General features: G+C 43.8%; 1 long non-coding RNA gene across 1 annotated transcript; it reads right to left on the reverse strand.

Annotated features, from left to right (window-relative positions):
* Nucleotides 1–35811: 35811 nt before the first annotated feature.
* Nucleotides 35812–48715, reverse strand: LOC120993383. The gene is made up of 3 exons (XR_005777241.1): nucleotides 48646–48715; nucleotides 42938–42943; nucleotides 35812–35878 (listed from the first exon to the last, which is right to left on the reverse strand). It is a non-coding gene; the product is annotated as an uncharacterized LOC120993383 (long non-coding RNA).
* Nucleotides 48716–60948: the final 12233 nt, after the last annotated feature.

The following is a 60948-nucleotide window of genomic DNA, read 5'->3' on the forward strand; positions in this document are numbered from 1 at the left end:
AATATATATTATTTGCCGTTCAGCGGAGCAGTTATATGTTCTAAAGCCTTTTGTGACGTGTATTAGTGAAAAAAAGGGCTTATTAGCCGTTGTGTGGTGAAGTGAGAAAGTGAGAAAAAAATGACTTTTTTGGGGTGTTAATTTCCTTTTTATTTATTTATTTGATCTAACAGTATGTCAGACAGAGAAGTGCCAGGCCCTGCACAGGGGAGTGGCAGAGGTCTAAATATTTCTGGCACAGGTCGCAGCAGAGTAAGGGGGCGTGGAAGCAGGAGTCGCAGCAAGAGGCCTAAGCTCCCGGTGTCATTTAGCGGTCGTGTCTTGACCAGCAACCCAGCGGTTCTTAAATGGTTGACTCTCCAGCATACATGTGCAGGGCACGGTGGTGTCACGCTGTTCTGCACCTCATTTGCCTGGGCGAACTGAGTCACACAGGGGACGAACTTTCCCCCCGTCCTTCATCAAGAAATCGAATCCTGGCTTTCTATGCAACAACTCAAAATCGGTACCATGGTGACTGACAACTGAAAGAACATGGTGTTGGCGCTGCGTCAAGGAGGTCTGAGCCATGCACCCTGCATGGCACACATGATCAATCTGGTTGTCAAGCGGTTCCTGAAGTCTTCCACCCATCTGCTAGACATCCTAAAAATGGCCAGGAAACTTTGCATGCATCTCAGCCACTCGTACACAGCAATGCACGCCCTCCTTGAGCTGCAGCGGCAGAACGGCATCCCCCAACATAGGCTGATATGCGACGTTACCAGCCATTGGAATTCCACCCTCCATATGTTGGACCGACTATATGAACAGAGAAAGGCCATAACGATTTCTTGATCTAAGCGGACAGGGGTTCTCCCCTGTGTAACTTCGATGTCAGCCAGTGGCAGCTAATGCGTGACACCTGCCGTTTGCTCAGGCCATTTGATGAGGCCACGTTATTTGTCAGTCGCCAGGACTACGGGATGAACAATGTCATTCCACTGCTTCATGTCCTGGAACAGATGCTGGTAAATCTGGCTGGTCAGGAGACTGGAGACATGGCGCCTACATCTCACGGCCACATGAGCCCTGTGGGTACTGAACTGGAGGAGGAGGAGGACATTGGAGAACAAGCAATGTGTAGTGAAATGGGTGGTTTATATACACAGGTGACAGGAGAGGAGGAGCAGGAGCAGCCAGAGGAACTACAGGGTGATGAGGAAGAAGAGGCAGAGGACCCAAACACACCGTGGCAGTATGCAGTGGAGATGGAGGCAGGAAGTCCCTCCGAATCACTTGCACAAATGGCCCGATGCATGCTCACTTGCTTGCATAGTGACAGCCGAATTGTCAGTATTCGGAAGAGGGATGACTTCTGGCTCTCCACCTTGTTGGTCCCTTGCTACTGGTCCAAAATGGGGGCCTTTACACCAGCTGAGAGGGAGGACAAACTGAACTACTAGAGACATCCTATGTATTCAGTTGGCTGCTGCCTATCTGCGCCATCGTCCATCCTCTCGCATCCTCTGCCCTGGCTGCTGTGGCAGGGTGCGGGTGTAGGAGCAGTTCCAGCTCCATCAGCAGCAACTTGAGTCTAGAGTTACTGATGAGCAGCTTTCTTCACCTGCCTAGTCAAGAAACTACTCACCAGCAGCAGCAACTAGACCTGGAGCAGGACCTGATCCAGCAGGTGGTGGCATACTTGGACACATTGAAGATCCGCTGGACTACTGCGCAGACAAACTGGATTTGTGGCCGCAACTGGCAGAGTTTTCCCTGGAAAAGCTGTCCTGCCCGGCCAGTAGTGTGGCATCAGAGAGGGGGTTTAGTGTGGTGGGGGCCATAGTTACCCCAAGAAGAACTCGCCTGTCCACCCAAAATCTGGAGAGACTGACCTTTGTCAATATGAATCAGGAGTGGATCAGCCAGGATTTTCACCCACCAATGCCTGATGCATCCATGGTGCCGCACCAACACTTTGACAAAAGATACCAGTTTCTTCTGGCTACCTGCCTCAGCTACTATTCTGATGTTTACACCCGCCGGATGCCACACATCTGATGCCAAGTGCTACTTCTTTCACCGACCATCTTCAGCTGGTACTGGTTTTGCCACTCACCTCCCCACTCTGTCAACGGGTCACTCTGTGGTCTCCTGATGCTGCTGCCACCTCACCACTCAGGCCTCCTGATGCTGCTGCTGCATAATCCACACTGTCACAGTGCCACCCTGTGGCCTCCTCCTGTTGCTGCTGCCGCCATGTCCACACTCTGTCATTGTGCCACCCTGTGGCCTCCTTCTGATACCACTGCTGATGCCACCTCCACACTCTGTCATTGTGCCACCGTGTGGCCTCCTCCTGATGCTGCTGCTGCCACCTCCACACTGTCATTGTGCCAACCTGCGGCCTTCTCCTGATGCTGCTGCTGCCACCTCCAGACTCTGTCATTGGGCCACCCTGTGGCCTCCTCATGATGCTGCTATCACCTCCACACTCTGTCATTGTGCAACCCTGTGGCCTCCTCTTGATGCTGCTGCCACCTCCAGACTCTGTCATTGGGCCATTCTGTGGTCTCCTTATGCTGCTTTCACCTCACCACTATGTCATACGGCCTCTGGACTTCTCATGCTGTTCCCACCCTCCCAACTTCATGACTGGACTACTATTTTGCATCAGAATTGGCTTATGATTTGGTAGCCAAAAGCAGGAGTGGGTACAAAACACAGAAGACATGCAAATATTCCATTCGCGTGTCATCTCTATTTTGGATCCACTTCTGTTTTTTTTGGCTTTAGCAATACTGATGGATTACTAACCAAATGCTGACCGAGTGAAGGCGGATGCACCACAGACAGAATTCGTTTTTGGGGGTTATTGTTCTGACAGATCATAGAAAGGGCAAAATAATCAGTGAAGTCAACGCTAATGTACTGCTGACACCCACTCCACTCTGTCGGGGGCTCGACTTGTATAAGCATTTAATAGAACAGGTTCTGTAGAAATCTATGTGGATTCAGTGAATTGGTGTAAAAAGAGTGTGTTATATAGGAAGAACTTGGGCCTCTGCACGGTTCTTTATACCTGGCACTAACATTGACCTGTAAGGCTGAGTTCACACTTGAGTTATTTGGTCAGTTTTGTCACTGTAACTGCCCAAATAATAGAAGTGTGCAGTGATTCTAAGAGAGATGCCTGTCATCTACATGTTATACTGATGTACAGTATTATTTCACTACCACAGCAGACTCCCTATGCGTATTACTCCAAGGCACAGTGTCCTACACCACTATAAAGGCTCTCTGCAGCCAGGAAATAGCCATTTTGTAACGCGATTCGCCACAAATAAATTCGGATCAAAACAAATTTTTTCTGTTAATTCGGCGAACCGGCCAAATCGAATTTTTGAGAAATTCGCTCATCTCTAATAGCAACCAATCAGATCTCAAGATTCCACCTTTCATTTTCCAAAGAAGCTGTCAAAAATGAAAGGTGGAATCTGATTGGTTGCTATGGGAAACTAAGCCAGTACTTCACACCAGTTGGATAAATTACTCTAAATGTTCTTTCACCTGATTGCCATCCCCCTTCCCCCAACCTCTGGGACCCATAGCAACTGCTATGGCTGCTAAGGCTATACGCTCAATGGCAAATTTGTACAGATTAGTAAGATATACAATCTACTTAAATGTTTTGCACTTATTTTACTTACTTTTGATCCATTACGGTAAACTAAATGCGTAAATTCCAGGCTGTTTTAATATTTTGGCTCCAGGGTTCTGTGAGGAATCTAAGACTGATGGTAAATCATAATGTAGGTGGGGCTCAGAGTATGCTCTCTAACGAAATACCTTTGGCTATGGGCAGTGTGTGGGCAACTATTAGTTCTATTTCTGCTATCCCAGGTGTCAAATATTTTTAAAAGGATTGGTCAAATATTTTTTAAAGTTCACATTTCCATCTTGCTAAAAATTTAAGTTCTTAACCAAGTGAACAAGTAACTAACTTCTGACACCGACGGAAGCAAGGTAAGAGAATAGAGACAATGCAATAGAATCACTTTCAATTAAGTTTACAGCTTTTAGAATTATTAAATCAAAAGTGGTTTACCACTTCTGAGATTTTAGCATTGCAGATGGGTAGTAAATGATGGCAATGGAAATGTTTTAACTTGTTTCATGTCTCATTCACACATCCGTGTCTTGGTCAGTGATTTCCATCAGTGATTGTGAGCCAAATGCAGGAGTGGCTCTAAACACAGAACAGGTGCAGATCTTTCCCCTATACCTTATGTCTGTGGATGCTCCAGTCCTGGTTTTTGCTCACAATCACTGATGGAAATCACTTAACAAACACGGACATGTGAATATGGCCTCAGCACGTAAAGTGCTAGATATTTGTAATGTGGATCTTCTATAGCAGTGCATTGGTTCTATGAACCAGCATGTACATAAAATACAATACTGGTAACAGATGAAATTAAATATTAAGAATGGTGAATATGCCATTTAAAGTGTAACTGACATTCTTTTTTTTATTTTTGTAATTTGTAACATAGAAACCTAGAATGTGGCGGCAGATAAGAACCATTTGGCCCATCTAGTCTGCCCAATATACTGAATACTATGAATAGCCCCTGGCCCTATCTTGTATGAAGGATGGCCTTATGCCTATCCCATGCATGCTTAAACTCCTTCACTGTATTTGCAGCTACCACTTCTGCAGTAGAGATGTCCCGAACATATGCGATGTTCGGTCCGCCCCCTATACATCATCATTGAGCAAACTTTGACCCTGTACCTCACAGTCAGCAGACACATTCCAGCCAATCAGCATACCCTCCCTCCCAGACCCTCCCACCTCCTATCAAAAAGCAAGGACAGCATCCATCTTAGATTCATTCTGAAGCTGCAGTGTCACAAATTTGACTAAGTTGTAATCGCAATGCGATTTATACAGGTTATATTAATCGCATTGCGAATTCAACTTAGAGCTGGGTTCCTAATGGTTGTATTGCTAGAATATAATGAAGATTGAGAATATAGTGTTATATTCGTTATATTCGTCAATTTTAGCAATACAACCATTAGGAACTCAGATCTAAGTTGTACTCGCAATGCGATTAATACAGGTTATATTAATCGCATTGCGAATTCAACTTAGATCTGAGTTCCTAATGGTTGTATTGCTAGAATATAACCAAGATTGAGAATATCGCTAGGAACATATGCGATTGCGATGTTCGGTTCGCCTCCTATACGTCATCATTGAGCAAACTTTGACCCTGTACCTCACAGTCAGCAGACACATTCCAGCCAATCAGCAGCATACCCTCCTTCCCAGACCCTCCCACCTCCTAGCAAAAAGCAAGGACAGCATCCATCTTAGATTCATTCGGAAGCTGCAGTGTTAGTGAGAGGAGGGACAGTGCAGCTTAGGGTGGCCACTGGCTTCACCCTAGAAAGCCGGACTGACCCAAACCACACCCACAACGCCCCAAACCACACCCACAATGATCAAAACCACGCCTCCAAACGGCATGCAGCCACACCCCCGTATCCGTGAAGCCACGCCCCCACAATCGGCTGGAAAAACACGGGGGAGGAGTGGGAAGAACTTTGTGATTGGAAGGTGAGCGGGGCAGCCCGGGGGCTTCTCTCCCCCTCAGTCAGCCACAGGGAGTCATTTCTGCGGCTCTAGTGACTGACTGGGGGTGAGAGAAGCCTCGGTCAGTTGCTGCAGCTTACGCTCAGACAGCACAGTGCTGCAGTCTGAGACGTGAGCCACTGAAAAGGAGGACATCCCTGCGTCCGTCCAGGCAGGGAGGACAGGGAGCCTGAAAACCGGACTGTCCGGCCTAAAACCGGACGTCTGGCCACCCAAGTGCAGCTGCTGCTGATTTAATAGGGAAATCGATAGTTAGGCCAGTGTATTCAGTCTCCACTCCAGTCCTGTAAGACTCATCTGATCTGCTGTAAGGACAGCGTCCTGACAGCACCCCAAAAAGCCCTTTTTAGGGCTAGTACATCAGTCTGCTTTTTTTTTTCCCCTCTGTAATCTAATTGCAGTTGCCTGCCAGCGTGTGTGTCAGGCCCACAGCGTATACTGTGCCACCACTCATATCTGGTGTCACAGTAGCTTGCATTTAAAAAAAATAATAATTTTTGACTGTAATATAATTGCAGTTAGTTGCCTGCAAGCGTGTGTGTCAGGCCTACAGCGTGTACTGTGCCAACTACTGCCAGTGCAGAGTGCCACCAGTGCCACTCATATCTGGTGTCACAGTAGATTACATTTAAAAAAATATATAATAATTTTGACTGTAATATAATTGCAGTTAGTTGCCTGCAAGCTTGTGTGTCAGGCCTACAGCGTGTACTGTGCCAACTACTGCCAGTGCACAGTGCCACCAGTGCCACTAATATCTGGTGTCACAGTAGATCACATTTTAAAAAAATAATAATTTTTTGACTAATATAATTGCAGTTAGTTGCCTGCAAGCTTGTGTAGATTACAGTAGATTACATTTAAAAAAAATAAAATACATTTTGACTGTAATATAATTGGGGGCTCAACTAGTGGGATACCCCATGGTTAGACTAAGGGTTATCGTAGGGTCCTGAGGGTCGACTAGGGATAGAAAGGAATATCTTCCTGTGATCCCTCCACATTGTGCTGACTCTTAACCGCTGAAGTGGACCACCCTGACCAGAAACATCGAAACGGAGGTGTCCGGAGTTTCCACCACCTGTAGGGTAGGACACTGGGTTTCAGTGGTGCCGCCGTGCACCCTATGATCTGGGTGTAACTGTGCATGTCACGTTGCACGGTTTCCTTGACACCCATATCAATATATGTTTTCTGTTGTTTTGTTGTGTGTCGTTGTGCATCATGTATTTGCTGTGAAATACCTGTCTGCATTATATGTTTGTAATTTGCACATAAGGTGTTAGCATACACCAGTGTTGATACCTTATTTGTTGTGCGCTGTGGGTATCAGTACATACTTGCTCCTGTTACCCCTAGTGTTCCACATTTTCTGAGCAAGTGTGGACACAGTTGTTACCGTTCTCTCATAGTCCCCTTCAACCTCGGGGAAGTGGAAAACGGTATTGTGTATTCAGCTCCTTTGCGCACATATGGTGCCGGCACACATCGATTGCCGCCACCTTGTTCTATTGTGCATTTTGAATACTGGTACATACCAGCTCTTGTTACCTCCTGTGTCCGACACTGCTTGAATAAGTGTAGACACAGTTGTTATCGTTTTCTTAAGGACCCCCTCCTTTGTATTGTGGGGCATTGGAAACGATTTTGTGTATTCAGCTTATTGTTATTTTGAGGGATATATCTCATCTATTTTATATATTAAAAAGTAAAAGTTAAGTATTAAATAATCCGGATCACTAATTACCGATTTCTATTTAAAAAAAACAACAACAATTTTGACTGTAATATAATTGCAGTTAGTTGCCTGCAAGCTTGTGTGTCAGGCCTACAGCGTGTACTGTGCCAACTACTGCCTGTGCACAGTGTCACCACTCATATCTTGTGTCACAGTAGCTTGCACGCATAGTACAACTAAACTAATCTAAAAAAAATGACAGGCAGAGGCAGGCCACCCCGCAGGAGCCATCGTGGTCGTGGTGCTGTGATTCCCTTTGGCCCTAGAATAATGCCCAGTGTTCAGAGGCCACGTACCCTGAACTCGAAAAGTTCTGAGGGCATAGTTGACTGGCTAACACAGGACACCCAATCTTCTACAGCTTCCGCTCTGAACCTTGACGCACCATCCTCCTCCAGCTCAGCTTCTGGCACCTCTCAAGTTACCACTCGCCCGCCTGCCGCCACCACCAACACTAGCAACACAGCTGCTTCACTTAATCTGTCAGAGGAGTTATTTAAACATCAGTTGGAAGAAATGAGTGATGCGCAACCATTATTGCCAGAGGATGTAGATAACAGGGATATGTCTCAGTCAGGCAGCATTACACACATGGACGTACGGTGTGATGATGATGATGTTGTACCCGCTACTGCTTCCTTTGCTGAGTTGTCAAATACAAGTGAAGCGCTTGATGATGACGATGTATCCGTGGATGTCACGTGGGTGCCCGCTCGAAGAGAAGAAGAACAGGGGGAAAGTTCAGATGGGGAGACAGAGAGGAGGAGGAGACGAGTTGTAGCAATTGGGACACCGCAGTGGAAGGTACCCGGCCGAAATTTCTTTTCACAAAAGGCAATCCCCAACCTGTACTCTATTGTGAAAAAGGAAGTCATGGCATGTCTGGCACACAGTGTTGGGGCAAGGGTCCATCTGACCACTGATACCTGGTCTGCAAAGCACGGTCAGGGCAGGTATATCACGTACACTGCGCATTGGGTAAACCTGCTGACACCGCCACGACTTGCAGGCAGGCCTGCTGCCACCTCCTCTACTCCTCCTACTCCATCCTTTCCGCTAACCTCCTCGGCTGAGTCTGAGTCCTCTTCTGCTGCTGCGTCTTGCTCCACATCAACGGCACCCCCCCAGCTTCCCAGGGGCTATTCAACATCCCGGATACGACAGTGTCACGCCGTCTTGGGGTTGACTTGTCTGAAAGCAGAGAGTCACACCGGAACAGCACTCCTGTCCGCCCTGAACGCACAGGTGGATCAGTGGCTGACTCCGCACCAACTGGAGATCGGCAAAGTGGTGTGTGACAACGGAAGCAATTTGTTGGCTGCATTGAATTTGGGCAAGTTGACACATATGCCGTGCATGGCACATGTGTTGAATCTGATCGTACAACGCTTTGTGCATAAGTACCCAGGCTTACAGGACGTCCTCAAGCAGGCCAGGAAGGTGTGTGGCCATTTCAGGCGTTCCTACACGGCCATGGCGAACTTTTCAGATATTCAGCGGCGAAACAACATGCCAGTGAGGCGCTTGATTTGCGACAGCCCGACACGTTGGAATTCAACACTCCTAATGTTCAACCGCATGCTCCAACAAGAAAAAGCCGTCAACGAGTATTTGTATGACCGGGGTGCTAGGACAGCCTCTGCGGAGCTGGGTATTTTTTTGCCACGTTACTGGACGCTCATGCGCAATGCCTGTAGGCTTATGCGTCCTTTTGAGGAGGTGACAAACCTAGTCAGTCGCACCGAAGGCACCATCAGCGACATCATCCCATTTGTTTTCTTCCTGGAGCGTGCCCTGTGAAGAGTGCTGGATCAGGCCGTAGATGAGCGTGAAGAGGAAGAGGAGGAGTTGTGGTCACCATCACCACCAGAAACAGCCTTATCAGCATCGCTTGCTGGACCTGCGGCAACGCTGGAAGAGGAGTCTGAGGAAGAGGAGTCAGAGGAGGAATGTGGCTTTGAGGAGGAGGAAGACCAACCACAGCAGGCATCCCAGGGTGCTCGTTGTCACCTATATGGTACCCGTGGTGTTGTACGTGGCTGGGGGGAAGAACAGACCTTCAGTGAGGACGAGGAACGGGACATGAGTAGCTCTGCATCCAACCTTGTGCAAATGGGGTCTTTCATGCTGTCGTGCCTGTTGAGGGACCCTCGTATAAAAAGGCTGAAGGAGAATGACCTGTACTGGGTGGCCACACTACTAGACCCCCGGTATAAGCAGAAAGTACCTGAAATGTTACCGATTAACCTGAAGTCGGAAAGGATGCAGCAGTTCCAAAAAAAAAGTTAAAAAGTATGCTTTACATTGCGTTTAAGGGTGATGTCATAGCACAACGGGAATCTAACAGGGGAAGATGTGAAAGTAATCCTCCTCCTACCACGACCACGCCGGCAAGGACAGGACGCTTTACAGACGTGTTGTTGATGGAGGAAATGCAGAGCTTTTTAAGTCCTACGCATCGCCACAGCCCTTCGGGGTCCACCATCAGAGAACGACTCGACCGACAGGTAGCAGACTACCTCGCCTTAACTGCAGATATCGACACTCTGAGGAGCGATGAACCCCTTGACTACTGGGTGTGCAAGCTTGACCTGTGGCCTGAGCAATCCCAATTTGCGATAGAACTTCTGGCCTGCCCCGCTTCAAGTGTCCTGTCAGAAAGGACCTTCAGTGCAGCAGGAGGTATTGTCACTGAGAAGAGAAGTCGCCTAGGTCAAAAAAGTCTAGATTACCTAACCTTTATTAAGATGAATGAGGCATGTATCCCGAAGGGACTGACAGTGGGCGATACATTCGACTAAAAAAAGCCTGATGAGATGAGCTGCCTTGGGCTAAAAATGGTCCACGTGCTGCTGTATTTTATCTCTGCGTGCCGGATGACTTGCATGACTTCTCCGCCACCAACTAGTGTTCAAGCCGCAATGTTTTAGTGCACTTTCTGCCTGGAAAACATCAATTTATCCGGCCGCTGCTACAATACCTAATTTTTCAGGCATGTGTACATGCCTAATTTTTCTGGCCTCTGGTGCTGCACTGTGGCTGCAAAAACAAAACAAAAAAAAAGGCGCATACATGTGTCAATTCCCATTCGTGATCGTTACCTTGTTGTGGTGAAGGGGCTTGCGTATCACAATGAAGCGACCACCTCTATGAGTGTGTTGGCAATGACAATGTTGGCACACCCCAGATGATAAGGTCGTTGCTTCATTGTGAACAGACCAAAAGCGATCGACTGGATAATTTTGCATAGAAAAAACATGAAATTTTCTTTGTGATCATCTAAGGTGATCATTAAAGCCTACTAGGCCAACAATGGACCCACACTGCAGAATCATTGTTTTCTGGGTCACTTAACTGTCACTGAACTACCTCAGCACGACCATAGGCTTTGAAAAACCGCCATCGCCTGCAATCTGCCAAACGTGCGCACGAGCAGTCATCACTACACCAAGATTGACGCATAGAGGAATAAAATTTATGTCATGAGTATGTTAACTATTGACAACTCTTTGCGGTTGTCTAAAATCTATTCCATAGACCGGCTCCTGATAGGGGATGTAACAGGGATTAAACTGATAGGAATAGTACTACTTAACATACCACTCATATCTGGTAGCACAGTACATTGCACGGCGCACGCGCCGTGCCCCAAATTGGAAGTAGGAGGACCGACCAAGCATCTTTTTCCTTCTCCCGGTTCCTAAAATCTATTCCATACACGTCCCCTGATAGGGGACGTAACAGGGATTAAACAGATACGAATAGTACTACTTAACATACCACTCATATTGGGATTGCACAGTACATTACACGGCGCACACGCAGTGCCCCAAATTTAAAGTAAGAGGACCAACCAAGCATCTTTTTCCATCTCCAGGTTCCTAAAATCTATTCCAAACATGTCCCCTGATTGGGGACGTAACAGGGATTAAACTGATAGGAATAGTACTACTTAACATACCACTCATATCTGGTAGCACAGTACATTGCACGGCGCACGCGCAGTGCCCCAAATTGGAAGTAAGAGGACCGACCAAGCATCTTTTTCCATCTCCCGGTTCCTGAAATCTATTCCATACACCGGCCCCTGATAGGGGACAAAACATAGATTAAACTGTTAAGAACAGATTTTTTTTAATTAAAAAAAAAAAAAAAAGAGGACAGCCTCTGCGGAGCTGTTTTTTTTTTGGGCCGCGTTACTGAACGCTCATGCACAATGGCTGTAGGCTCATGCGTCCTTTTGCGGAGGTGACAAACCTGGTCAGTCAAACCCAAGGCAACATCATCGACCTCATCCCATATGCGTTTTTTCTGGAGCGTGCCCTGCGAAGAGTGCTGGATCAGGCCGTAGATGAGCATGAAGAGGAAGAGTTGTGGTCACCATCACCACCAGAAGCAGCCTTGTCGTCGTCGATTGCTGGACCTGCGGCAACGCAGAGAGAGGAGTCTGAAGAAGAGGAGTCAGAGGAGGAAGGTGGCTTTGAGGAGGTGGAAGACCAACGACAGCAGGCGTCCCAGGGGGCTTGTTGTCACCTTTCAGGGACCCTTGGTGTTGTACGTGGCTGGGTGGAGGAAGAGACCTTCAATGACGTCAGTGAGGACAAGGAACGGGACATGGCTAGCTTGGTATCCAACCTTGTGCAAATGGGGAGTTTGTGGTTGTGTAAATGGACTATTTGCGGTTGTTTGCGGTGCGTTAAACTGGGAGTTTGGTCTGTCACTGTGAAGCGGGCGTAACCCTTACACTACCTGATCGATACAACATCATACCTGATGTTTTAAAGCACGTTATTCCAAACAATTTAGGAATGTTAGGTGATTTATGCCCTTTATGGATTAAAACCCGACTCTGCGTCAACTACGTAATTTTCCATAGGAGTTTTGCCATGGATCCCCCTCCGGCATGCCACAGTCCAGGTGTTAGTCCCCTTGAAACAACTTTTCCATCACTATTGGCTGTGGCCAGAAAGAGTCCCTGTGGGTTTTAAAATTCGCCTGCCTATTGAAGTCTATGGCGGTTCGCCTGTTCGCGAACATTTGCGAAAATTCGCGTTCGCCGTTGGCAAACGGAAAATTTTATGTTCGCGACATCTCTATTCTGCAGGAAGGATATTCCATGCATCCACTACTCTCTCAGTAAAGTAATACTTCCTGATATTACTTTTAAACCTTTGCCCCTCTAATTTAAAACTATGTCCTCTTGTAGTAGTTTTTCTTCTTTTAAATATTCTCTCCTCTTTTACCTTATTGATTCCCTTTATGTATTTGAAAGTTTCTATCATATCCCCTCTGTCTCGTCTTTCTTCCAAGCTATACATGTTAAGGTCCTTTAATCTTTCCTGGTAAGTTTTATCCTGCAATCCATGTACTAGTTTAGTAGCTTTTCTCTGAACTCTCGCCAAAGTATCAATATCCTTCTGGAGATATGGTCTCCAGTACTGCGCACAATACTCCAAATGAGGTCTCACTAGTGCTCTGTAGAGCGGCATGAGCACCTCCCTCTTTCTACTGGTAATTCCTCTCCCTATACACCTAAGCATTCTGCTAGCATTTCCTGCTGCTCTGACATTGTCTGCCTACCTTTAGGTCTTCTGAAATAATGACCCCTAAATCCCTTTCCTCAGATACTGAGGTTAGGACTGTATCACTGATTTTATATTCTGCTCTTGGGTTTTTACTCCCCAGGTGCATTATCTTTCACTTATCAACATTAAATTTTAGTTGCCAGATGTTTGACCATTCCTCTAGTTTTCCTAAATCCTTTTCCATTTGGTGTATCCCTCCAGGAACATCAACCCTGTTACAAATCTTTGTGTCATCAGCAAAAAGACACACCTTACCATCGAGGCCTTCTGCAATTTCGCTGATAAAGATATATATATATATATATATATATAATATCTCCATAGAAAAGGTCTGGCAGCACTCCCTTGAAGTTATGGGGGTGTAGGGTGCCCGCTGATCCCTCGATTCAGGATGGAGAACAAGCAAGGAGTGCTGCTGACTTTCATTGCATATATATATACAGGGAGTGCAGAATTATTAGGCAAGTTGTATTTTTGAGGATTAATTTTATTATTGAACAACAACCATGTTCTCAATGAACCCCAAAAACTCATTAATATCAAAGCTGAATATTTTTGGAAGTAGTTTTTAGTTTGTTTTTAGTTTTAGCTATTTTAGGGGGATATCTGTGTGTGCAGGTGACTATTACTGTGCATAATTATTAGGTAACTTAACAAAAAACAAATATATACCCATTTCAATTATTTATTTTTACCAGTGAAACCAATATAACATCTCAACATTCACAAATATACATTTCTGACATTCAAAAACAAAACAAAAACAAATCAGTGACCAATATAGCCACCTTTCTTTGCAAGGACACTCAAAAGCCTGCCATCCATGGATTCTGTCAGTGTTTTGATCTGTTCACCATCAACATTGCGTGCAGCAGCAACCACAGCCTCCCAGACACTGTTCAGAGAGGTGTACTGTTTTCCCTCCTTGTAAATCTCACATTTGATGATGGACCACAGGTTCTCAATGGGGTTCAGATCAGGTGAACAAGGAGGCCATGTCATTAGATTTTCTTCTTTTATACCCTTTCTTGCCAGCCACGCTGTGGAGTACTTGGACGCGTGTGATGGAGCATTGTCCTGCATGAAAATCATGTTTTTCTTGAAGGATGCAGACTTCTTCCTGTACCTGAAGAAGGTGTCTTCCAGAAACTGGCAGTAGGACTGGGAGTTGAGCTTGACTCCATCCTCAACCCGAAAAGGCCCCACAAGCTCATCTTTGATGATACCAGCCCAAACCAGTACTCCACCTCCACCTTGCTGGCGTCTGAGTCGGACTTGAGCTCTCTGCCCTTTACCAATCCAGCCACGGGCCCATCCATCTGGCCCATCAAGACTCACTCTCATTTCATCAGTCCATAAAACCTTAGAAAAATCAGTCTTGAGATATTTCTTGGCCCAGTCTTGACGTTTCAGCTTGTGTGTCTTGTTCAGTGGTGGTCGTCTTTCAGCCTTTCTTACCTTGGCCATGTCTCTGAGTATTGCACACCTTGTGCTTTTGGGCACTCCAGTGATGTTGCAGCTCTGAAATATGGCCAAACTGGTGGCAAGTGGCATCTTGGCAGCTGCACGCTTGACTTTTCTCAGTTCATGGGCAGTTATTTTGCGCCTTGGTTTTTCCACACGCTTCTTGCGACCCTGTTGACTATTTTGAATGAAACGCTTGATTGTTCGATAATCACGCTTCAGAAGCTTTGCAATTTTAAGAGTGCTGCATCCCTCTGCAAGATATCTCACTATTTTTGACTTTTCTGAGCCTGTCAAATCCTTCTTTTGACCCATTTTGCCAAAGGAAAGGAAGTTGCCTAATAATTATGCACACCTAATATAGGGTGTTGATGTCATTAGACCACACCCCTTCTCATTACAGAGATGCACATCACCTAATATGCTCAATTGGTAGTAGGCTTTCGAGCCTATACAGCTTGGAGAAAGACAACATGCATAAAGAGGATGATGTGGTCAAAATACTCATTTGCCTAATAATTCTGCACGCAGTGTACACACACTCTGCACAAGCATCCAAAAATTATGCATTAACTGGAACGGAATGCCTGCCCATATTTATACATGCGCAATTGCTGTCAGAAGAAAGAGTGGCTTGTTCTGAAAAAAAAAAAAATATCTCCCTTATAATTGGGAGAAGCAATGCAGTGTGGATGTGGAAAAAGTGCCATGTGGCTGCAATAGTAAAAACAGCAATAGCAGGTGTTTAGGGGTTGTAGTAGTAGTGGTGACTGTGTAGCAGTAATGGTAGTGGCTGTAGGGGTAATGGAAGTGTCAGTAGGGGAGTAACAGCAGGGAAAAGCTGCTGCTGTGGTGGCGGAAGTGGCAGCAAGAGCTATACAGTACAAAACATGATGGTAGGCAGGCAGACAGCGATAGTGTCATGATGGCAACAGCAGTCGTGCCATACGGAACATGATGGTAGGCAGGCAGGAAGCAGCAGTGACATGATGACAGCATCAGCAGCCATACTATATGGGCATGATGATAGACAGGCAGACAGTGACATGATGCCAGCAGCAGCTATTCTGGTGCAGAACATGATGGTAGCCATGAGCCTCAGCAGGAGGAGTCTGAAAATCCTGACTGAGCCATAGTAACATTGCTTATAACTATGGAAAAAGGCATATGTCCATACAGTTCAGCCTTTTAATCTGAAAGTTGATCCAGAGGAAGGCAAAAAAAAAAAACTGTGAGGTAGAAGCAAATTTTCCTCATTTTAGTGGAAAAATGCCTTCCCGACTCCATTCAGGCAATCAGAATAACTCCCAGGATCAACATCTCTTCTCCAGAAATCTTATTAAGTATAACCTGTAATATTATTACACTCCAGAAATACATCCATGCCCCTCTTGAACCATCGCCACCTCCTCAGGCAGAGAATTCCAAAGTCTCACTGCTCTTACAGTAAAGAATCCTCTTCTATGTATAGAAACCTTCTTTCCTCTAGACGCAGATGATGTCCCCTCATAACAGTCACAGTCCTGGGAATAAATAGATGATGTCAAAGATCTCTGTACTGCCCCCTGACGTATTTATAAATGTGGAAATGCAAAATAAATGTCTCATTTATTTTGACAAAATTGATATTTGTTCACTGGGAACTGAAAACCCTTTCTGGAGGCTGGGCAAGCAAGAACAGAGATAGCATACTGGACCAGTTTGGGCCAGTGTTCTAGACTACCTGCCCAAAAGTCCATGGAATCATGGGGTCTCAAGTATGCAAGAGGCAAGCATCTGCTCGCCAAAACCTTCAGCAAGCTGTGTACAAAATGTTTCCTGGTAATAAAGTCATTTGGCTTCCCTTTCAGCAAGAGGAAAACATTCCCACATTTTGCTTTCATAGTGATGGTCTAAAAGAATGTCTACCCAGTAATCATTAGACTGTTTCATGTAAACGAAAAAACTGTCATTACGCAAGTAAGCATACAGCCTGTCATTCTGGCCATTGTGTCAGAGAGCCAGTCAGGGGCGTTGCTAGGGTCTCAAAAGATCTTGGGCCCAAGCCCCAATAAATATGGCCCAGTTCTCTAAATTGACCCTCCTCCCGCAATTTCCTATACTTGCTATACAGCAGCACCTACCTGTCACATCCAGGGCCTCCCAGGTGACATCTCCTCCGATGTAGATCTTCTCTGTCATCATCTTTTTCATTTGGACAACTTCTTTCAGCCATGCCTCGTCTCTGCAGAGTGTGACACACAGACATCTTAGCTTCCTCACATTTCTATAACCCCCAACCTGGAGTCCCTACAGTGTTATCCTGCTGCTCATTGTGCTCCCCAATACCCCCAAATACTATCTTGAAGAAATATTAGTGCCCTCCATAGTAACAGTGCTCCTCCAAGTCCCACCAATAGTAATTCCCTTCTAGAATGCCCTCATTAGTAATATTGTCTCCTACACCTGTTCAGGTGTGGATCATGTGACCTTTACCTCTCCCTATATAGTCTTACTTTACCCATCACTCCTTGCTCTGGATAGCTTCATTTAGTTTTGGAAGAGCTGTATTTTTTCCCCTGGTTGTTTACTAGGCCTCAGCAAATCGCTGGTTCCTTCACCTGGGAAGGAACGGGTTCACTCTGCCCCGTCATTACCTTTAGGGTATCCGGGGGTCACCAGGGTTTTCTAGGTTCCTGTGTATGAGCATCTCTACCATCGAGAGGTGCCCATACGGATAGAAGTTAGGGCCAGGAGCAGGTTTTTAGGTGGTGACCCTTTTCCTTCCCTAGCAGTGAGGCCTAGTGTCTTTCCCCTTCCTTCTTGTTGTCTTATTGGTGTTCTCCCCTACTACATCCGTGACACAACAGTGATAATGCTCCATAAAAGAAGAGTCCTCCAGTATTAATAATGCCCTCACAGAGCCCCCAATAGAAATAAGAGCCCCCTATTGTTCCCCCAGTGGTAATAAAGCTCTATACAGACCCCTCAATAGTAATAAGGCCCCCATAGTCCTCTTAGTAGAAATAAGGCGGATCTATAAGTACCTCCTATAGAGCCCCCAGTAGTAATAAGAACGCCTATAATGTCCCCTTGATTTATAATACATATGTAATACTAGTGCCCCCAGTATTTATACTGCCTCTTACTGTTATAATGCCCCTACAGTGCCCTCAGTATTTATAATGCCCCCTGCAGTGCCCCTTGTAATTATATTCCTCCCTCCACCATACAGTCCCAAGTAAATAACATCACACCATCTCTCCTGCCCCCTCCAAAATACAGTCCCATGTAAATAACATCACTCCTCTCCCTTCAGCCCCCCAATACATAGTCCCATGTAAATAACACTGTTTCCCTCCCTCCGCCATAGAGTACCATGTAAATAACATCACACCATCTCTCCAGCCCCCTCCAATATACAGTCCCATGTAAATAACATCCCTCTTTATCTACAGCCCATCCAAAATACAGTCCCATGTAAACAACATCACCTCCTCCCCAGCTGCCTTCAACATACAGTCCAATGTAAATACCATAAATCCCTCCCCCAGCCGCCTTCAACATACAGTCCGATGTAAATAACATCACACCATCTCTCTAGCCCCCTCCAATATACAGTCCAATGTAAATAACATCCCTCTCTATCTACAGCCCCCTCCAAAATACAGTCCCATGTAAATAACAACACTCCCCTCCCTTCAGCCCCTCCAATACATAGTCCCATGTAAATAACACAGTTTCTCTCCCTCCACCATAGAGTCCCATGTAAATAACATCACACCATCTCTCTAGCCCTCTCCAATATACAGTCCCATGTAAATAACATAACCTCCTCCCAAGCCGCCTTCAACATCCTGTCCAATGTAAATAATATCACCCCCTCCAGCCACCTCATGCAACCCCATGTAAACATCACCCCCTCATCATTCAGTCCTATGTAAATAACATCAATCCCTCCCCCAGCCACCTTCAACATACAGTCCCATGTAAATAACATCACTCCCTCCCACAGCAGCCGTCAACATACAGTCTCATGTAAATAACATCACTGCCTCCCCCAGCCCCCTCCGTCAACCTGATGAAGGAGATCTGAACTCCCCGAAATGCGTTTTTTTTTTTACTTGTGCACATTTTTAATGGCATAAAGAAACCTTTCAACATCCAAGACTGTCTGAATTGGGTTTGAAGCGCCGGAACAGGATTTCCTTTTTACCCTACCACATACCGGCACATGTGAATAACATCACTCCCTCCCACAGCCACCTCTAACATACAGTCCAATGTAAATAATATAACCCCCTCCCACAGCCGCCATCAACATACAGTCCCATGTAAATAACATCACCCTGCCCCAGCCACCTCCAACATACAGTCCCATGTAAATAACATCACTCCCTCCCACAGCCCCCATCAACATACATTCCCTTGTAAATAACATCACCTCCCTCCCCAACCACCTCCAACACACATTTCCATGTAAATAACATCCCTCCCTTCAGCCCTTACATACCGTCCCAGTTAAATAACCACAACTCCCAGCATTGCTTTGCCTCTCCCTTCACTTACCTCTCCTCATGTAGCAGACATCACCACAGCTTCTTCCCTCAGGACTTCTCCTCTTCACTGCCATCCTCTCCTGCACTGGTCACATGATGGTGACATCATCGCAGGTCCTTCTCAACCACTGCCTGTTTTACTGGTCACATGACCTGTGATGTAATCACAGGTCCTTTAGATCTTCCAGTGCATTTGATTCAATTGTATTGCCATCCTGAGGAGGGCAATACAGTTGTATCTAGCAGGCAGGCAGTACATTCGGGGCCTGGGACAAAACTTCAGGGGCCCAGTCTCCAAATGTTTTAACCTAGCAACGCCCCTCGACCCAGTTCTTTCTGGCTCCTCCCCCCACTAAGATGGTTATTGTGCCTATCGTCATTATCATCCGTCTGCTCCTCCACCACTGACTCTTCCCCCCCCAGTGGCAGCTCATCCTTCAGAATGTTGTGGATTAAGCGGTGAAACAGCAGACCCTTCTGTCGTTACAAGTCCAGGAGGGCAATCCTTACCACATAAGACATAGACAGCACCCTGTGCAAGCCAGTGGGCTTTTCAAAAAGCATTGCATGACTAAATTGATTGTGTGCGCCATGCAGGCAGCATGAGTTATTTCCCCCAAATTCAGCCTTGTGGCCACTGTGGCTGGCCACCTTGCCCAGCTGTAGTTGGCAGGGAGACAACCAGCAGGATATTTGCAGCTTGATGCACTTAAGCAACTGCTTGGCTGTTTGATTACTGTCTGAATATTTATGCTGTCTCTAATTAACAGTCTATATTATTTGCGTGAATAAATTATAATCTGTAAAGGAGGAGATTCTAACCTATTATCATAAATACCAAGCTAAAGAGAGCTCGTGATCTGCGCTAAGTTAGACGACAAAAAGAAGTTAGTGGTAAATCAAAATATATATTTATTAAATATCAATAATACGGTGCAAACTAATATATAAGAAAATTGGTGACAATTGAAATTCAATGATATGCAAATTTTTAAGAAAGCCGAGGTAATCTAGAGTGTATATATATATATCCACTACAATGCCTTATTATGACAATACCTCCAATTATATTTAAAGCAATTTGATACCTGATTTCTCTCAGCCGACAGATATCAGAATAAACCCAAATCTGGTTTATACCATATTTCATCTTTTATCTATACAGATATATATACTGTACATAATCAACCATACCGGCCAAGAACTGAACTCAGTTCATTGGAGATGATACCGTGTTCTCACTAATAGTGATGGTCGAACATCTGCCGAGATGGTTCGCCAACGCGATCGTGATCAAATGTTCGCGTACCGCAAGTTCGCGGCGGGTCCCATTCATTTTAATGGCAGGCGAACCTGAAAAACCTTCAGCTCATATTTGCAGCTAAGAAATAATTACTGGAAGTGCACAAATAGTCCCACAACATGGACAGTGACATACCAGATGTATTATTCGAATTTGCGATCTCCATTCATTATTTGTTTCAATGCGAAATATCGGCAATATAATTTTCGCATATACGCGCATGCGCACACCAGTTATAATTATTTTTTCCAATACCGCTTGTCACTGTGTGTAGCAGAGGGAACGCAGCAAAACCGCAAACAAATGCTGCTGTACCCAAATGCACTATACACTGCGTGCAGAATTATTAGGCAAATGAGTATTTTGACCACATCATCCTCTTTATGCATGTTGTCTTACTCCAAGCTGTATAGGCTCGAAAGCCTACTACCAATTAAGCATATTAGGTGATGTGCATCTCTGTAATGAGAAGGGGTGTGGTCTAATGACATCAACACCCTATATCAGGTGTGCATAATTATTAGGCAACTTCCTTTCCTTTGGCAAAATGAGTCAAAAGAAGGACTTGACAGGCTCAGAAAAGTAAAAAATAGTGAGATATCTTGCAGAGGGATGCAGCACTCTTAAAATTGCAAAGCTTCTGAAGTGTGATCATCGAACAATCAAGCGTTTCATTCAAAATAGTCAACAGGGTCGCAAGAAGCATGTGGAAAAACCAAGGCGCAAAATAACTGCCCATGAACTGAGAAAAGTCAAGCGTGCAGCTGCCAAGATGCCACTTGCCACCAGTTTGGCCATATTTCAGAGCTGCAACATCACTGGAGTGCCCAAAAGCACAAGGTGTGCAATACTCAGAGACATGGCCAAGGTAAGAAAGGCTGAAAGACGACCACCACTGAACAAGACACACAAGCTGAAACGTCAAGACTGGGCCAAGAAATATCTCAAGACTGATTTTTCTAAGGTTTTATGGACTGATGAAATGAGAGTGAGTCTTGATGGGCCAGATGGATGGGCCTGTGGCTGGATTGGTAAAGGGCAGAGAGCTCCAGTCCGACTCAGACGCCAGCAAGGTGGAGGTGGAGTACTGGTTTGGGCTGGTATCATCAAAGATGAGCTTGTGGGGCCTTTTCGGGTTGAGGATGGAGTCAAGCTCAACTCCCAGTCCTACTGCCAGTTTCTGGAAGACACCTTCTTCAAGCAGTGGTACAGGAAGAAGTCTGCATCCTTCAAGAAAAACATGATTTTCATGCAGCACAATGCTCCATCACACGCGTCCAAGTACTCCACAGCGTGGCTGGCAAGAAAGGGTATAAAAGAAGAAAATCTAATGACATGGCCTCCTTGTTCACCTGATCTGAACCCCATTGAGAACCTGTGGTCCATCATCAAATGTGAGATTTACAAGGAGGGAAAACAGTACACCTCTCTGAACAGTGTCTGGGAGGCTGTGGTTGCTGCTGCACGCAATGTTGATGGTGAACAGATCAAAACACTGACAGAATCCATGGATGGCAGGCTTTTGAGTGTCCTTGCAAAGAAAGGTGGCTATATTGGTCACTGATTTGTTTTTGCTTTGTTTTTGAATGTCAGAAATGTATATTTGCGAATGTTGAGATGTTATATTGGTTTCACTGGTAAAAATAAATAATTGAAATGGGTGAATATTTGTTTTTTGTTAAGTTGCCTAATAATTATGCACAGTAATAGTCACCTGCACACACAGATATCCCCCTAAAATAGCTAAAACTAAAAACAAACTAAAAACTACTTCCAAAAATATTCAGTTTTGATATTAATGAGTTTTTTGGGTTCATTGAGAACATGGTTGTTGTTCAATAGTAACATAGTAACATAGTACATAAGGCCGAAAAAAGACATTTGTCCATCCAGTTCGGCCTGTCATCCTACAAGTTGATCCAGAGGAAGGCAAAAAAAAACCCTGTGAGGTAGAAGCCAATTTTCCTCACTTTAGGGGAATAAAAAATTCCTTCCCGACTCCAATCAGGCAATCAGAATAACTCCCTGGATCAACGACCCCTCTCTAGTAGCTATAGCCTGTAATATTATTACACTCCAGAAATACATCCAGGCCCTTCTTGAATTCCTTTATTGTACTCACCATCACCACCTCCTCAGGCAGAGAGTTCCATAGTCTCACTGCTCTTACCGTAAAGAACCCTTTTCTATGTTTGTGTACAAACCTTCTTTCCTCCAAACGCAGAGGATGTCCCCTTGTCACAGTCACAGTCCTGGGGATAAATAGATGATGGGATAGATCTCTGTACTGCCCCCTGATATATTTATACATAGTAATTAGATCTCCCCTCAGTCGTCTTTTTTCTAACGTGAATAACCCTAATTTTGATAATCTTTCAGGGTACTGTAGTTGCCCCATTCCAGTTATTACTTTAGTTGCCCTCCTCTGGACCCTCTCCAGCTCTGCTATGTCTGCCTTGTTTACAGGAGCCCAGAACTGTACACAGTACTCCATGTGTGGTCTGACCAGTGATTTGTAAAGTAGTAGGAATATGTTCTCATCACGGGCATCTATGCCCCTTTTGATGCAACCCATTATCTTATTGGCCTTGGCAGCCGCTGCCTGACACTGTTTTTTGCAGCTTAGTTTGCTGTTTATTAAAATTCCTAGATCCTTTTCCATGTCAGTGTTACCGAGTGTTTTACCATTTAGTATGTACGGGTGACTTGCATTATTCCTTCCCATGTGCATAACTTTACATTTGTCAGTGTTAAACCTCATCTGCCACTTCTCTGCCCAAGCCTCCAATCTATCCAGATCCCTCTGTAGTAGTATACTGTCCTCTTCAGTGTTAATTACTTTACACAGTTTAGTGTCATCTGCGAAAATTGATATTTTACTATGCAAGCCTTCTACAAGATCATTAATAAATATATTGAAGAGAATAGGGCCCAATACTGACCCCTGAGGTACTCCACTAGTGACAGTGACCCAATCTGAGTATGTACCGTTAATAACCACCCTCTGTTTTCTATCATTGAGCCAGTTACTTACCCACTTACAGACGTTTTCTCCGAGTCCGAGCATTCTCATTTTATATACTAACCTTTTATGAGGTACAGTGTCAAATGCTTTGGAGAAGTCCAGATACACGACATCCATTGATTCGCCGCTGTCAAGTCTAGTACTTACCTCCTCATAGAAACTGATTAAATTAGTTTGACATGACCGATCCCTCGCGAAGCCATGCTGATATGGCGTTATTTGCTTATTTCCCATAAGATGCTCTAACATAGCATCTCTCAGAAAACCTTCAAACAGTTTACCCACAACAGATGTTAAACTTACCGGCCTATAGTTTCCAGGCTCTGTTTTTGGACCCTTTTTGAATATTGGCACCACATTTGCCATGCGCCAATCCTGTGGGACATTCCCTGTCAGTACAGAGTCCGCAAATATCAGAAATAAGGGTCTGGCTATGACATTACTTAATTCCCTTAGGATACGGGGGTGTATGCCATCCGGTCCTGGCGATTTGTCTATTTTGATCTTTTTAAGTCGCTGTTGTACTTCTTCCTGGGTCAGACAGGACACTTTTAATGGCGAATTTATTTCAGCATTCAGCATTTCATCTGACAGTTTATTTTCCTCAGTGAATACATTGGAGAAAAAAATATTTAACAGCTTTGCTTTCTCCTCGTCGCTCTCTGCGACTCCCCCCTCATTACTCTTTAAAGGGCCGACACCTTCAGATTTATACTTTTTAACATTTATATAATTGAAGAACATTTTAGGGTTAGTTTTACTCTGTTTGGCAATTAATCTCTCGGTCTCTAGTTTGGCCGCTTTTATTTGTTTTTTACATGTTCTGTTTTTTTCCTTATAGTTTTTCAGTGCTTCCGTGCTACCCTCCTGTTTTAGGGTTTTATATGCTTTCTTTTTGTCATTTATTGCTTTCTTTACAGTTCTGTTTATCCACATTGGTTTCTTTTTGTTCCTTAACCTTTTATTCCCATACGGTATGTACCTCTCACAATGAGATTTTAGGATGTTTTTAAAGATATCCCATTTTTTGGCTGTATTTTTATTTTTGAGGACTTTGTCCCAGTTAGTTAGGCCTATGGCCTCTCTTAGTTGGCTAAATTTAGCTTTTTTGAAGTTTGGTATTTTTGTTTCTCCCTGTAGAAACGCTCTTTTGAATGATAATTGGAAGGTTATTACTTTATGGTCACTATTTCCCAGGTGTCCCCCAACCTGCACGTCTGTTGTTCTGTCAGGTCTATTGGTTAATATTAAGTCCAGTATGGCCGTCCCTCTAGTCGGGTCCTGAACCAGTTGGGAGAGATAATGGTCCTTGGTTATTGCCAAGAATCTGTTTCCTTTATGAGATATACAAGTTTCAGTTTCCCAGTCTATATCTGGGTAGTTGAAGTCCCCCATAATTACCACCTCATTATGATTTGCCGCCTTGTCTATCTCGTTTAGTAGTAGATTTTCTGTGGACTCTGGTATATTAGGTGGTTTATAGTAGACTCCTATTAGTAATTTATTGTTGTTTTTAGCTCCATGTATCTCTACCCACAGTGACTCCACATGTTCATGTCCCTCACTTATATCTTCACGGAGTGTGGGCTTTAGACAAGATTTTACATAAAGGCAGACCCCTCCACCTCTCCGGTTTTGACGATCCTTTCTGAACAGACTGTAACCTTGTACATTAACTGCCCAGTCATAGCTATCATCCAGCCATGTCTCAGTTATTCCCACTATGTCATAGTCCTCCTCACACATCACTAATTCCAGTTCACCAGTTTTATTAGTCAGACTTCTGGCATTAGTATACATACATAGAGGTATGTATATTTTTTACCCTACACCTTTCCTTCTGAACTGTTCTTGTCCCTCCTTCCATTTCTCCCCCAGTCCCACTACCTTGCCCCCGGTCTCTATCTGCACTATCTTTCCCTTCTATAGTGTAATTACCCTCCCCCCCAGTCCCTAGTTTAAACACTCCTCCAACCTTCTAGCCATCTTCTTCCCCAACACAGCTGCTCCTTCCCCATTGAGGTGCAGCCCGTCGCTACGATAGAGGCTGTAGCCGACAGCGAAGTCGGCCCAGTTCTCCAGGAACCCAAACCCCTCCATCCTACACCAGTTCTTGAGCCACTTGTTAATTTCCCTAATCTCCCGCTGCCTTTCTTGTGTGGCCCGTGGTACCGGTAGTATTTCGGAAAATACTACCTTTGAGGTCCTTGCCCTAAGCTTTTGCCCTAAATCCCTGAAATCATTTTTAAGGACTCTCCACCTACCCCTAACTTTGTCATTGGTTCCGATATGGACCATGACCGCTGGATCTTCTCCAGCCCCTCCCAGTAATCTGTCAACCCGATCCGCGATATGTCGAACTCTAGCGCCAGGAAGACAGCACACTGTTCGGCGATCACGGTCTTTGTGACAGATTTCCCTATCTGTTCCCCTAATAATTGAGTCTCCCACTACCAGCACCTGTCTGGCCTGCCCTGCTCTCCTGGTCCCCTGCTTACCGGAGCTGACATTCCCCTGACTGGCAGAGGAAGTGTCCGGCTGCGGCAGTGCCGTCCCTGGACTGACATCCCCCTCATCTGCCAAACGTGCAAACTTGTTGGGGTGTGTCAGATCAGGGCTAGCCTCCCTGGCACTCTTCCCTCTACCCCGCTTTCTAAATGTTACCCAGCTAGCTACCTCACTTTCCTCAGCCTCCTCTCTGTCACCCTCTCCCTCATCTACCCCAAAGAGTGCTTGCTCGGTGAGAAGCAAACTTTTTTGCAAATTGTCAATGCCTCTCAGTGTTGCAACTTGCCCATTTAGAGACTCGATTAGCGATTCCAAACGGGTAATTTGCTCACATCTTGAACAAAGAAATTCACCCTGGAACGGCTGTTCCAGGACTGCATACATCATGCAAGATGTGCACTGGACTGCGTTGTCAATTGTGCAACACATACTAAATGGGGATTACACCACAAAAGAAAAAAATACAATACAATGTAGTAATAATATACAGGCTAATTGCAGTCCCCCACTGAAGTCCCTGAATCTAAAGTCACTTAATCTTAAGTCACACACTTAATCAACCACGCGTCGCGGTCAAACTCGCGTTATATATCTGCTTACATTAATATAAATGCAGCTCACTGCACCAGCCTGGTTTGCTTCCCCTCTGGAATCAAAAAGGCTGTGCTGTTCTTACTGCTGAGTTTTTAAAGTCTCCTAATTAGACAGCCACACCCTAATTGCTCACCTGTGCAACCCCTGGAGAAAGGAAAAAAAAAAGTGTTATCACAGCACAAAATACAGTCAAACACAGCCACTTATCAATGTCCACAAATAATTTAGCTCTCAGATACTCCCTCACTTAATCTTAAGTCACACACTTACACAACCACACTTAATCAACCACGCGTCGCGGTCAAACTCGCGTTATATATCTGCTTATATTAATATAAATGCAGCTCACTGCACCAGCCTGGTTTGCTTCCCCTCTGGAATAAAATGAATCCTCAAAAATACAACTTGCCTAATAATTCTGCACTCCCTGTATAGAAAGTATATTATTGGTATATAACACCCCGCTTCTATCAGTTTTTTTGGGGGGCGACTGGTATATCACAGCAGTTATAATTATTTTTTCTAATTGCGTTTGTCACTCTGTGTAGCTGCAGTATCGCTGCAGAACCGCTCACCACTGCTGCACAATACAAATCCACTATAATATGCTTTCTATGTTAGATAGCAGTGGTGTATCTTGGTTTTGTGCTGCCCTAGGCGAGACTAAACTCGGGCACCCCCCTAATATAAATTTGACCTACCCCTTCCTGTCAAGGCCATAAAAATCATATATAAAAATCTGTAAAATACAAAGTATGTGTGCCAGAAGTTGCGCTTTTTTAATTTTTAGAATAATGATACAGGCAGCCATTTTATTTAATACATTTGTGCTAATTTCTGTGTTGGTTGGAGGGGGGTGAGGGGCAGTATTACACAATCTGTATATGTATAAAAAATATATATAAAGATTGTGTAATACTGCCCTTCACCCCCCCACAAGTCTACACTTACCTGGTCCTGATAACCAGACGACACACGATTGTCACTTCCGTTCCTCAATAAGCATTTTGAGGATAATTGTGGTCCTTCGCTAAAAAGACTGATCACCCTACTTTCCAAGATACCTAAAAAGCCATCCAGTTCTACATTTACCATGCCCAATTACCACGTCCCATCAGAAGATAGCAATGAGGACTCAGCAATGGTGTCTCCTAGCTGGACCAGAGGCCAGACCAGGAGCTTTGTGTAAAGTGATGGGCGCTGGGCACTTCCTGAGGTGCCCGGGGATGGGCACTGATTTCATTGCTCTCCTATATTACTGCAGGTGGGCACAACCAGACTTTCTAGCAGCAGACTCTACCATGCAGTACAGCATCTACATGCCAGGGTAGAAGGTCAGGGCTCTCCCTGGGGGCATTTCCCCTCATGTTCCCCCCTGTGTGTGACCTTCAGAGGCTCCATAGTTTAGGCTGCAGATGGAAGAGGAGGCAGCAGCAGCAAAGTAACCCTACAGTCCTGGGCAGGCCACCATGCACGGGGCACAGGCTGCCTACACAATGTCATCTCCAGTGCTTACACTGTCGACCCGCGTGTGGACATGATGAGCTGCAGGGCTGTTTGTCAACACGCATCACCCTGGGGTGAGGACATCACATGTGACAGGTCCCCTGGCGACCACACTCACCGGTGGATGCGGCATCCATGGTCAGCTCGTTCTGTCACCTGTCTCTGGTGTCTCCGTGTAGACGCGGCTGGAACTAGAGAGGACCCATCACGTGCGGGCAGCTCCGGTGTCAGTGCTGGGACAGGCGGGGGAGGGGTGTTTGTGCTGCACACTTTCTCTCCCCTCCCTGACAGTCATGTCTCACCTCCCACCCTCCATGACAACCCGCGCTCACCCCTCCCCGGGGCGGCTGCCGGGCACACATGGCTGCTGTCCTGTGCCGAGGAGAAGGCTCCATGGCTGGATGTATACTAATTGAGATAGGAGAGCTTGTGGGGCTCTGCCAGGGTATTGTGTAACTATCACTAAGCAAACAAGGCATTTTGCCGCCCCATTGGCAAGTGCCGCCCTAGGCAAATGCCTTGTTTGCCTCGTGATAGATACACCCCTGTTAAAAAGTATATTATAAGTGTATTTCACCCCTCTGTACTGCACACCTATCAATAGTACACCTATACCAGTCCTTAAAAGGACTTTTGTGGACCTATTTGATAGCGTTTTTGTCCCTAACAGTCTGTCCCTGCTCCACACAGCAACCTTTCCCTACACTGACAAAAGACTGAATGTAAAATGGCGGCCAGATCGGGTCTATTTATAAGGTAGGGGGTATGTCCATGTGCTGAAACTTTTCAATTGGCTGTCCTGTACCACCTGATGGATGTGTCATGGGTCAAAGTTCTTCACAATGTAAAAGAATATGGCAGGCGCGAATATCGCCATATGTTCGCATGTTCGGCTAATCGCGAACGAGCAAAGTTTGCCGCGAACCGACCGCCGGGTGAACCGCAAGGCCATCACTACTCACCAATATATTTACAATCTCTCTGGATTGGAGCAAGGTTTAGAATGATACTGCAGTTACACCCCAGCCTTATTCCAAAACAGATACTATACACAAAGTATGATTAATTGAATATATATAGATATATATTATATTAAATCTCCTACAAACTATAGGGACATTAATACTATACCAGCGTTTCGGCTGGTAGAAATCAGTTTCAAGGTTCAGGACTATAATTCCACAAGTCCTATCTTCTATCACTGTGTGGTTTCAAGATGGCTGCCATTAATAGCGGGATAGGTAGTCAATCGGATGGATGGCTGGATGGATGATTCCCTCAGGTAAGTGGATCAGATGGAGATCAGGAAGATTATTCTCAGAGAACTTCCCCTTAAAGAGCTGATGCCCCCTTTTATCAAAAATGGGATTGGTCTAGTTTTATCATTAACTAGTGATAACAACTTATGACTAAAAAGACCTCCCTCAGTGATTTCGCAATCTAGGTCTTAATTTTACTCTAACACTAGATGGCACTAAGGCTCCATGTGAAAAAAGGCTCCATGTAAAAAGTCTTAGCAATTATAGCTATATTCTGTATATTTCCCTATTAATTTAAAGAAGGGATAAATGTTATCTAAGATTCCAGACAGAACCTTGAAGAGATCTGAAAGAGACAATGAAGTTTATTTTTTTGTCAAACATCTAGTCTCTTACTAAATCTCTGACTAAGGCCTCTTTCACACGGGCGTTGCGGGAACATGCGCGATTTTTCCGCGCGAGTGCAAAACATTGTAATGCGTTTTGCACGCGCGTGAGAAAAATCGGCATGTTTGGTACCCAAACCCGAACTTCTTCACAGAAGTTCGGGCTTGGGATCGGTGTTCTGTAGATTGTATTATTTTCCCTTATAACATGGTTATAAGGGAAAATAATAGCATTCTGAATACAGAATGCATAGTACAATAGCGCTGGAGGGGTTTAAAAAAAAAAATAATAAAATTTAACTCACCTTAATCCTCTTGATCGCGCAGCCCGGCTTCTCTTCTGTCTTCTTCTTTGCTGTGTGCAGGAAAAGGACCTATGGTGACGTCACTCCGGTCATCACATGGTCCGTCACATGATCTTTTACCATGGTGATGGATCATGTGATGACTGGAGTGACGTCACCACAGGTCCTTTTCCTGCACACAGCAAAGAAGAAGACAGAAGAGAAGCCGGGCTGTGCGATCAAGTGGATTAAGGCGAGTTAATTTATTTATTTATTTATTTTTTAACCCCTCCAGAGCTATTGTACTATGCATTCTGTATTCAGAATGCTATTATTTTCCCTTATAACCATGTTATAAGGGAAAATAATAATGATTGCGTCTCCATCCCGATCGTCTCCTAGGAACCGTGTGTGAAAATCGCACCGCATCCGCACTTGCTTGCGGATGCTTAAGATTTTCACGCAGCCCCATTCACTTCTATGGGGCCTGTGTTGCGTGGAAAACGCACAATATAGAGCATGCTGCGATTTTCGCGCAATGCACAAGTGATGCGTGAAAATCACCGCTCGTGTGCACAGCCCCATAGAAATGAATGGGTCAGGATTCAGTGCAGGTGCAATGCGTTCACATCACGCATTGCACCCGCGCGGAATACTCGCCCATGTGAAAGGGGCCTAAACCTAATTAATTCCATACACACACTACAACACTCTTGTCATTGTTTGGTAAAGATACAAGGTTTGTTTATGATCCCCTGTTTCCACAATTCCACAATTCTCCTTCAAGAAATCTTCTAAGAAAAAGATCATTAACTTACACCATTCTCTTAAACTACCAGGAATTTCCACCTCAATTCTAACATTAAATGAATATATCTGTAATTACCATATTCTTAGTTATATAAAACACATATTTAAACCAATGATATAAAAACCAAAAATCCCTTTATGTAATTATTCAAATAAACCTTACAATATGTGGTAAAATTATATTCTTTTTACTCACTGGGAATAAATCAAAACTCAGCATATTCCCTTATCTGAGTAAATGGCTCTTATTGAATCTGTCTAAAACGTCTTCTTACAAGACTAGACTGTGTAAACACTTCTGTACAGAATGTTAATCTGAAGTTAGGGATTCTAAGTCCAAAGGATACTGAACCCCCCCTTGCCCTTTCAAATAAGACAAGGAAAGATGGCTGACATTTAGCACAGATATCAGGATATCAAAGTCTCTCTCTCTCTCTAATATATATATTCAAAAGTTCTGACATTACTCTCACCTAGGCTTGTAGCTGGCCAGCTAAGACCTGTCCTAGGTTGCTAATATGGCTTATATGTGTATACAGCTAGACCTGCCAATAACCTTAATACAGTTCCTATGTTTATATGTTAAAGACAAAAGCAGAGTTATTTACTGTGACTTCATGTTTTTAATGTCATATAACAGTTATATATTGTGTTCGCAGAAAAGATAATATGCCTTTAAGATTCATTATATGAATGTATGGTAGGCCCAATGACACAGCAGAAACAACAGAAAGCATAGAGTTAAACTGTTGTTACTGAACAGTAGTCTTGACCAATCACAGCCAGCCTCACACTGAGTCTGTGTGGGAAATCTCCTAGCTGGAATCATTATTTACCAGACAGACAGAGGAGCTGAACAGACGCACAGTTCAAGTCATAGTTCAGTTTTATAGAAGCAAAGAGGTCAAAATAGGTATTTACAACAGTTACATAAAGTTCCTATTGTTAGTATTGTGATTAGAACTAGTTATATGTATGTTTACTTACAGTTCCACCAAACTACGAACTACTTAGCTAATAAAAGCAATCTGCGAATAGTACAAACAAACTGCTCAAAGCAATTGTATAGAATAAACTGCAAACCAAGTAGAGCAAGTAGAACTATTGGTTAAACCTCAGATATACCTCTCATAGAGAGTGCAGATACTGAAGAGATAAATATATCCACCATTTTATGTTGAATGATAAGATTGAACAGTTAAACCACCATCTTATGCATGCCGCCATTTTGTGAATCTTTATGCAACACGTGTTTGGACTATCTGCTGCGGAGGTGGCAGTGTTATATATGAAGAAAAGTTGAAGTTAATAAAGAAGTTATTTCCAGCATTTGGTGTGCTCTTTAAGCCTACTGTTTCCATAGAACCGCGCTAGAAGAATTAAAGCAGAGTAACAGACAGTCTGGTTGGACTAAAAAGTTAGAGATATCGAATTCTTCTAATGCCACAGCACAAAAGGCACTTCATAGTGCTGCGCTTGCCACAAGGCTGTCTAGCTTTAACACGGCATAGCAATGCTTCACTTTACGCATGATAGAAGGGAAGCAATATAGAAATGGGAGCAATGCCCTGCCCTGCTTCTGTTAGAGATGGGAGGATATCCATGAAGGTGAACGTGAGGAAGTAGATAAGCAACTGATGTGGGAAACAGACTGACATAAATGAAGAGGGGCCATTAGGACTAGGTCTTACCTTGTTGCTCCAGTGCTGCCTCGCCATGAAAAACTTTGACCGAGTGGGCTACGGAAGGGTGGGGAAGTGAGAGCGATGCATAAGTGTCTGGTGTGGGAACCAGACCAACACAAACGTCGAGGTGTCAATAGGACCTGACCTTGTTACTGTGGTACTGCCTCGCCGCAAAAAACATTGACCCAGTGGGCCGTGAAAAACTTTCACAGTCCCTGCATATAACAACTGTTCCAGGTGTCACCCATAGCGTGTTGCACAGTGAGTGTTGCAATTGCAGTCAATTGTTTTAAAGGACAGCCGGCAGAAGTATGAATATCACACATCAGAATAAATTTTTGGCGAAGGCTCAGAACTGTACTACCATTACCAAATCTCAGTGGCAAAGCAGTGACTGCACTGCCAGCAACAAGCTAATTTCTGGTCACAAATAGTTTTCTTATGACCACACACTCCTTTAAAGATGTCGGAAAATGTAGTAAAGGACAAGGAAGAGGAATCTGAGCTGGAGAAGAATCAGATGATGATGATGACAAGGACACTATACTGCTTTGGGTGCAGTCTGGCTTCCACACAGAAGACTAGAAAAAGAAAGACAAGACTTATTCTGATTTCGAATGCTGGACAATTCTATTTTCGCACAGGATCTGGTGATGCCGCCTCATGTGCTGCAATAGAGCTCTTGTACCTAGGTTTTTTAATTCATTTTTAATGTTCTTTTTCTTTTTTATTTACATATTTATTTGTATTTCAGTTGCTTAGGGGACTTAAATATGTGTTCATTTGATCACTTACACCATAGACTGCAATAGACTTTTACAGTCTATGGGATTTTGGACAGGCCTCCTATTAAGCAGGCCTAGACATCAGCACAAGGCCCCAAGCTGACATAATAACCAATGTGATTTCACCACGGGGATCTCTGATCGGAGGACACAGAGAGCTCCCTTTCCTCTGTATAAGCCCCCAATGCCAAGGTTTTTATTGACCACATCATCTGAGCAGCATTACAGTATGGAACATGATGGACAAGTAGGAAATGTGTGGGTGTATAGGGGTAGTAGTATGAATTTTATTAAGTCACTTGGAAAGAGACAAATGCCAGTTCTTGGTGCCACTATTAGATAATATTCATAACAATGAATAATCAGCACTTATGTCAGTATCAGCAGGCAGTGGCACACTATCAGCACCACAATTATTACATTATTGCAGAAGATTTTTGATTGTGAATGATTTGATAACGTTTAGGGTGCATCACTGGACTCAATGGATTACTGCATGACAACATTCACTATAATTAGCAATGTAATGCAGCCACAAGTCCCCATTTAGCCCCAGCCTAAAGGGGTTGTGGCACTTCAGAAAAAAGCATGTATCATGTAGAGAAAGTTAATACAAGGCACTTACTAATGTATTGTGATTGTCCATATTGCTTCCTTTGCTGGCTGGATTCATTTTTCCATCACATTATACACTGCTTGTTTTCATGGTTATGACCACCCTGGAATAGTGTGGCCACGCTTGCACACTATAGGAAAATGCACCAGCCTATGTGCACCTTTTCTAAATTGTGCAAGCACGACCACCGCTGATGGATTGTAGAGAGGCTGAAACCATAGAAAACCTCACCCGCGATGCTAGGGAGGCTCGTCGCCGTCTCTGCCTGCTATTGACTGCTCCCCCCGACACCGGATGTTTTCATCCGTGTACAGGAAGAAGCAGCAGCGGTGGTGCCGGGACCAGGAGCGGCGCGGGGAGCGGGGTAAGTATATTACCTGTGAGGGGCCCGGCACATGGGGGGGCTGTTTGAGAACTTGCATAACCCCTTTATTAACCCCCTGCAGTGGCTGTGGATCCACCAAAGCAATATAGAGGCAGCAGTTCCCCTTTGCACTTTGCAATGATATGATTTAATATTGAATACAATGTAGTGGGAAGCTAGAAAAAAAGCTAGAAAAAAACTCCAAATGGGGTGGAATCGGAAAAAAAACAAAACACAATTTCGACACATTTTTATGGGTTTGGTTTTAACAAAATTTTCTGCATTTATCTTGTTTTTCTTGTGTTTTAATAATGAAAAAAAATAAAATAAAATAAATATTTTTTTATTTGCATTGCCATATTCTGACCCCCTGGGGCATAGCTATAGTGGAAGCAGGGGAAGTGGCTGTTACAGGGCCTGAACTCTGAAGGGGCCCACCCAGGAGGAGGACTAAAAGATTTTATTGGCAGGGCCTCGCAACAGTATTATAGACATCGAGCTTTGGATTCAAGATCCGAAGTTGATTTGTTTCCCAACTTCGTTTGAATGCTATATCGAGACCTGTCTCTGTACAGCATTAAAATGTATGCACTGCGCAGAGGCAAAATTCGTTAAGACTCTTAAGAACTAAGAACTTCGGGCTTCGATTGTACAACTTTAAAAACATCTTAAAACAGCAATCCGAAGTCAGCTTTGGATTGTACAGGTCTCCATACAGCAGGGTGGGGGCGCATTCAAAACAAATTTCTAGTTGCGCCACTAGTGCTTTTTTATGTCTATTGAGCTGTGTGAGGTCTTATTTAGGAATGAGCGAATTTCATATTTTGAAATTCGTTTTCGGTTCGGGTTGTGGTATAATGTGAATTGCGTTACGGACCATAACGCAATTCCATGAGGGAATGCATAACTGAATGCCTTTAGAGGCATTCCGTTATTCATTCCATCATAATAGAAGTCTATGGCCTACATAATAGATCTGTCCGGTTTCCGTTATGCAGGAGAGGACTCCAGCATAACGGAAAGTGGACAGATCCGCTATGCAGGCCATAGACTTCTATTATGATGGAATGAATAACGGAATACCTCTAAAGGCATTCTGCTATGCATTCCGTAATAGAATTGCGTTATGGTATGCTCGCATAGTGAAGGATACGATCGGGACACACACACAGCCGGCGGAGCGGAGACAATGGCCAGCGGGGCCTGACTGGGCCCCCTAGCGGCCTCGGGCCCTCAGTCCATGCCCGAGTGCCCGAATGGTCAGTCCGCCCCTGGAATTAGCCATTTTGATTTCTGTTACGCTATCTGTCATATGGGATAGTTATTCTTATATTTTAATAGGATGTTTCTGGACCTGGCGGTGATTAGGGACGAGAAAATCGACTTCAGATGTAACATCTGAAGTCGATTCGCATAACACTTTGTTAGAATACTGTTATAAAACGCATATATACAGTGCCTTGCAAAAGTATTCACCCCCCTTGACTTTTTTCGTATTTTGTTACACTACAGCCTTAAAGGGGTTATCCCAATTTAGACAATGGGGGCATATCGCTAGGATATGCCCCTTTTGTCTGATAGGTGCGGGTCCCACCTCTGGGACCCACACCTACAAGGAGAATGGAGCCGGGGAGAGTTGTGACTGGAGGTTTTCCAGGGTCCGTCAACCACCAGGCGCAGCTCCCCGCCTCTCGCATTGAAGTGAATAGGAGCACACCACGCATACGTGGCCACCGCTACCATTAATTTCTATGGGGCCGACGGAAATAGCCGAGCCAGCTCTTGGCTATTTTTGGCGGCTCCATAGAAATGAATTTGGGGGCAGCTGCGCATGCGCAGTGCGCCCTCTCCAACTTTCTCCGCTCCGTTCTCCTTGTAGGTGCAGGTCCCAGAGGTGGGACCCGCACCTATCAGACAATGGGGGCATATCCTAGCGATATGCCCCCATTGTCTAGGATGGGATAACCCCTTTAAATTTAATGTTTTAATAATCTGAATTTTATGTGATGGATCACAACACAATAGTCTAAGTTGGTGAAGTGAAATAAGAAAAATATATAAATAAAACTATTGTTCAGAAATTGAAATTGGCATGTGCGTGTGTATTCACCCCCTTTGAAAGGAAGCCCATAAAAAGCTCTTGTGCAACCAATTACCTTCAGAAGTCACATAATTGGTGAAATATTGTCCACCTGTGTGCAATCTAAGTGTCACATGATCTGTCATTACATATACACACCTTTTTTGAAAGTCCCCAGAGGCTGAAACACCTAAGCAAGAGGCATCACTAACCAAACACTGCCATGAAGACCAAGGAACTCTCCAAACAAGTAAGGGACAATGTTGTTGAGAAGTATAAGTCAGGGTTAGGTTATAAAAAAATATCCAAATTTTTGATGATCCCCAGGAGCACCATCAAATCTATCATAACCAAATGGAAAGAACATGGCACAACAGCAAACCTGCCAAAAGACAGCTGCCCACCAAAACTCACCGACCAGGCAAGGAGGGAATTAATCAGAGAGGCAGCACAGAGACCTAAGGGAACCCTGGAGGAGCTGCAGAGTTCCACAGCAGAGACTGGAGTATCTGTACATAGGACGACAATAAGCCGTACACTCCATAGAATTGGACTTCATGGCAGAGTGGCCAGAAGAAAGCCATTGCTTTCAGCTAAAAACAAAAAGGCACGTTGTGAGTTTGCAAAAAGGCATGTGGGAGACTCCTAAAATGTATGGAGGAAGGTGCTCTGGTCTGATGAGACTAAAATTGAACTTTGCGGCCATTAAAGAAAATGCTATGTTTGGCGCAATCCCAACACATCACATCACCCAAAGAACACCATCCCCACAGTGAAACATGGTGGTGGAAGCATCATACTGTGGGGATGTTTCTCAGCAGCTGGGACTGGGAAACTGGTCAGAGTTGAGGGAAAGATGGATGGTGCTAAATACAGGGATATTCTTGAGCAAAACCTGTACCACTCTGTGCGTGATTTGAGGCTAGAACGGAGGTTAACCTTCCAGCAGGACAATGACCCCCAAACACACTGCTAAGCAACACTTGAGTGGTTTAAGGGGAAACATGTAAATGTGTTGGAATAACCTAGTCAAAGCCCAGATCTCAATCCAAAAGAAAATGTGTGGTCAGACTTAAAGATTGCTGTTCACAAGCGCAAACCATCCAATTTGAAGGAGCTGGAGCAGTTTTGCAAGGAGGAATGGGCAAAAATCCCAGTGGTAAGATGTGGCAAGCTCATAGAGACTTATCCAAAGCAACTTGGAGCTGTGATTGAGCAAAAGGTGGCTCTACAAAGTATTGACTTTAGGGGGGTGAATATTTATGCACATTGAATTTTTCAGTTATTTTGTCCTATTTGTTGTTTGCTTCACAATTAAAAAAACAAATATCTTCAAAGTTGTGGGCATGTTCTGTAAATTAAATGATGCAAATCCTCAAACAATCCATGTTAATTCCAGGTTGTGAGGCACCGAAATACGAAAAAAGTCAAGGGGGTGAATACTTTATATATATATATATATATACACTTTAATTTATACAATGTCGATACAATAGCTTCCATTTGAGACCTGCATTTTTTTGTCTGCCCATTGACAATGGGTTTGCGGTCCTCATTTTACGGATTCAAATAGGAAATGTATCTTTTGTTGAACAGACATATGGATGTGGAAACCACACGGATGACGTCCATTTGCTTTCCGCATACGCGTGTCAGTTTAGCAAAAGATAGATGTCCTATTCTGTATTCTGTCTATGTGTATGAGGGCTTAGATACACATTTCAGCAGACAATATCAAACATGAAAATATTTGATAAAGGAACATTAGACTGTATCACAGATTATAGACTTACAGTACAGACCAAAAGTTTGGACACACCTTCTCATTCAAAGAGTTTTCTTTATTTTCATGACTATGAAGGCATCAAAACTATGAATTAACACATGTGGAATTATATACATAACAAACAAGTATGAAACAACTGAAAATACGTCATATTCTAGGTTCTTCAAAGTAGCCACCTTTTGCTTTGATTACTGCTTTGCACACTCTTGGCATTCTCTTGATGAACTTCAAGAGGTAGTCCCCTGAAATGGTTTTCACTTCATAGGTGTGCTTTGTCAGGTTTAATAAGTGGGATTTCTTACCTTATAAATGGGGTTGGGACCATCAGTTGCGTTGAGGAGAAGTCAGGTGGATATACAGCTGATAGTCCTACTGAATAGACTGTTAGAATTTGTATTATGGCAAGAAAAAAGCAGCTAAGTAAAGAAAAACGAGTAGCCATCATTACTTTAAGAAATGAAGGTCAGTCAGTCAGCCGAAAAATTGGGAAAACTTTGAAAGTAAGGGCTATTTGACCATGAAGGAGAGTGATGGGGTGCTGCGCCAGATGACCTGGCCTCCACAGTCACCGGACCTGAACCCAATCGAGATGGTTTGGGGTGAGCTGGACCGCAGAGTGAAGGCAAAAGAGCCAACAAGTGCTAAGCATCTCTGGGAACTCCTTCAAGACTGTTGGAAGACCATTTCAGGGGACTACCTCTTGAAGCTCATCAAGAGAAAGCCAAGAGTGTGCAAAGCAGTAATCAAAGCAAAAGGTGGCTACTTTGAAGAACGTAGAATATGACATATTTTCAGTTGTTTCACACTTGTTTGTTATGTATATAATTCCACATGTGTTAATTCATAGTTTTGATGCCTTCATAGTCATGAAAATAAAGAAAACTCTTTGAATGAGAAGGTGTGTCCAAACTTTTGGTCTGTACTGTATATACAGAAGCACAGCAAACTGTATTGATCGCTTATGTATTTTAATGTACTTGCTTATTCAAGCAGTTTATTGCACTCTAGGGATGGTGAGGGAAGGGTCTGTGGATTGTTACTGACATAATACAGCAAAGGACAAACAATAAACTAGCAGGATTCATGTATGGGAGTAGTAAGATGGCGTGGTTACTGCAGACTGAACAGTGTGGGGGCAGGGTCAGCCTGTGACACTCTGCAGAGCAGCCAGGCTAAACAGGAAGCTCTGAAAATAAACAGACCTGCCAGGATAGTCTGATGCCCACACAGGGGGAGAGAAAGCACAGACATGAAAAACAGGTATTGGGGGCATGTGTATGCAGAAACCTCAGTGACAGGGAATACCCAAAGGGAAGAAAGAGTTTGTCCTCCATCCACTGGAGGAAGCCAGTGTGATAAACTGTGTCACACCAAGAGTCACTACCACTGCTTCGGCTCCTCAAGGGCTTACTGCACTTGCAATGCTGGGGTCCTGGCTTAGGATCTGACCGAGGACAACATCTTAATGGAGTTTGTATATTCTCCACATGTCTGCATAGGTTTCTTCCAGGTACTTCAGTTTCCTACCACACTTAAAAGACATACTATAGGGAATTATGATTATTAACCCTGCTAAGTGAGTGATGACTGTCTGTGCTGCATAATATGTTAGGCTACTTTTACACTAGCGTTAATACTTTCCGGTATTGAGATCCGTCATAGGGTCTCAATACCGGAAAAAAAACGCTTCAGTTTTGTCCCCATTTATTGTCAATGGGGACAAAATGCAACTGAACAGAACGGAATGCTCCAAAAATAAATTGCGTTCCGTTCTCATAGTGGAGAGCAAACCGCAGCATGCTGCGGTTTGCTTTCCGTCCTGGGATGCGGAGCTCTGACACAATCTAACACAATAGAAAAAGGATCCGTCCCCTATTGACTTTCAATGGAGTTCATGACGGATCCATCTTGGCTATGTTGAAGATAATACAAACGGATCCATTCAGAATGGATGCAGATGGTTGTATTATCAGTAACGGAAGCGTTTTTGCTGAACCCTGCCGGATCCAGCAAAAACGCTAGTGTGAAAGTAGCCTAAGTGCTATATAAGTAAGATAAATAATAATAAATAAAACATTTCAAAATAAAACACATCTGCAATTCTTTTAATACAGGGATGGCAAAGAGCATGGGCACAATTCGCTTCTTGCTGGGAGCCTTTGCACTGGCTATCAGTTTCAATGCATGTCTTTCACAAAGTAAGTACATTATGTATCTAAATATTTAATTTTGGTCTCTTGAACATTAAGTAATATTTACTAACAGTCCCACTTAGGTAGGGCTTGCTCCAGTAGATCAAACAATTTGACTACTCTTACCATAGAATTTAAAGATATACAGTATAGCAGATCTCATGGGTACTGTTTCATCCTGTGGAGAGTGCCAGAGCTGGTGTAGGAAGGTGTATAGGAAACAGTTTATGCAGACTAACTCTCTTCCAAGAAGAGAGCTAAGAGAGATAACCTATAACTGATTGGTGATGTGAATGATCCAAATTCAACTGTCCTATTTTTTTCAATTGTAGCTGTTGTTAAAGGAGAAGTTTAAATAGGCTGTCCAACCACAAAACCTATTTTAGTGAGGGATGGAATAGTGTTTAACAGAAGTAAAAATGGAACTCACCGATTCACTGCCAATGAGTTCCAGCACTGAGATCCTGTCCTCTTCCAGTCCCCAGTGGACCATAAGTGTAACGTTCCATCCATTGTCACATTCACTGGCCTCTGCAGTGACTTCAGAGGCTCAGCAGTCATGTGCCACTTAGGGACTTCGATTCACTTTGGCCAGTGAATGAATATAATGGTGCACATGACCATGTGACACCAGTGATTGCAAGGAGCAGGCACAGGAGCTTCAGTGCTGCAATGGAGTGGCGACAAATAGTTGAGAGCTTTTTTTATCTTTATGTTAAATATTATCCTGGCCGGAACTAAAATTGGTTTTGGGGTTTGACAATTTAATAACATTATTTTAGCATCTAGTATTATTAGTGTTTTATTTCTGATTATGTTGAAATTTAGGCCTCTTGCACACGCATGTGTACTGGCCGTGCCCGTGCTGCGGACCGTAAATTACGGTCCAAAATGTACTGGCACCGACAGCGGGGATTCCGCATGGGGTCCGCGATCTGTCTGTCCCACAAAAAGATAAGACAAGTTCTATATTTTTGCAGAACGGAATCACGGAATGGAACACCACGAAAGCATTCTGTAGTGCTTCCGTAGGGTTCAGTTCCACGCTTCCGTTCTGCATCTCCGGATTTGCGGACCCATTCAAGTGAATGGGTCAGCATCCATAATGCGGAATGCAATACAGTCACATGGGGCACACAGTCGTGTGCAAGAGGCCTTAGACTTTTGATCCTTAGTTCATCCCTGGTTGTCCAATAAATGCCATATCTGAACTTTCCCTCATTACTTATCTGAACAAACAGCAGAAGCAGCCTTCAGCAGTGAACACTTCCTCCAGGAAGTAGTATAAACCGCAAAGTGAGGCAGTATGGGAGGGAATATAAAGGAAGACGATTAGTCGAAATAAGTGACACCTGGCAGAAGGAAAGGAGATGAGAAAGTGAAACCAAAACAAAGAACATCATACAAGAGGTAGAGAAGAACGTCTGCCAGACCTTCTCACAGAACTGGCGGTGACAGTACCCCTCCCTCTACGGGTGGACTCCGGACACTCAGAGCCCAGCTTCTCAGGATGAGACCTATGGAAAGCCCCGATGAGACAAGTGGCCTTAATGTCCGTCACTGGGACCCACATCCTCTCCTCAGGACCATAACCCTCCCAATGACCGAGGTACTGAAGAGAACTGCGGATAATGCGAGAATCCACAATCCTAGAGACCTGAAATTCAAGATTACCATCAACAATAATCGGAGGAGGAGGCAAAGAGGAGGGTACAGTGGGTTGGACATAAGGTTATAATAGGGTCTTGTGAAAAACATTATGGATCTTCCAAGTCTGAGGAAGATCAAGACGGAAGGCAACGGGATTGATGACGGACAAGATCTTGTAAGGCCCAATAAACTTAGGACCCAACTTCCAGGAGGGAACCTTCAGTTTGATATTCTTTGTAGACAACCACACCAGATCACCAACATTCAGGTCCGGACCAGGCACACGTCTCTTATCCGCCACACGCTTATATCACTCACTCATCCTCTTCAGATTACCCTGAATCTTTTGCCAAATAAATGACAAAGACGAGGAAAATCTGTCCTCATCAGGTAAACCAGAAGACCCCTCTCCAGAGAATGTCCCAAACTGCGGATGAAACTCATATGCACCAAAAAATGGTGACTTATCAGAAGACTCCTGGCGACGGTTATTTAAAGCAAACTCAGCAAGGGACAAAAAAGAATACCAATCCTCCTGATTCTCCGCCACAAAACAGCGCAGATATGTCTCCAGATTCTGATTGACGCGTTCGGTCTGACCATTCGACTGCGGGTGAAAAGCAGAAGAGAACGACAACCGAACCCCAAAGCAAGAACAGAAGGCCTTCCAGAATCTGGAAACTAATTGCATGCCCCTATCAGAAACGATGTCTGAAGGAATGCCATGCAATTTAACAATATGATCAACAAACGCTTGCGCCAGCGTCTTAGCATTGGGTAACCCAGGAAAGGTAATATAATGTGCCAGAATCACAGTCTTCCCCGAGGAACGAGGCAGATGCGTCCAAGGACTGGAAGGAATGGGTAACGGGAGGAGAGAACCCGATGGCTGTAAATGAAGGACCTTGGCACGAGCGCAGGTCTCGCAGGCTGCCACAAAACCCTCAATCGTCTTACGAAGAGCCGGCCACCAGAATCTCCGAGCAATGAGATCCACTGTGGCTCTACTCCCCGGGTGCCCAGCAAGGACAGTATCGTGGTGCTCCTTAAAAACCTTGTGTCGTAAAGCGAGAGGTACAAACAACCTCCCAGGAGGACAAAGATCAGGAGCCTCTGCCTGGGCTGCCTGAACCTCTGCCTCCAAATCAGGATAAAGAGCAGAGACGATCACCCCTTCAGCCAAAATGGGACCCGGGTCTTCCAAGTTCCCCCCTCTTAGAAAACAACGTGACAGGGCATCCGCCTTCACATTTTTAACCCCAGGGCGGAATGTAACAACAAAATTAAACCTAGAAAAGAACAAAGACCATCTGGCCTGTCTCAGGTTCAGACGCTTGGCCGATTCCAAGTAGGCCAGATTCTTATGGTCTGTAAACACGGTAATAGGGTGTCAGGCTCCCTCTAACCAATGGCGCCATTCCTCAAAACCTAATTTGATGGCCAACAACTCCCTATCTCCCACATCGTAATTTCTCTCTGCAGAGGATAGTTTCCTTGAGAAAAGGGCACACGGTCGCCATTTGGCAGGAGAGGGACCCTGAGATAAGACCGCACTCGTACCCACCTCAGAAGCGTCCACCTCAACAATAAAAGGTAGAGAGACATCAGTTTGTACCAAAATGGGAGCGGAAGCAAAACTCTTTTTAATACTAGAAAAGGCTTTAAGCGCATCTACCGACCACGAGGAAAAATCCACCCCCTTTTTAGTCATATCAGTGAGTGGCTTAACAACAGAGGAATAATTTAAAATGAACTTTCTGTAATAATTGGCAAAACCCAAAAACCGCATCAGCGCCTTCTGATTCTCAGGAAGCTCCCAATCAAGAACAGCGCGGACCTTCTCAGGGTCCATCCGAAAACCAGAAGCGGAGAGAAGAAAACCAATAAATTGAATCTCCGGAACCGCAAACACACATTTTTCCAGTTTAGCGTATAATTTATTCTCCCGCAGAATCAGCAAGACCTGACATAGGTGGTCCCGATGAGTCTTGAAATCAGGAGAAAAAATCTAAATGTCATCTAGATACACCAGTACAAATTTCCCCATTAAATGATAAAAAATGCTGTTCACAAAATGTTGGAAGACGGCCGGAGCATTCATCAAACCAAAGGGCATAACCAAATTCTCGAAATGACCCTCAGGGGTATTGAAGGCCGTCTTCCATTCGTCCCCTTCCCTGACCCTGACTAGGTTGTATGCCCCTCTTAAATCCAACTTAGAAAAAATCTGGTTAAACAGGTCCGGGATCAGAGGAAGCGGATATGGGTCACGAATAGTGATACGGTTCAGCTCCCTGAAATCCAGACAAGGTCTTAAAGAACCATCTTTTTTCTTAACAAAAATAAATAAACAGCGACAACAGGTGACTTCGAGGATCGGATGTGTCCCTTTCTCAGGCTCTCAGAGATATAAGTACGCATAGCGACTCTTTCAGGTTGGGAGAGATTGTATAGTCGTGATTTTGGCATCTTGGCGCCTGGGATGAGATTAATAGGGCAGTCGTACTCCCGGTGAGGGGGCAACTCTCGGAAAACACATCTGAAAATTCTGAGAGAAAAGATGGCACAGTCTTGGTAGAAACCTCTGAAATAGACGCCGTGAGGCAATTTTCTCTGCAAAACTCACTCCAACCATTTATTTGCCTTGCTTGCCAATCAATGGTGGGGTTATGTTTAGTGAGCCAGGGTAGCCCCAACACTAGAGGAGTAGGTAATCCGCTTAAGACGAAACATGACATATCCTCATCATGAGCGTCACCCACAGTCAAACGGATATTGTGAACTATGGAGTGGAGCGGAATCGATAGCAAAAACAGGTATATCCTTTTCCAAAGTGCATACCTGGAAACCATGCGTTATTGCAAATTGATTATCAATGAGATTGACAGCTGTTCCACTATCTATAAAAATCTCGCAAACAATGTTCTTGCTGTCTAGCGCCACCCTGGCAGGATGGAGAAAACGGGAACTACAAGCAAACGGCAAACCTTCAATTTCCGCATCAACCTTGCCAATAGTAGCAAATGGAAAGTTTTTAGAGTTTTTTTTGTTTTGTTTTGTTTTTATTACCCTCAGAAAACTCCATGAATCTCCTAGAGGGCCAAACATTAGCCAAATGATTTATACCCCCACAACAGAAACAAACCCTCCTCTGAGAGCTGAATCCTCTACTATCAGAGGCAAGCAAACCCAGCTGCATGGCCTCCTCCTCAGAGGGGATTGAGACAGACTGAGACCCCTGTGCACTGAATGAGACACCCCCACTGTCCTTGGGCTGAATATGACAGGAAGGAGTAGTCTCCTCTCTCTCTCTAAGACGCCTGTCAATACGAACAGCTAGAGACATGGCAGACTCTAACGAGGCTGGTCTCTCATGAAAAGCAAATGCATCTTTCAATCTTTCCGAAATCCCATGGCAAAATTGATTTCGGAGTGCAGCATCAATCCAACCAGTATCAGCTGCCCATCTCCGAAATTCAGAACAATATATCTCTGCGGACTGTTTACCCTGGCATAAAAGATGCAGTTTAGATTCAGCCAGAGCAATACGATCCGGGTCATCATATATCTGCCCCAGGGCTACAAAAAATTCATCCACCGATCGGAGGGGCCGTGCCCCCACCGGCAGCGAAAAGGCCCAAGACTGAGCGTTATCCCTGAGCAACGAGATGATGATACCCACCCTCTGCTCCTCATCACTAGAGGAATGGGGAAGTAGGCGAAAATGGAGTTTGCAAGCCTCTCTAAAGCGAACAAAATTCTCACTACCCCTGGAGAACGTATCCGGGAGCGAGATCTTTGGCTCGGAACAAACTCCATGGACGCCAGCAGAACCAGTCACCTGAAACTGAGACACAGTTTTATGGAGATCTGCTACCTCCAGTGAAAGACCTTGCATGCGGTCAATCAAGGCTGAAACCGGATCCATGCTTAAGACGGTTATGGCGGTTTATAATGTCACGGATGAAGTTAGCAGATAGCTGGAACATATAAATAAATGAGCGACTGGCTTGATCCCAAACTAAGGAGCTTATAGGTAAGCCCTATAAAACCCTAAGAGCTCTCCCTGACTGCTATGCACATGCAAGGGTCTGTATGGTAGACGATTGCATGCCCACGTACCTAAGACTGTGTGACACCTGAAAACCCTATAATAGTGAGGGGACACGACCACCGGCTCCCTGCACTTAATACGGACAGAGTCAGGGTCACCTAGAATCAAGCCAGCAAGGAAACACAATAAAGTAAAAGACTTATCTGAACAAACAGCAGAAGCAGCCTCCAGCAGTGAACACTTCATCCAGGAAGTAGTATAAACCGCAAAGTGAGGCAGTATGGGAGGGAATATAAAGGAAGACGATTAGTCGAAATAAGTGACACCTGGCAGAAGGAAAGGAGATGAAAAAGTGAAACCAAAACAAAGAACATCATACAAGAGGTAGAGAAGAACGTCTGCCAGACCTTCTCACAGAACTGGCGGTGACAGGTGGAGCCTGAGGGATAGGTTAGTCAATAACCACTACCAACCCCCACTACAATCTGACACATGCTTATCATGGAGACCAAGGGGGATATTCCGATGCGGCAAATGTGTTGCCTATGATCAAGTTATGATCACGAAAAGATTTAGATTGGCATTTACAGGTCATGAATATGACAGAGGCTTCATCAACTGCCAGACAAGTGGGGTGATCTATCTTGCTTAATGCACGTGCCCACTGGATTACATAGGCAAACCGAAAGGAGAGCTTAGACGCAGAATTAGGGATCATTTTAATGACATTCTGAACAATAAGGGCACAAGTGTAGCTTGACATATAAATGAGGTACATAATGGGAACACATCCTCCATTTGCTTTATGCGGATTCAGTATATACCCCAGAACCCGCGTGGGGGTGACTGGGATGGTGCTATCCTCAGAGCAGAATCGAAATGGATATTTAAAATGAAGAGTGTTACCCCTGATGGTCTGAATGAAGTGCTTTCATTTAAGCCTTTCTTATAATCAGATAATATGAGATGTTTTATTTTTGCTCTTTTAAGCAATAATCATACCGCGAGTTTAAACTGGTGTCTGATTTCAGATGTTCATCCTACATGATAATCTCTCTCTTTATTATATGTGGGTGACAGTCCTTGAGGGGATCTGCTGGCGGCATCTCTATGTCGCCCTTAAATGACCCCTAGCGTGTCACCCATATATATATATATTTCTTCATAATTTTTTTGCCTTTGTAGATCGGTGGCTAACACCAGCCTCCCCTTGTATATACAGTAATCGTTTGTCTGTATATTATAAGCAATGCAGACTAATAAGTATTTTTAGCTTGAACTAAGAGATTCCTCATATGTGGCTTTAGTTAGGCACGACATAAACAAACCTGCTAGGGAAGTGTCAGTCATCCCCATGGCAACTTCTCCGCACCCAGTGACGCTGGTGCTTCTGCTCAGTGAGTGAGGTGGGAGTGAGTTTGTGCAAATTAGCCAGCTCCAACCCTCCACCCCAGATTGGACACCCACGTAAAAGAGCCCTCACTATGGGCGGGACTTGGTGCTTAAAGGGAACCTGTCACCGGGATTTGGGGTATAGAGCTGAGGACATGGCCACTAGCACATCGGCAATACCCAGTCCCCATAGCTCTGTGTGCTTTTATTGTGCAAAAAAAAAGATTTGATACATATGCAAATTAACATAAAAGAGTCATATCTTACTTGTGTGACCAGAGAAGTCATATTTTCAAGCTCTGACTCATTTCAGGTTAATTTGCATATGTATCAAATCGGTTTCTATACACAATAAAAGCACACAGAGCTATGGGGACTTTCTACAAGTCGTCACTACAGAAAACCTTATGTTCTATATTTGCAAAAGAATGTCAGTTCTGCATATATATCAGAACTTTTAGCATGGGGTTGACTTTAATACCTAATAAATTTACGGATTATCTAAAGATTAATTGTATGGTAATTTGTTATTCATGCTATCTGTGGAAATATTATGAATATTATTTCTATCTTTTCCTTTCTTTTTCAGGCATCACATCATGTGAGTATTCCATATGCTGACTTTAGACTAATGGTTAAAAATTCTTATTCAGAAATAGACATTTTACCTTTTTTTTATTTTTTTTTATTGTTTTATGAAACCTGTCTAAAAGCACCAATCAGAGCATAGCTTTTATATTCAAAGAGCACTGAATACTGCACTGTGATTGGCTGCTATGGGCAAAAAAGACAGTAGTTGTAGTTTTATTAATGATAATTATTCAAATATGTTTACATTTTAATAAAAATTTAAAATAAATAGGCTATAACCTCTTATTAATGAGCTATCATTTATGATTTGGTTATGGTACTGGAGAAAACTATGACAGTCTACTGGGCGAGTCTCATAGCTTGATGTGGAATGATCATATTGCAGCGTTTTGTACTGGTACAGCCTAGTCTTTTATAACCTACCAGATGTTTTGATGAATTTGGTCATGCAGAAAGGGTTCAATTAATATAAGGGTGTATCAAATGGGCTGCTCAAAAAAGCTTGACTGTAAAATATTATATAATTATTATTAATGCATGCACATTGTTATAAAATACAACTGGGAATAACAGAACAAGAGAAGGACCTTGGCTTCCAGTTACAGAATAGTTAAAGTGGTTGTCTCATCATAGACAATGGGGGCATATCGCTAGGATATGCCCCCATTGTCTTATAGGTGCGGGTCCCACCACTGGGCCACCACCAAGCCGGCTCCCTACAGAAGTGACTGGGAGCGCATGACCGGCCACCATTTCCATTTACTTCTATGGCCTCAACGGAAATAGCCGAGCCAGCGCCTGACTATTTTCGGCAGCCACATAGAAATTGAATGGAGGACGGCTGCGCATGCACAGTGCACCCTCTTTCACTTTCAAGGCTCTGTTCTCAATATAGGTGCGGGTCCCAGCGGTATGACCCGCACCTATAAGACAATGGGGGCATATCCTAGCAATATGCCCCCATTGTCTGTCATGAGAAAACCCCTTTTAGCAGTAGTACTTAATGTGAAGACAAAGCTAAAAACTGAATAGTGTTTAGAGTGTATAAAAAGAACAATAAAATTATGCAATTCAAATCTAATATTGCACTTAAGGGGGTATTTCAGTTTTTTTTGTTTTTTTTTTATAATAGGAAATCGTACAATTTTCTTATATACAGTACAGACCAAAAGTTTGGACACACCTTCTCATTCAAAGAGTTTTCTTTATTTTCATGACTATGAAAATTGTAGATTCACACTGAAGGCATCAAAACTATGAATTAACACATGTGGAATTATATACATAACAAACAAGTGTGAAACAACTGAAAATATGTCATATTCTAGGTTCTTCAAAGTAGCCACCTTTTGCTTTGATTACTGCTTTGCAGACTCTTGGCATTCTCTTGATGAGCTTCAAGAGGTAGTCCCCTGAAATGGTTTTCACTTCACAGGTGTGCCCTGTCAGGTTTAATAAGTGGGATTTATTGCCTTATAAATGGGGTTGGGACCATCAGTGGCGTTGAGGAGAAGTCAGGTGGATACACAGCTGATAGTCCTACTGAATAGACTGTTAGAATTTGTATTATGGCAAGAAAAAAGCAGCTAAGTAAAGAAAAACGAGTGGCGTTCATTACTTTAAGAAATGAAGGTCAGTCAGTCAGCCGAAAAATTGGGAAAACTTTGAAAGTAAGGGCTATTTGACCATGAAGGAGAGTGATGGGGTGCTGCGCCAGATGACCTGGCCTCCACAGTCACCGGACCTGAACCCAATCGAGATGGTTTGGGGTGAGCTGGACCGCAGAGTGAAGGCAAAAGGGCCAACAAGTGCTAAGCATCTCTGGGAACTCCTTCAAGACTGTTGGAAGACCATTTCAGGGGACTACCTCTTGAAGCTCATCAAGAGAATGCCAAGAGTGTGCAAAGCAGTAATCAAAGCAAAAGGTGGCTACTTTGAAGAACCTAGAATATGACATATTTTCAGTTGTTTCACACTTGTTTGTTATGTATATAATTCCACATGTGTTAATTCATAGTTTTGATGCCTTCATAGTCATGAAAATAAAGAAAACTCTTTGAATAAGAAGGTGTGTCCAAACTTTTGGTCTGTACTGTACATGTTTTTTCAAATTCTGCATACATACCTTTCATATATCAGGTGGTTGACCCCTATATGCAGTAGACTGGTATAGCCCCATGTCGTGTTTTATGTATCCATGGCCTAACTGAAACATCATGACACTTTACACATCTTTTCATTTCTGACATTCAGTAAGCAGTGGAGTTACATGACATACATGTGCTGGGTCAGCACACAGGACGCATCCATGTGAGAAGGAAATAGGATTAGTGTTGTAGTAATTATTTTGGTTATTACAGTAACTACATTACTGTGTGTTTTTACATGGCTGGCTACTGTACCTCTAGGTGATGTCACGTTGTTTATAAAGTTTAGTGTAAAAAACAAATAAAAACAAATGCCACACGCAGATCTGTTTCTACAAACACACTGACAGACTTAATGTTGAGGTACTGCTGCAGGTAGTAATACTGTATATACTGTGTATGTTCTGCTCCCTAATACACTACTGTTAGATACCCTAACAGTTAACTGACAACCAGGTCACATGATACTTGTGAGGGTCACATGACGGCTCACGTTACTGATGCCATGTTTAGTCCTATCCAGCTCTCCTATGGATGCATTTTACAGGACCAAAATGGGTCGCACCATTTTTATTTTTCTTCAGGAAGAGGCTATTACATTGATATAATAACGGTCTGTGAGCAAAATTTTAAACAGATATATATTAGAAAATTGTTCAACATCCTCTTCTCTATATATTAATAAATGTCAACATTAAAACTAAAATACTTCTTTAACTGTTTCCATAACTCCCACTGAAAGGATTAGCAGCAGAGACTAGCAGCTGTGGTGTCGGTAGCAGTAGCAGCAGCCATTTGGTACAGAACATGATGGTAGGCAGGCAGACAGTGACATGATGGGACACCATCAGCAAGGGCAGATCTATTAATTGGCTTCAGCTGCACGTGTATGAAAATCTTCCCTTTGACAAAAGTGATGTTTTGTGCACTGGTGGAGGACAACTTGTAAATCTGGGTGTCACACTGAAAGCCCTTTCTTAGATGACATTGCAGACTGTGCAGTACAAAGAGAACATACTGGGACAGTTTGGGCCAATGTTTCAATCTTCCTACTCAGGATTCCATAAGGTCAGGGAACACAGTATGCAACAGAGAAAGGCCAGAGTCCAGGTAGGACTGCACCTAGATGTTCAGGCGATAGATACAGTATCTGTTTGCTGATTTGTGTCAGCCTGGTACGGAACATGAAAAAATTTCTCCATCATGTTGATGATACTGAACTGGCTGCTGCGGCTTCTGCTGCTTGTGGTAGTGGAGATGGCAGGTGGTGGGTGACTCTGTGGAGCAGGGAAAGGAGTCTCCCAGCCAGACACACAGCCAGCAGGCGTCTGCTGTGACAAGCTGTGCACACAGTGTATCCTGGTAATAAAGCAATTTGACCTCCCTTTCCGCAACAGTTTCCTGTTACAGTTGCTTTGATAGTGAGCGTCTAAAAGCATGTCTATCCAGTAATCAGACTGCTTAATGGTAAGAACACACCTGTTATTACGTAAGCAAGCAGGTATACAGCTTGCCATTCTTGCCAGTGTGCTTAAGGACCCAGTTTTTTCCAGCTCAGTCCCCCACTGAGATGATTAGTCATCATGGTCAGCGTCATCATCATCATCAGCCTAGTTTTCCTAAAGAAGTGACAACTCCTCCTCTTGTTGCCCCTCCACCAGTGGTAGCTCCTCATTCTCTACATCCTGCTCCATGGGGCTTTGTCCATGTGGGTCCCAAACAGCTACAGGGTCGCCAGAAAGATGTATAAGCTGTTCCTCTTCGGCAGTCATTTGATGCATCAGTGTGAGCATCTGCTGTAAAATAAATATCAGGAGGATGACTTTGTTTATGTTGCAGTTGTCCCTATTGACAAATCTCTTTGGTCTCTTTGAAGGGCTTGAGTGCACAAGTCTCTAATGAGCTACCACTTCCTGACCTTGAAACACATGCTCCCTGCCAAACATAGAAACATAGAAACATAGAATGTGTCGGCAGATAAGAACCATTTGGCCCATCCAGTCTGCCCAATATACTAAATACTATGGATAGCCCCTGGCCCTATCTTATATGAAGGATGGCCTTATGCCTATCCCATGCATGCTTAAACTCCTCCACTGTATTTGCAGCTACCACTTCTGCAGGAAGGCTATTCCATGCATCCACTACTCTCTCAGTAAAGTAATACTTCCTGATATTACTTTTAAACCTTTGCCCCTCTAATTTAAAACTATGTCCTCTTGTAGCAGTTTTTCCTCTTTTAAATATTCTCTCCTCTTTTACCGTGTTGATTCCCTTTATGTATTTAAAAGTTTCTATCATATCCCCTCTGTCTCGTCTTTCTTCCAAGCTATACATGTTAAGGTCCTTTAATCTTTCCTGGTAAGTTTTATCCTGCAATCCATGTACTAGTTTAGTAGCTCTTCTCTGAACTCTCTCCAAAGTATCAATATCCTTCTGGAGATATGGTCTCCAGTACTGAGCACAATACTCCAAATGAGGTCTCACTAGTGCTCTGTAGAGCGGCATGAGCACCTCCCTCTTTCTACTGGTAATTCCTCTCCCTATACACCCAAGCATTCTGCTAGCATTTCCTGCTGCTCTATGACATTGTCTGCCTACCTTTAAGTCTTCTGAAATAATGACCCCTAAATCCCTTTCCTCAGATACTGAGGTTAGGACTGTATCACTGATTTTATATTCTGCTCTTGGGTTTTTACGTCCCAGGTGCATTATCTTGCACTTATCAACATTAAATTTTAGTTGCCATATTTTTGACCATTCCTCTAGTTTTCCTAAGTCCTTTTCCATTTAGTGTATCCCTCCAGGAACATCAACCCTGGTGGTCTGGTGCATAACAAAATCATGTTTGATGCTTGATGCACTTTAACTGATCAGCATGTGGCTGCTCTCACCCAGGCTAATCAGCTCCAATACGGAATAGCACTGCTTCACTTTACACACGTGATAGGAGGTAGGGGAGTTGATGCTCTGCCCTTTTTCTGTTGGGGATGGGAGGATGTCCATGGGGGAGAACAGTAGAAGGCAGATAAGCACTTGGTGTGGGAAACAGACTGACCTAAATGTGGAGGTGTTCAGAGATGTATGTGAAAGACATGTACTGTCCCTACTCTTAGCGGCTGCTGCAAGTGTCCACAGTGGCGTGCACCTTGCTGCCCATTGAGAATTGCAATGAGTGGCCCACATTCTCTGCTATGTGACAGTACAAGGGATAGATGGCTTTTTTGGAGAAATAATGCCAGCTAGGTATTTTCCAGAGAGACACACTGTCAGCTCTTTAAAGGCAGCAGAATCCGAATGGTAAGGCAGCAACTGCACCAGCTTGGCTAGCTGGGAGTTAAGCTTACACACAAGCTAATTGCTGGTGGCAAATAGTTTTTACCTAGCCACATATTCAGTTATGGCTGTCTCATAATGGAGCAGAGGAAAATGAGGAGGAGAAGTCAGAGCAGGAGAGAAAGCAGCTGGAGACGATGACAAAGACACTTCAGCTTGGGGATTGGGACTGGCTGCCACAAAAAAGATCAGGAAGAGGACAGGATTGTTCTGATTCAGAATGCTGGCCTCTTCTAATTTCCCATAGAACCTGTGATGTCGCCTGATATGCTCTTGTGCTCTAATAGAGCCCTGGTATGTTTGTGTTTGAACGCCCATGGCTAATTTTAACCCCTTCAACCCCGGGCCTGTTTTCACCTTCCTGCCCAGGCCATTTTTTGCAAATCTGACATGTGTCACTTTACGTGGTGATAACTTTAAAACGCTTTTACTTATACAGGCCATTCTGAGATTGTTTTCTCGTCACATATTGTACTTCATGACAGTGGTAAAAATAAGTAAAAAAAAAAAAAATATATATATATTTTTTTAAGTACCAAATTTACCAAAAATTTTGAAACATTTGTAAATTTCAAAATTTCAATTTCTCTACTATTATAATAGATACTAATACCTTCAAAAATAGTAATTACTTTACATTCCCCATATGTCTACTTCATGTTTGGATCATTTTGAAAATGACATTTTATTTTTTGGGGACGTTAGAAGGCTTAGAAGTATGGAAGCAAATCTTGAAATTTTTCGGAAAATTTCCAAAACCCACTTTTCAGTTCAGATCTGAAGTCACTTTGTGAGGCTTACATAATAAAAATTACCCCATTTTAGAAACTAGACCCATCAAGGTATACAAAACTGATTTTACAAACTTTGTTAACCCTTTAGGTGTTCCACAAGAATTTATGGAAAATGGAGATGAAATTTCAGAATTTCACTTTTTGGGCAGATTTTACATTTTAATAAATTTTTTCCAGTAGCAAAGAAAGGGTTAACAGCCAAATACAACTCAATATTTATTACCCTGATTCTGCGGTTTACAGAAACACCCCACATGTGATCGTAAACTGCTGTACGGGCACATGGCAGGGTGCAGAAGGAAAGGAATGCCATATAGTTTTTAGAAGGCAAATTTAGCTGAACTGGTTTTTAGATGCCATGTCCCATTTGAAGACCCCCGATGCACCCCTACAGTAGAAACTCAAAAAAGTGACCACATTTTGGAAACTACGGGATAAGGTGCCAGTTTTATTGGTAGTATTTTGGGGTACATATGATTTTTTATTGCTCTATATTATGTTTTTTGTGAGGCAAGGTAACAAAAAAATTGATGTTTTGGCACCGTTTTTATTTTTTATTTTTACAGCGTTTACCTGAGGGATTAGGTTTTTTTAAAGAGCAGATCGTTATGCATGTGGCAATACCTAATATGACTACTTTTTCTTATTTATTTAAGTTTTACACAATAATAGCATTTTTGAAACCGAAATAATGATATTTTAGTGTCAGTCTGAGAGCCATAGATTTTTTTTTTTTTGACCGATTCTCTCAGTTAGGGTCAAATTTTTGGCGGGATGAGGTGACGGTCTGATTGGTATTTTTTTTTTTTACACTTTTTTTTTACGGTGTCCACCTGAGTAGTTAGGTCATGTGATATTTTTATGGAGCTGTTTATTACGGATGTGGCGATACCTAATATGTATACTTTATTTTTTTCACTTTAGCACAATAAAAGCAGTTTTGAAGCAAAAAATAATCATATTTTAGTGTCTCCATAGTCTGAGAGCCATAGCTTTTTTATTTTTTGACCGATTCTCTTAGGTAGGGTCTCATTTTTTGCAAGATGAGGTGACGGTCTTATTGGTACTATTTTAGGGGGCATACACCTTTTTGATCATTTGCTGTTGCAATTTTTGCGATGTAATGTGAAAAAAATAGCTTTTTTTTTTACACAGGTTTTTTTTTTTTTACGGTGTTCATCTGAATGGTTAGGTCATGTAATATTTTTATAGAGCTGGTTGTTACGGACGTGGCGATACCTAATATGTATATATATATATGTTTTAGTGTCTCCATGTTCTGAGAGCTATATATATTTTTTTTTTTGGGCGATTGTCTTAGGTAGAGGCTAATTTTTGGCGGAATGAGGTGAATGTTTTATTCATACCATTTTGGGGGGCATACGCTTTTTTGATTGCTTGGTGTTGCACTTTTTGTGATGTAAGGTGACAAAAATGGCTTTTTTTTACTCTGTTTTTATTTTATTTTTTTATGGTGTTTATCGGACAGGGTGGATCATGTGATATATTTATAGAGCCGGTCATTACGGATGTGGCGATACCTAATATGTGTGGGTTTTGTTATTTTTTTCTGTTTATTATAAAATAAGGGGAAAGGGGCGTTTTTTTTTTCTTTTTTACTTTATAAATTTTATTACTTTATTAATTTTATTACTTTATTAATTTTATTAAAAACACTTTTTTTAAAACTTTTTTTTACTTTACTTTATTTATGACATTCACTTTTGGGGGTCTGATCCCCTTCGCAATGCATTACAATACATCTGTATTGTAATGCATTGCCTGTTAGTGTATGACACCGAGTCATACACTAACAGGTTGCCTAGGAGACCCAGCCTGAGGTTGGATCACCTCGGCTCCCGTAGAAGGCAGTTCCTGATGCCGTGCAAGGCATTGGGCAGCCTCTGCACGGCATCGGGCTGCCTTGTGTCGCATCGGGTCCCCGCCACAGCAGCGCGGGGACTCGATGCAATCGTTCACCTGACACAAACCTCTTCTATGTCGCGGTCAGCGCAGATCGCGGCATAGAAGGGGTTAATCCGCCTGCATCAGCTTTTACAGCGATGCCGGCGGATACAGCAGGGGCCCGGCTACCACGGACTGCCGGGCCCCTGCAGTGATCGCGCGCGCACCGCTCCGGTGCCCGCGCGATCACTATGACGTACTATTACATCAAATTGCGGGAACTCAGTGGTTCCCATGACGTAACAGTACGTCAAAGCTCGGGAAGGGGTTAATCCTGCAGATCTTGCACATGGTAGTGGTTCTCTGTGCTGACCTTGCGAAAAAACACCATACAGGAGTTGCTTCCACGGAGCTAGCCACGCTTGGCTTAGGTCTGGCACATTTTGAGCCTGCACACACAGTCTCGGTGGTATCACCAGTTCCTGAGCTCACCACAATAGAGGCAGATATGCCCTAGCAGTATTTTGGAAGATTTTGGCCATACATTGCCTCTGCTCTTTATTGCCAACACGGCTATCACCCTCCTCCTCTGATATAACCTCCTCCTTAGCACCCTGATAATGCTTTCAGGCCCTGTCAAACACAGTCAACATTATAGTCCCTACCCTCCCTGTCACTTTTATCTGACTGATATGACATTGTGGGCTTCTCCGCCTCCCTCCTGACAACTCATCAACAGGGATACTCTCTAGAACAGTGGTTCTCAACCTTTCTAAAGCCGTGACCCCTTAATACAGTTCCTCATGTTGTGGTGACTCCCAACCATTACATTTTTTTCCTTGCTACGTCATAACTAATTTTGCTACTGTTATGAATTGTAATGTAAATATCTGATATGCAGGATGTATTTTTATTGCTACAAATTGAACATAATTAAAGCAGAGTAATTAATCACAAAGACAAAATGTTATATATTGTCAAATATTTATTTCTAATTACAAATAAATGAAATTTTGTATTGAAGCATGATGTATAAATCAGTGGTACTTCAGGTCTCCCCCAAATAAATAAATCAGAAGTGCTCAGGGTCCCCCAAATAAATAAATCAGCGGGGCTTCAGGTCTCCCCCAAATAAATAAATCAGCGGTGCTCAGGGTCCCCCAAATAAATAAATCAATGGTGCTCAGGGTCCCCCAAATAAATAAATCAGCGGTGCTTCAGGTTCCCCCCCCCCCAAATAAATAAATCAATGGTGCTCAGGGTCCCCCAAATAAATAAATCAGCGGTGCTTCAGGTCCCCCCAAATAAATAAATCAGCGGTGCTTCAGGTCCCCCCCCCCCAAATAAATAAATCAATGGTGCTCAGAGTCCCCCAAATAAATAAATCAATGGTGCTCAGGGTCCCCCAAATAAATAAATCAATGGTGCTTCAGGTCCCCCCCCCCCTCAAATAAATAAATCAGAAGTGCTCAGGTCTCCCCCAAATAAATAAATCAATGGTGCTTCAGGTCCCCCCCCCCCAAATAAATAAATCAGCGGTGCTTCATGTCCCCCCAAATAAATTAAGCCTTGCTCAGCCAAATAATTAAAATAAAATTAGCCAGGCTCAGCCAGGCTCAATTAAATCATTGGTGGCAGTGGTGCTCAGCGGCGGTGTCATTAACGAAAAAACTCGGACCTCAGCAGACAGGCGGCCCGACTTAGGCTCTTTCAAGCACAGGCAGTGATAGGACATCACTTCCTGTGCGCGAGGATAAGGGGCCGCTGCCGTTGTGCGGGCGACCCACAATAGGAAGCCTCAGGCGACCCCCCGGAAAGGGCCGATCGACCCCCAAAGGGGTCGCGACCCCTAGGTTGAGAATTGCTGCTCTAGAATCTTCCATAGCACGTGGGATTTCTTTGCCTCTTCTTTAGAAAAAAGAAGGTGCCGTACTCGGAGGGGGCAGTGAAGATATATGAAGACATTACAGTATCTCACAAAAGTGAGTACACCCCTCACATTTTTGTGAATATTCTATTATATCTTTGCATGGGACAACACTGCAGATATGACACTTTGATACAATGTAAAGTAATCAGTGTACAGCGTGTATAACTGTGTAAATTTGATGTGCCCTCAAAATAACTCTACACACAGCCATTATTATGTATCTAAACCGCTGGCAATAAAACTGAATACACCCCTAAGTGAAAATGTATTGTGCCCAAAGTGTCAATATTTTGTGTGGCCACCATTATTTTCCAGCACTGCCTTAACTTTCTTGGGCATGGAGTTCACTAGAGCTTCACAGGTTACCACTGGAATCCTCTTCCACTCCTTCATGACGACATCACGGAGCTGGTGGATGTTGGAGACCTTGGGCTCCTCCATCTTCTAGTTGAGGATGCCCCTAAAATGCTCAATAGGGTTTAGGTCTGGAGACATGCTTGGCCAGTTCAGCACCTTTACCCTTAGTTTCTTTAGCAAGGCAGTGGTCGTCTTGGAGGTGTGTTTGGGGTCATTATTATGTTGGAATACTGCCCTGTAGCCCATTTTCTGAAGTGAGTGGACAATGCCTTGCTTCATTATGTCACAGTACATGTTGGCATTCATGGTTCCCTCAATGAACTGTAGCTTCCCAGAGCCAGAAGCACTCATGCAGCCCCAAACCATGACACTCACCACCATGCTTGACTATAGGCAAAACACACTTGTCTTTGTACTCCTCATCTAGTTGCCACCACACACGTTCGAAACCATCTGAACCAATAAAGTTTCTTGGTTTCATCAGACCACAGAACATGGTTCCAATAATCCATGGCCTTAGTCTGCTTGCATGGTTTGCAGGCTTTCTTGTGCATCATCTTTCGAAGTGGCTTCCTTCTGAGGCGACAGTCATGCAGACCAATTTGATGTAGTGTGCGGTGTATGGTCTGATCACAGACAGGCCCCTTTAACTTCTGCAGCAATGCTGGAAGCACTTATACATCTACTTTGAAAAGACAATCTCTGGATATGACGCTGAGCACGTAAACTCAAATTCTTTGGTCGACCATAGCAAGGCCTGTTCTGAGTGGAACCTGTCTTGTTAAACCGCTGTATGGTCTTGGCCACCATGCTGAAGCTCAGTTTCAGGGTTTTGGCAATCTTCTTATAGCCTAGGCCATCTTTATGTAGAGCTACAATTCTATTTTTCCGATCTTCAGAGACTTCTTTGCCATGAGGTGCCATGTTAAACTTCCAGTGACCAGTATGAGACAGTGTAAGAGCGATAACACCAAATTTAACATACCTGCTCCCCATTCATACCTGAGACCTTGTAACACTAACTAGTCACATGACACTGGGGAGGGAAAATGGCTAGTTGGGCAAAATTTGGCCATTTTCACTTAGGGGTGTACTCACTTTTGTTGCCAGTGGCTTAGACATTAAAGGCTGTGTGAGTTATTTTGAGGGCATACCAAATTTACACTGTTATACAAGCTGTACACTGACTACTTTACATTGTATCAAAGTGTCATATCTTCAGTAGTGATGAGCGGCAGGGGCAATATTTGAATTTGCAATATTTTGTGAATATTTTGTAGAATATTCATCATATATTAGCGAATTTATAATTCGAGATTATATTATTTATTGAAAAAAATCGGCAATGTAATATTCGCGTAATGCGTGCAAAATACAGGCGTGGGTCACTTATGCTACATTTGTCAAGCTGGTATAAGTTTTCTGAGACTGGAGAAAATGGTTGGCACGGCAGAACAGTAGAATAGCTTTATATGCAGATAGAGTGCTCGAATATATTAATGGTTGCGAATTTTCGGCAATTAACCACCTCCGGACCGCCTAACGCAGGATCGCGTTCCGGAGGTGGCAGCGCTGCGCACAGTCACGTATATACGCGTCATCTCGCGATGGCCGAGATTTCCTGTGAACGCGCGCACACAGGCGCGCGCGCTCACAGGAACGGACGGTAAGAGAGTTGATCTCCAGCCTGCCAGCGGCGATCGTTCGCTGGCAGGCTGGAGATGTGTTTTTTTTTAACCCCTAACAGGTATATTAGACGCTGTTTTGATAACAGCGTCTAATATACCTGCTACCTGGTCCTCTGGTGGTCCCCTTTGTTTGGATCGACCACCAGAGGACACAGGTAGCTCAGTAAAGTAGCACCAAGCACCACTACACTACACTACACCCCCCCCCCCCCGTCACTTATTAACCCCTTATTAGCCCCTGATCACCCCTGATCACCCCATATAGACTCCCTGATCACCCCCCTGTCATTGATTACCCCCCTGTCATTGATCACCCCCCTGTAAAGCTCCATTCAGATGTCCGCATGATTTTTACGGATCCACTGATAGATGGATCGGATCCGCAAAACGCATCCGGACGTCTGAATGAAGCCTTACAGGGGCGTGATCAATGACTGTGGTGATCACCCCATATAGACTCCCTGATCACCCCCCTGTCATTGATTACCCCCGTCATTGATTACCCCCCTGTAAAGCTCCATTCAGACGTCCGCATGATTTTTACGGATCCACTGATAGATGGATCGGATCCGCAAAACGCATCCGGACGTCTGAATGAAGCCTTACAGGGGCATGATCAATGACTGTGGTGATCACCCCATATAGACTCCCTGATCACCCCCCTGTAAAGCTCCATTCAGATGTCCGCATGATTTTTACGGATGCACTGATAGATGGATCCGATCCGCAAAACGCATCCGGACGTCTGAATGAAGCCTTACAGGGGCATGATCAATGACTGTGGTGATCACCCCATATAGACTCCCTGATCACCCCCCTGTAAAGCTCCATTCAGATGTCCGCATGATTTTTACGGATGCACTGATAGATGGATCCGATCCGCAAAACGCATCCGGACGTCTGAATGAAGCCTTACAGGGGCATGATCAATGACTGTGGTGATCACCCC

The sequence above is a fragment of the Bufo bufo genome, chromosome 3 (assembly GCF_905171765.1).
Source record: "Bufo bufo chromosome 3, aBufBuf1.1, whole genome shotgun sequence".
In the NCBI taxonomy this organism is placed as follows: domain Eukaryota; kingdom Metazoa; phylum Chordata; class Amphibia; order Anura; family Bufonidae; genus Bufo; species Bufo bufo.